The 72,089-nt window shown below is 30.0% G+C and overlaps 1 pseudogene across 1 annotated transcript; it reads right to left on the reverse strand.

Moving 5' to 3' along the window:
- Positions 1-13,528: 13,528 nt before the first annotated feature.
- LOC147810078 (suppressor of hairless homolog) lies at positions 13,529-40,268 on the reverse strand (annotated as a pseudogene). The gene is made up of 7 exons (XR_015434274.1): positions 40,076-40,268; positions 36,570-36,707; positions 33,437-33,549; positions 31,714-31,854; positions 28,557-28,712; positions 16,258-16,338; positions 13,529-14,654 (listed from the first exon to the last, which is right to left on the reverse strand). The product of XR_015434274.1 is annotated as a suppressor of hairless homolog (transcript).
- Between the last annotated feature and the right edge of the window lie 31,821 nt (positions 40,269-72,089).

Raw genomic sequence — 72,089 nt, forward strand, 5'->3', positions numbered from 1 at the left:
GAAGTAATATTACAAAATAATGCGAATTAATTACAAAATAACGCGAAAACATGAAACAAAACATAATTTTTGTTTTTCGGTATATTCAGTCCACCATTGCAATACGGGCAAAATGGGGCAGGTTTTTTCGAAATAAGAAACATCAAAGAAGAAAACAAAAAAAAGTTTAGCTTATTACCTCGTGGAACTTTTTGGAACTAAGTTTCGAAAGTCATTCAAACATCGTTAAATGATAAGATATAAACTATAAGTTTGTCAAGAGTATTAACTAATCCAACAAATTGAAAAATTTTATTATAATTTCAGACTAATTACTCTGATAAAAATGTAACAGTAAGGTGAAATTCCTATGTATATTTCTGAAATAAAACTTTAAAAGTTAAACTCAAAAATTTTTTTAACATATTTTTCATTACATTGTACTCTCGCCGGTCCAAAAAGTAGATTATAATGTTTGGAATGTTTATGAATACTTAATTTGGACTATATTAAAACTGCCTACACATATTTTAGTTGAAAATTTAATTTTTGACTTTTGCCCAAAGATCATGGTCTTCTGGCCCACAGTGGAATAGTTCAAAAGTTGTTTTAATGACTTGAGTTTAGTATCATTCGATTCAGCAGTGCCTAAACATAAAAACAGTGCATAATTTCCTTTATGGAGCTATATTAAATTCACAAATACGTACCACTACAAATTTGTACTTTTTATAAATAAAATATTTATGACTTCTAAACTATTAGTACAATTCCCTTTGTAAGTGACCTCATTTAGCTCAACGTGGAAAAATACATCGGAAACAATACCTAACTTGCCTGTCGAGAAGAAATTCAATATTCTCCTTTAAATCGACTCCATCCAGAAAGGGGAGATGTACAGATGAGTAAGTCTAAATTTACTCATGTACCGTGCAGATGTACAGTAAGTCTAAATTTACTATACTAAATAGCGTTTTTTATTGATTGATTGTTAAAATACCTTTATTTTCGCTAGTTTAGATTTTAGTGATAATTTCTTATTTTTGATGACTTTGTCGTTTGACGGTAGATTGTCAATTGACAACATGAAAGCTTCAAAAAATGTTGGGTCCCGCAGTGGACTGATCGTTAAGACACGGCTGGCTGCGGTCAGTGTGCGGGTGGGTGACCACTTGGATCAGTCTGCGTAGGGACCGAGGGTGTGCGGTGTTGGTCCTCATTAAACTGTGCTACCGTAAAGTGCTCGACTTCGCGCGCAGGTCGTCGGGCTACCGAAGCGGGGATGCCATCCCCTCCACAGAGGATCAAAATTGTGATGGCATGTCTTCGGATCATCCTCCGGGATGTTTCCCAGACCGTCGCCAATAGCCCATTGTGCAGATATAGTGCGACGTAAATTAACAACAACAACAACAAATGTTGGAAGTATAAAGAGTCACTAATAGAGAGAAAAATTAATTAATAATTTTTAAAATTTTTAGGACTTTTTTAAAAACATTTCTAGCAAGAAAATTTAATAAGTTTCATAAATTTTTCAACAAGTTATTTAAGCAATATTGAATTGTTATCTTCGCAGTGTAGCAATAAAAATAATCTATTGGAGATGATCAAGGCATTATATTTTATGTCTTCTTTTTTCTTCTTTTTTTCCCTCTTTCTTTCTTCTTCTTTACTTTTTTTTCTTTTTTCTTTCTCTTCTTTTTTTCTTTTTTCTTCTTTCCTCCCCCCCTTACTTCTTTTTTTTCTTTGTTTCCCTTTCTTTTCTTCTTCCTTTTTTATGAACTGAAGGCAATACAGACGCATTCGTACTCTACACTGTATTAGTACTAAGTTCACTGTAGCTCAAGTCGTGCAGGCGTCTAAGAGGACGCCATATCGCTGGGAGAAAACTTTCGTTGCAAATTCTCCTACATTACTAATTTAAAAGTAAGTTCACGCAAATCTAGAGTAAGTCATAAAGTTTTAATTGCTGAAAAAAAAGACTTCAAAATATTAAAATGCAAACAGAAGAGAACTTCTCCGTTGCGTAATCCTAAGTAGTTTTCTCATAATTTATTTTCATTTGCATATTTTAAAATTTCCTTCTCAGTATTTGAAACTTTATGACTTATTCTAGGTTTGTCTGAAATCACTCTTTCTATACTTTAAATTAGTAATGAAGTTGAAAGAGAATTGGCTAGAAAAAAATTCTTCCCCAGTATGGCGTGCTCTTAATTCCTGCTGCACCAAGGTGAAGAAGGTCGCAGAATCGAGGCCCGAAGTTTCAATAGAACTTGCAAATATGCAAGGAACCGAGTGATCTGCATAAAAACTTTATTTTGAAACATAAAAAATTATACAGAAGTGTTATAGTGTGTTTCTATGTCTTATAATTAAACAATGTTGTACTACTTATAAATATTCGTTGTAATTATACGGTGAATTTCGGCGAATATCATAATTCTTATATTATCGAATATCATAATTCTTTTGATTTTATTTTTAAGAAATTAAACCTTACTTTGTTTTTTCGTTCAGAATTCGGTAATTATTCAATTTAACTTTATTATTTATGTGAAATAATAATGATAAAAAATAGTGTTGTTTTAAAAGTGTTTTTTTTTTGTTTAATTTATTTAGCACTTTGTTTTAAGCATACAAATAATTTTTAACGAACTTATTTTTTGAATTTCCTTTCTATATTGTTAGGTAAATATATTGATAAATTTCAATTTTATTTATTTTTTTATTAATTATTTTTAAACTAAGAAATCTTTCGTTTTTTGCGCGATCATTTTTAGAAAATATAACATTAATATCTTTCTTAAGCAAAACATATACATCAAATTCATAAATTGATTTAAATCAATCTGAGTATGAAGTTTTGATAGAAATCCGACTTTCTGCGCCTTACAAGTAAATGAATTTCAAAAATACTATATCGCTATATCGCGATGCAAAATTGACGATGCATCACGATATAAAATTTCTTGGTATCTCCCAGTCCTACCTCTGAGGGTACAGAACTGGAGATGGATCGTTCTCTGCTTTAGGTCTAAATTACGATCTGTGGATGTATGAACGGGTCCGCCCAATAAACAGGTGTGACAGAAGTCCATAGTCTTGGCCATAGATGGCGCTTCTGGAAAACAAGAACAATCGCACCCTTCTACCTTAACAAGCATACGAGAGAGAGAATTGAATGGTTCCACTTTTGTATAAACTCCTTATTGACGGGAAATTTGTAATCTAAAACATTAGGCCCATTTTTATAAAAACTTTTACATTTCGGTACTGTACATGTATAAATATATTATTATTTATACAATGATATAAAGAATAGCATATCCGACGGACATACCGAAGCTGTTGTTCAATAACAAATATTTAAAATTGTCGGTTTTAATCAGTTAAGAGCTACTATTTGTGACGTCGCTAAAAGACCTTGGAGATCTCAACGGCCTTATTTCTCGGAGGCTATGGTTCAGAGCCGGAGTTTTTTCTTTTAAGATTAAATTTTATTTTATAACCGTGGTTGAACAGCCAACCCAATTTTATGGGTTTACTGACTACTAATATTCAACTCCGCAGCCTTGTAATTTTTAGCCCAATCCAGAAGACCTGGATTGAGTATTGGGAGAAATTTGCCTTCGTGATGGACTTTTTGATGGAGCTATCCCGCATCTGCGTTACATGGAGAGGAAGACCACGAGAACCTCGCATTGATAACCTGACGGCAAAGGGACTCTAACCCATGAATCGTCTACTACTGAGGATATTTCTTGTTAGTATTGTGGTCAGTGCAAGCGGGACCCGGTTCGCCTCATTGGAAGTCTCTATCCCCTTAGCCATCGCGGCTCTTTAAGCTTAAATTCGTGAAATCTCCAAAACATAAACGCGTTTTTTGATAATGTACTATAAAGTAGATGAGTCGTGGTGGCTCAGGGGATAAAGCCTTCTAACGAGGTGAACCTGGTTCGAATCCCAGCTGTGACAAGTCGATACAAAATCCGCACCGACTACAGTGCTGACGTAAAATGCCCTCAGTGGTAGGCGGATCATTGGCCACCTTGTTGTCAGGCTAACCGTGGTAACTTTTCTTCTCCATATTGCGCCAATGAGGGTTAGTTGCATCAAAAAATCCCCCACGAAGGTCTCCAAATACGTGATACAGGAGTTCCCTGGGGCTCTGGATTGGGATCAAAATTACTTGTAATAGTGTGCCCTACCAGAGGATAATTATAGGCTACACAATGTTGCCCTATAGGTTACTATGTATATATGAGTGTGCTAAATAGCGTTAAAATGAGGAAATTCGAAACCAATATTTTGTATTACAAGATGGCCCTATTTCTCCCCTTAATATTGAAATTGAACCACGTAACGGGTACTAGTGTACCCTACGTGATTTTAAAGGAGATAATTACATGCTTAATAGGGGGCCCACAATGTGGCCCTATAAGTTACTAATTTATTTTTTTTATTGTTCTTTACTGAAAATAAATCGACACGTATTTTTGCGTTTTTGTTTAAATTGCATATTTTTGACTAAACGAATTTTTTAAAATTTCGCTTTCTTGAGCGCACGACTTTGCAAGTTATTTTTTAACGTATTGTCATCCAACAACAAAAATATTTAAATACACTTTCTTGAAGTGATTTTTCTCAAATTTTAAGAAAATCAACATTAAAATATAAAATTTTTTGTTTATGACATAAAAAAATTCATTTTTTTGAAAAAAACTATTTTTTTTTTAGCAATTTGGACATCTTTGATTTTTTTTTATATTTCGACAATGTGAAGTATAATCAATAATGATAATAATTCCAAATTTTTGGAATGGTAAGACACTTTGTTCGAAAGATATAAACGAAACAGCACGCACGCCTCGCTCTAGTTTAGTAGGTAGCGGATGAGTTCGAGAACAGTCGAGCCATATTCTACATGCATACGAATCATTTTACCTCATTTTGAGCCACCACGGCTCTAAAATAATGGCGATCCCATGGTGGCTCGAATCACCAAACTTTCGGTTAAAATTGCTCTATATTCAATCAACATAATATACTTCTCATGTATTTTTTGACTCTAAGTTTTATTGCACTTAAGTTGAATATTACAGAGCGCCCCACCTTCAGGTTACCCCCGGTAAGATTAACGTTCAAATGAATGGAAAAAAAAGTGCGTAGGAAGTTACGCCGTAGGATAGCCTGGTTGGTAGGGCACTGGGCCAATGTTCAAGAGGTTGTGGATTCGATCCCCGCCGGCCGAAGACTCACTGTGTAGTAAATGGTGTCTGGTGCACGTTAAATATGTCGAGTCACAAAGTCCTCCCTGTTCACAAAACAAAAGCATACCTTTGGGGGTACTGATCCAAGAATTTCCTTGTCTTTAATATAATATCAGGTCAAGTTTGGAAATTATAGTTAAATATTGAAGGGAGATATGGGGCCATTTATATGTACAGTATATGAGCAAGAATTTCTCCATTTTACTGCTATTGTATGTGATTAAAAATAATAATTTTTAAAAAAATGTTTTACTTAAGTTACAAGATTTAAAAATAAATAAAAAAAAGCACATTTATTTTTATTAAATAGAATTTTTAAATACTGAACATGACCGAAGCTCGAGTCCCGAACCCTCGGGACTAGAAATTACTTGTTTCCTAACACTCAACCCTTAGATGCAGACGGGGAAGATGAATCAGTTCACCTGAAGGGCGTCAGGGTAAACTTGAACATTGTAGTCTTTACTCTATATTCGCGCCATCTAATGATCATTTATATAACATTTTGTTCTCAAATATTTTTAAAGAATTATCGAAGAGCTTGGTTTTGAACATAACAATATAATGTAAATAATTTTTAAAAATTGAATCTTCAACGATATCATTGTTCAAAATGATATTTATTTATAAGGAACGACGGTGCGAAATAATATTTTTTTTTTATTGAACATTTCGTATTTTTACATTTTCCACAATTTCCAAATAAAATTATCAAATATCATGAAGTATTTTTCGTAATTTTTTTTTTATTTGTTTGCAGATTTCAAAGAAAATTCTTTTCGTTCAAAAATAAAAAGGTCAAAATTAAGTCAAGGCAAATCAGTTAATTCATAAATTAAGGAATACATAAAACGTTTTTAAATTAAATAATCATCTATATGAAAAATAAAATGAAACAAAAAAATAAATATGTTTACAATAGTTTTAAAAAAATTTCTTTAGAGCTGACATTTTTGTAATTATACCTTATGATTTTATTTAAAAGAAATTAAAGGCTAATAAGAATACTAAGTTTTCTTGCAAGAAATTTACACAACTGGCATATTTGGAATTGCTTTACAATATAAGTTTGGATTGCTTTATTATTTCAGTTTTTAAGGGAATTTTATTCAATTGTTAATTCCTTTACTCTAACAATGTATTTTTGATGTATTTTTATTAAAACTAAAGTGTATTTAAGTTTTTTTATTTAAAAAATTAAAGAGAAAACTTTATTTTGACTTAATATCAAGAAAAATAAATTAATGCCCAATTATTATTAATCATAATTAAGTTCCTTTAAAAAGTTGTTAAAAATCGTTTCTCACAATATATCATACCTTACAATAAAAAAAACTTATATTTATTGCCATAGAGTATTAGTGTAACTAACACAATTTCAAACTCTACACATACTATAAATAATAATAATAATGTATGGATACCATTACTCATTCTTAGGAAGGATAATATTTTTCCTCACATCATAAAAACTTTTCATATAATATAAATTTTCTAAACTTTTAGTCACTTGTTACATTCAAGGCCTTTTTTAAAACTTTCAGGACAAATTTTTAAGGTCATACAAATTATGCTGTTATCTCTATCTATTTGTTTAATTGACTTAATCATATGATTTTGAAAAATAACAAAAGGTTGCATGGTCCTGCATACAAGGTTAAAAATCAAAAATTAATAATATAAAATATCTACTAAAAACTAACAAAAACTTAATAATTTTGTTAAATATCTTATGATTATTGTATACATACCTAGATTTAAAATCAGGAAAGATAATAATTTCTAACCTTCTATACCAACCTTTTCCATAAAACTCTACTTATAAAACTCATTCAGCTAGGATATAGTATATACTCAGATTACAATTAAACCAGGCAATAGCTCTTGCTTCACTGTCCACCATTTGGCCAAGAAGTAATCCAACTAAATATTTAAACTATATTGGATCTTTGGAAATATCACTGAAACCCTAATATAGTTCACCATTTAGTTCACGTTTGGATATGTTGAAAATCTGAAAATATAGCTTAAATCTACTGGGATTTTATAAAATAATTTTCAAGCAGAAACTAAAAAATAAATAAAAGAGTGTAGTTTTAGATAAAAAAAATATACTATGCAAAAATATAATAACATATAGGACTATAAAAAAATATAATACTATGTGAAAATATAATAAAATGTAGGACAAAATCAATTTTAAAAAAACTAGTAGTTTTGAAAAAAAATTACATAAAACTTGCAATTTATTCAATCATCAAAGAATTCATTTTAAAAATAAACTATTGTAATGACGCAAGACGATGGCAGAAAAACACCATCATAAAGAGCTCAATATTTTTAATCATACTTTCACATCAAACATTTAACAATAAAGGGTAATAACATAACATTAACTAACATAAAAAAAAAGAACTTGAAAGTTTTACTCAAATGAGTGGGAAAAAGGGAACCATGATGGTTCGCAGAGCTCGTCTTGCGCCATCTCCAATTAAGTCAGAATGAAGATTATTGATACTGTTTTTGCGGATAGAGGGGTAGCGCCATCTGGTGCTACAAATTAACTATCCATTACATTATGAATATTGTTAAATACATACCAAAGTAAAACATCATACAGGAAAGTAATTTTCACCACATTCTAGAAATTATGGCAAACAATAATAATAGCAACAATTAATAATATCAAAGTTCCAGACGCTAATAAAAGCATGCATTGAGAAAGAAAATATTATAAAATTCTTAAAAATAAATAAATAACAAAACTGTATTTAAACCTATAACTTTCCCAGCTTCAGCCTGATGCAAAAATCACGTGCAACATAAAATTAATTATTATTATATTTATATATAATAAAATCAATGATGAAAAATTTCAAACATTAATAAAAGCATGCACTGAAAAAGAAAATATTATAAAAGTAATTCTTAAAAGAAAGAGAAAACAGTTGGTATAAATCTCTGTACAAAGCTTCCAGGCTCCAGCCAGATGTAAAAATGATATGCAACATATAATTAATTATTATTATATTTATATATAATAAAATCTTGATGAAAAAATTTCAAACATTAATAAAAGCATGCATTGAAAAAGAAAATATTATAAAAGTAATTCATAAAAGAAAAGAAAAAACAGTAGGTATAAATCTCTGTACAAAGTTTCCAGGCTCCAGCCAGATGTAAAAATGATATGCGACATATAATTAATTATTATTATATTCATATATAATAAAATCTTGATGAAAAATTTCAAACTTTAATCAAAGCATGCATTGAAAAAGAAAATATTATAAAAGTTATTCTTAAAAGAAAAGAAAAAGCAGTAGGTATAAATCTCTATAAAAAGTTTCCAGGAAAATGTTTTGTTTATAAATCACATACACAAGCAATTCCAGACATGAACACGTATATCTTATAAATTATAATTTAACATACAGAGTTTATCCCAATATATAAAGGTTAACATAAAAGTTAATATAACATTATAGAATAATAAAGTATTATAAATATAGAATATCATATTAAATATCTACATGCAAAAGGGAAATAAATTTTTTTTTATATGTTTTCAAACATTGTAAAAAAATAAACTTGAAGAGTAATTAATTTCCCAGTTTATTTTTATTGTATTATATCACAGTTTATTTAAAAAGTAAACAAATAAAAAGCATATACTATAAAAGTAAACTTTATTTTCAAATTTCAGCATTCCTTATGACATTTTTTTCAATTTTATGTAACAATTTCCTTACAGTTCTATCCCAATGAACTGGAAACGAAAAAAAAAATTTATATGAGCCTTAAAATATTTTTGAAAAATAATGATTTTTTTTTTCCTTTTCAAAAATTAATGCTTCAAATTAAGAGGCACATATATGTAAAATTAATGAAGAAATCAAAAATCAAAGTAATATTTCAAAATTCTACAATAGATGCCCTACACTTTAATGTTAAATCAAAGCATTTCTGCAGCAACCTATTATGGGTCAAGGGGTGGTGGAGGCCCCTTAATTTTGTGACCAAAAGCATAATGGTGTCAATGTGGTGACACACAATTTTGCCGTTCAATCCCACGCAAGATTTTAACCATCAATCAGCAACTGTGTGTGGGCCTGCCACCGTCCTCCATAATTATACCTCAGTTTGTTTGATAACTCAGCCATTGCTGTAAATTTCAGATAATAAAAATTAAGACCAATGGATGAACCTTAAAAAAAATTATTATCTTTCATCAAAAACATTATCTTAATGAATTTGTACAAATTGTAAAAATATTCTGTGAAAGATTAGATAAAATATATATTTATTTTAAATGTTAACTTTTAAAACTGTAAAGCTGATCACAAAAATGATGATAAATTGAAATGGAGAATTAAAAACAGTTAACTATGCTGTATTAAACAAGATAGTCCCCAAAACCACTTGACAACATTTATAACACACTTGGTTTGAGATGAAACTTAATGCATAATAATCTGAATTAGTCATACTGAGTCAAACTTAATCACTATTACATACTCAAAAATAGGGAAAAATCACAATGTTTTAAATAAAATCTGCCACAAAAAAGTAATAATAAATGAATAAATAACAGGAGAAAGAAAGAGAGATCAATGCAGTATTCTGGTGTTGTGATCCCTGAGTAAGAATAAAAATGGGAAAGCCTTTGAGGGGCAAAATGCAGTTGCAACAATCAGTTTACAAATGAGCTACAGTATGTGTAAAAAATCACATCATAAACCGAAAATGCTCACCAGGTTTTAAAACAGTATAGTGATAAGTCACAGTATAGAAATCAACTTAAATTTTGATTATAAATTTGATTGGTTTGAAATTAGCTCTTTAATTCAATAACAATAATAACAATTTTAAATGATCAAAAAATTGGCAATACCTGAATATTTTGAAAGCTTAAGGCCATATGAAAAAAAAAAACATTTTCAATTATAAAAAACAGTGGGTGAATGAACTTATAACTAGGGTGTAAAATTATTTATATGGGGGAACAAACATCCATGAAATGAAAATAATTCATAGACATTATTTTCTAGTAAAATAAGGATATGTACTATAAACTTAAATAACTTGACTAAAATTCAATTAAACTTATTTGTTGCCATAAAATAAGTTTTTTAATGAAATATTTAAATCAAAATAAAGTTTAAAGGTCTCACTTTTTAAACTTTAAAAGTCATACGAATTGCAGGTGTAATTCACACAAAGGCAGAATGCAGTTTTTGAATTGATTCAGTATCTAATTATTGCTATTGATTGAGCATCAAACTCAAGTTAAAATCTTACATTATTGCATACATTAAATAACAAAGTTAAACAGTTCTAGAAACTATGTCTGACAAAAACATAGGGGAAAGAAACTTGGATATTTAAGAAACTGCATTTATCTTAACATAATAAAACCCTTGATAGAGTTGATTTCAAAATAAAAATATCTAAATGCTTCTTAACTAACATTTAATAGATATTTAAATAATTCTAAAAATAATGCAGATTAATCCCAAATACTTCTGACAGAACTTTACCTTTAGGTCCTAAATTATTTTAAAATAATTTAGTTTCATTAATTAGCAAAGAAGGTTTGTCAGAAGATATAAGGCTAGTGTAAATATTTTTAACATAATATTTTGTTCTGCATCACACTGTGATTAAATGATGATGTTATACAATTAGTAACAAATTTGTAACTGTTCGTTAGAAAATGCAATATGATACAAATAATGCAAAAAAGTAAATAAAATTCATATTTACAGTTAATAAAATTTAAAACAATTTAATTTATTATCATAGAAATCAACTTAAGTTGTGATTAATATTTTCATTCAACTTAAACTAGATTTTAAAAAAATACAATACAATAATGAAACTTTTTAACATTGCTGATCATAAAGACATATATATATATATATATATATATATATATATATATATATATATATATATATATATATATATATATATATATATATATATATATATATATATATATATATATATATAACATTAAGTAAATATCACAAATAGTGACTGTAAGGAATGTTAGACATGATTAAGGTCATAACTCTATTTTAATATAGTCAGTAAATAAAATAATTTAAAAAAAAGAAGAGGTTATTCATTCACACAATATTTTATTGAAATTAAAACTTAGATATAATGACATAATTTTAAAAGTTTCGTGTATTTGCTGACAAATAAGCAAATACAATTTTGTGAGAGGAGTTACTTAAATGCCCCTTTTAGTTTAAAAATAAAAATAGATTTTAACGAAATAAAATATTAATACTTAGTAAATAAAACTAAAATTATAAGTATTACATTTTCTCTATATTTGTAACATTTTTTGAACTACAGAAATTATATTTTTAGGCTACATTATAGAGGCTTTTTAAGAGACTTTTTAAAGCTATTTTTCAATTTTTTTATAGCCAACTAAAATCAAGACATTATACAAAATTCAGTTAGAAGAGTTGCACATTGTTTAAACTTAGATTCAATAATTTTATATGTACTCAATATCTAATTAAGGATCCAGTTCTGATAAGTTAACACAAGGAATTTAAGTAATATGAAAGAAAAAGAGATTTTAAGCTTGAAATTTTATTAAATGAAAAATTTTGTTTTTATGATTATGTAATTTGTATGTAGAAAGGGTCATATAATTATGTTTTTTCACTTATAGACCATATAACAAAGAATTTATTGTAAGAATATAAAAGCACATGAATTTCTTAATTATATTTGAATGATATGAAAAAATGGATTTTCTCATTCACACCTTTTTAAAGCGTTTCAATTGGTGTCTTTTGCTTTTATTTAATCTCTTTTCTTCATAAAAAAGTTTTCATTTTTTTTCTTTCAGTTGCATATTTAAAAGGTATAACATTTCCTTCAGTAAAGTTTCACTTCCGTTTCCAACCTCCAAACTTAAAGTTAGATATTTAAAGTAAATTTCCAACTAAGCACTAAACATGTTAATTATTTTTTTTTGAAAACTTTAGTTGTTAAATGATAAGTTTGCTAGAAATGTTTATTGCAGTTTTTAATGAATTTTTCACATTTGTATAAGTCATTAGAAAAGTGCTGTCCTTGTTTATTTTTTGCTATCGTCTGTTACAATTAATATTATCAGATTGAACATTAAAAACCCACTTATTAAATCACATAAAAATGAATGATTGTATGATTTCTTATTCTTCCTGTACAAGTGAAACATTGCAAATTTTTGACTATAGATTCAAGAATTTTGAACCCAAATCAGCGTAAAAGTAAGAATACTTGTATTGCACATCACTACTGTTCCCATCTTGCTTTTATTTTATAATTTTGACATAAAATTTTTTTTATTTTATCATTGACAAACCTTTTAATGATATTTCTTAATGGAAAAAAAAACAACACATTATATGGTTCTAAAACATAACTATGTCAACTCAAAATATTATTTTTCCATGTCTAATAACTTAGATACTTGGCACTACTGTGCCACTAATTCTTTCTCTTAACGATAGGAATAAAACTGTGTTATTAGAGAATTACAAATTTATTATCATAAATTAATGATTTTTACTGAATTTTCCTTAAAAAGAAAATAATTTTAAAGGAAAATATAATATTTCAAATATAATTCAATAATTTATAGAAAAAAACTTCAAATAAACCTTTACTGGCCTTTATGGATTGTGTGCCCGGTTAGAACATTATGTCCAAGGCATACACACATTTCAGTTATATCATTTTATTTCAATTAGTCGGTAATTTATAAACAAAAATTTCAAATAGTCACGGGTGGTCTTTATGAAATGTGCATCAGATTTTTTACTGTACCCAAGTGCACACAACAAAGCTTGAATTCATAGTATATAACAAAGAGGATGTTTGCAGCTTTCAAAATTCAATTTTTAAAAAAATTGATTACTTGTTTTTTTAAACAATTACAGCAAAAAGTATATGAATCATAACATCTTTCTAGTAGGTAATAAATCAAAGTAAAGATATTTATAATCAAGTTTAAGTTGAACACAATAACAATAAGCAAATTAATAAAAATAGCTAAATATAATTCTTTGCATAGCACTAATAATGAAATTAGATTTTACGATTTAAAATCAAAATTATTTTTAAAAGAAATAAATATATGTATTTTTTATTGTTTAGTTATTGTAAAGTAAATTTTTTTAAGTGAATTTTTATGTTATTCTCAATTATTTTTTTTCTTTTGAGTAAAAGAACAATTGATTACATAATATAAAGACTAACAGAATAAATAATATTGATTTTGTTTCATTAGAAAACTATAAATGTAATTCAAAAGCCACTTTAAAGCACTACTTTTTATATATGGTTTAAAAAATTCTTTGATGTAACTTTATTCTTGGATGTGATGGTCATAAAATAAGTTTATTGTCTTGATATGAAAATACTTACATCCTCTATTAATTACAAAATGCCAACCGTTAGAAACTGACTATGTAGCTTTGTTATTGATTACAATAGTTGCTATCAACTTGGATAGAGAAAGAAGGAATTTAATGAAACAAAAGGGAAATATCTATGCAGATTATATATGAATTTGCCCAGGTATCTGAATTGTTTTCCATATGCAATAATAGAACAGTGCATTTTCATGAGCAAACAATTCAATTTACGCCAAAGGAAACCCATAAAATTCTACATATTTTATACCAATGTGATTAAGGTTACAACATGACATGCGATGGTATATGATAATCTCTGATAGACAGGATTTATTATCTAGGAAATAACAATGAGAAACAATAAACTAGTTTTAATACTAGATCTGGTAGGAATATTTTACCCTCATTAAAAGTTAGACAAACAAGAATTTCTTAAAAATAAAATTTTATGCAAAATTTGCTGTACGACCATGGTGAACATTTCAAATTATATCTAGGACATGATATATGACATATTTGAAATAATAAATGTGATGCAAGTGTTTTATAAAAAAAAGTTTAAATTGTCTTTAAAAATAAATTGTTTTATAGTAAAAGATAAATCTAATATTTAAGCTGTTTTTACTTGCATATGTCATTCTGGTATCATAACAGTTACTGCTCTTCCATTATCATTGGAGAGTAAAAAACTAAAAATTATGTTTGTTCATAGAACACAAATAATTAAAGTCTGTGTCAAAACATTGAAACAAATGCCCATTGAATGAGTGTATGGGGCCATGCGTCCAAGACATAAAAAAGAAATAAATTTAAGAGTGTAACAACTACAGAGTAATCACCTCTTTAAACAAAGCATTTTAAATCCTAACAAACATTTTAATGCAAAAGACTATACATTGCAAAAGTCATCGAAAATTATCAATGTAGATTAGAAAGAGAAAGATCAAGACCAGATCCACACAATCACACAAATCTGGGGAAAAAAACAAAAGAAATCAATATTTATACATACCATATATTTTTTGATTTTAAGACAGCATACGATGGCATAGATAGAACAAAATTATATTATGCAATACTTGATTTAGAAATATCCATGTAACTAGATAAATCTTAGAAAAATGACAATTAATAGAGTTAAATGTAAAGCAAAACTAGGCAAAGTAAAACCTATACGAATATCTATAAGACTGAGATTCCATGTCATTGGAAAAGTTATTAAAGACTCAGTATAACAGTTTAAATGTTAGATTAATTTATTATATATAGCAAACAAATGTTAATATGGATTAAGAAATCACTTGAAATTAAAACACTTAAGCATAAATTAAAGACTTATCAATATAAAACTTTAGTAAAACAAAAAAGTATGTGTGGAAGCGCATTCTGGACCATGAACAAAACAAAGGAAAACATGTTCTAAGAGAAAAGAAAATATTTGGCACTTTCAAAAAAATAATGTCTGGAGTATAATAACCAAATATTGTGAAAACTAAAAAGGTATATCAATTAAGATGACATATCTACAGACACAATGATTTAAACCCAAAGAAAAAAGATAGCAAATTTGAAGTGGCTTGATACACTTGAGAAAATGTCACATAAAATTGGGATCAACCATTGGAAAACTGTAACAGTGGATCTTTCCCAATGAAAGAAACTTAAGGAGAGAGTCTTAGCCTGCAACAAGCTGTAAAAATGCAGAAAAAGAAAGAACTATTAATTTTTTTTAAAATGTTAAAAAAGGTTAAAAATAATAAATCAATAAGATTATTAAATAAGATTAAGAATTGTCCTTAGAAAAAATAATAAAAGTGAAATATGCAAATTTTTTCAACAGGTAAAATATTATTTTGTTAATAAGTAATATGTTAATCAAAAAGAATATCATTTAAAATTATACAGATACCAATGTTTAAAAGGGTCAACTAATAAACATTTCAGTATGGTCGAAATTTATTTTGAAATAATTTATCTAACAAATAGTAAAAAATACTGAAGGGAACAGCGAAAATTTTTTTCTAGTCTGAATTGAGAGAAAAACTAGTCATTTCATCAAAGAGATTTAAAGAGTGTGTCGAAGTGTATTTCATGAAAATCAAAATTAATTTTAACACAATATTTTCAATTTGGAAAAAAATCATAAATGATATTTATTGCTAATAAATGTGACACTTTCTCATGAATCAGGCATACTTTCAGTTTGAGAAACAAAAGATTATACGTAGCAGTTTTTATAAAATTTTTTGTATAAAAATAATAATGTTGATTAAAGATTAAAAGAAATACAGGGTTATTCCTAATTCCCTCCGGAGTATTGAAGCGTTACAGTAAAAAAAAGAAGACGAATATGAAAAAAAGAAACATATGAAATTATTCCGAAACTATTCAAGTTTTACTTACATACATTACAGGTGTTCTATGCGTGAACCCTTGATCACACGGCATACATCAATGCGATAGTCCAGTTCCTGCCCGGAGGGAATTATGAATAACCCTGTACAAAGAAACTCCAAATGTAAGCTTCTTTTTCATTACGGACAGCATATTTCGCAGAAGAAAAAAAAAAGAATTACTTTTAACGTAGCTGAAACAGCAGGTATGCAAAAGTGATGATGGAGCAGCAGCTGTGGGTTTGACTCCTTATGTTTCCGTTGCTAAATGAAAAGAAAATAATTAAGGCGAATGACAAATACACAAAATTACTATGCTATTTCTGGTTACTGTGAAAACAACTACATAAAAATATGCATGGAGAAAATTTCTTAATTACAAAAAATGGTTACATGGAGAGAATGTTTTTTATTTTATCAAAAGCAGTTATGTTAAAAGATTTTTAAATAACCTGTTGACACATTGTTCAACTATCGGTAGAAAAATTAAGTAGTTCATTAATAGTAAAACCATGAAGTTTAAACCTCTTTTAAAAAAATTTCTGTTTTATATTTTAAATATTATATAGCATACCTGCCAACTTTTAATCCCTTCCATTATGATTTTTCCCAGTGGTATTAAAATGGAATAAAAATTTCAATTTTAAGCAAAAAATACGTTGTATGTATTTGAAAAAGCTTAAGCTGCCTATCATGATGGTAACGCATATTAATATATATGCTTAATTCTTTTAGGAATAGTGGTGATGAAAATCCTTTAAAAATTTAGTTTATAAAAGAAAAAATAGTATATATTTACTACCACTTTAAATATAAAAATAAAATTTTACGCCAAATGCGTAAAAGTTGGCAGGTATGTAATAAGTAGGAAAACTTTTAAAACATTCATGATTCAAGTAAAAGTGTAAAAACAATAAAAACCTATAATCAGGAACCTTAAAGTTGACTTGATTGCAGATTTTTTCACCTTAAACATTAATTACATAATAAAAATATGAGTTAAGAAAATAGTTTTAATTCAACAGAATAGATACAAAAAATTAAGTTTTTCTTAAAATACACAGTGAGATGGCAGATAAATGCTTTCAGAAATCTCGATTACTAAATTGTAGTTTATAAGAAAAATTTGAATTTTGTTTATTATGATTTGTTTTTATAAGCTAAAATTCAATACATAAGAACCTCAATCGATCCTTCTCGGGGAACTATTCTTCACAAACCACAGATGCAGGAAAACGACGACTGAGGGTTAACTTTTAAGAATTTGGAAATGTATGAAAATTAATACAATTGTAATAAGTATAAAACATTTAACTGAAAAATTATTCAAAATATTTACAGTGCAAAAAAGGGATAAATAAATGTATTAACTTCCTTAAAATATTTGAAAATTTCGGTTTTCTTTTTTCTTAGGACAAACAATAAATTTTTAATAGCTGTTACAGATTGTAGTTCATTTTCTGAATGTTCCTGTGAATACAGAAAGCTCCTTATTGTTTTTAAGGCTTTCAGACCTCCTGCAAATGTTTGCTTTAATTGGTTGTGTTAAGTTCAGTCTTCATTGGAATTATATTGCACTTCTTCTACTTTTACAACTACTTCTTTAACCGACTACATCACAATGTTTTTATCAATTGATGCATAAACATCAAACCTGTTGCTTCAGGTGTTTTACCCAAATTGTAATAAATCCACACTTTTTCTTTCACTATTAGCATTAGGATTCAGAAGATATTGTTCGTCTTCTCAAAACAAATTAATTTCAATATTTTTATCAAATGTTGGTAAAAATTCTTAACAAGGAAAAAAGTACATGTAAGGAGCATAAATATATCTTGATTAGAGTAAATTCTATTTAGTGAAATATCATCTTAAAGTAAAAATAAACAGAAATTTAAAAAAATTGCAAGCCATATTATTTCAAAAAATAAAAATATCTTATTTTAAGAAGCCTTGACACTGACTTAGCTTATTATTGAGTAAGTGTACATAACTCAACAAATCTACTCATTATTATTTTTTCAAGATAATGATTTGTGTTAGCCTTTATTTAAATGTTACAAATTAAATTTTAAGTTTTTTCTTAATTAAAATTTAAGTTTAATGTTACAAAAAATTAGGCAAGAGTCAAAACTTTCTTCTTTACACAGATTTAATATTGCCAATATGCTTTTAAACATTTAACAGTTAAAACATTCGCACAGATTCTGTATTGTAATGCATGAATGAAAGTCTACAAATTTGCTTGCAGTTTATGATCACAGAAAAATAGTAAAAATCTAAGTTGCCGCTTTAAAATATAATAATTTTAAATACACTCTCCATTCATTATGTAGAATAAATAAGTACACCTATGTGTCTCAAATTGTTACTATACATTTTGAAAGTTTTACTTGTCAGAAAGTATCATCAATAGTTATTTCATTGGACTGTAAAAAGAAAAATTTAAAGTATGGAAATAATTAGCAATTCAAAATTATCACAAAAATTAAAAACCATGTAAGCAATAAAAATTTAAAATGGCAGCTTTTTCCATGTTCAAAAAAATACTAGTACATAAAAATAAGGATTGCAAGCCAAAATAAAATAGTGCAAAATTTTTAGCAAATATATAACATCTATCATTTTTACTAAATTAAAGTCCTGTATAAAATAAAATTATCCAAAAATAACGAACGATGAATACCAAAATGAGAATCACATAGTTTCATACAAGTTATAATTAACAAATTCAAGCAATGTTATTTTTTATTTTATTTTTAATAACGTGCTGCATTTTTTATTGCTGCAAATATTTCAAATTTTTACAAAATTAGTTGGCAAGTAAAAATTTATTACATATGATTTACTTTTTACCTTTAACATTCTTAATCAATGTAACCTTTTATTTGACCAACTAATGAGAAAAATTTGTTCAAAACTTTTGCTTTAAGCAATTTCTAAATTGAATGAATGATACGAAAGACTGAACAGAGGTTTTATGTGCCTCTGGTCAAGATCTACTACAGACCCATTCCTCAAAATACAAAAATCCTATTTTCATATTTGTAGAATGTTTTGTAAAATTTATAGAATATTTGTAAAATACGTAGAATATTTGCAGAATATTTGACTCTTAATACAAAATTGCAGTTTTTACTTAGATGTAAAAAACTTTCTTTAAAAAAACTATAATTAATAAAAACTAAATTTTTTAAAAATTTTTTTTGATAGAGCCCTAAGCAGACCCAACCCCAGAACTATGTCCTTCTCCATCACCCCTTGAATACCGCCATAAACAAGAGGACTGAGTGAGGCAACAAGTGAAGTACTAAAGTAAAAATTAAGTAAATTTCATACAAAACAATTTATTATATGCTCGTTATTCATGTAAAAAAAATTCATAGCCAACTTTTAAAGTTTTACAAAAAAATTTTGGAAACATAGATATAAATTTAATACATAAATAATCAAGTTAGTTCATTAAAAAAATATCAGTCTCCAAGTTCAAAAAGAACTATTAAAAATCAGAGGACTTTAAGAAATATCAAGAAATTAAAGTTTAGAAATTATATTAAAAATATAATTTTCTAATAAATAAGTTTCAACTATTAAGCTTTTTTTTAAAAAAAAAATTTATCTACCACCTAATAGTTGAAACTAAAATCTGCCAAAATCATGATAAATGTAGCTGCATACTTTCATATTATAATAAATTTAAGTGTTAATAATTTTTATACCAGAATAATGGACTTTGATAATTGTTTCAAGCAGTTTAATCATTCATTTTTCAATTCATTGTAATAATCACTTCAATTTTCCTACATTTATCTACTGACATATCCTGCTTGCAGATACGACAAAAATACAGATAAATGTTGACCCATAGAGTCGTATTTCATGTAATGGTATATGCTAGGTTATAGGTTCAATACTATGTTTTAACATGACCAGTTTAATCTTGTTATTATAATACAGATGCAAACAAGGCTCTGATAATCAAGATTCACAGATACATACTTCAGAATAATATTAAGCAAAGGACGGAAACAACTAATCTAGGTTCATTTCGATTGCGCAAGTAATTTCAGCAACTAACTTATCTATTTTTTTTCTTCTTTAAAAACATTACTTATAAATAATAATAATTAAAAAAAAACTGTTTAATTTATTTGCACTAAGTAAGTCTGCATTGATGACTTTATCGCCTACCCTGGCAAAATAGATATATACCTAAATTTATTTAAAAACTGTTAACAACTAATTGAAATCTAAAAACCAATAACATGAAAAATATATTCCAATACTCCATGAAGTTAAGAAAGAAGTAAAAAATTAAAAACAGGAGAAGTAAATAGCTAGGAGAGAAAATTACACAATACATGCTCAGCTTAAACATCTATGAGAGTTTGTGAAGCACGAGCCCTTTTGTAGGACATCTGGGGCAAAAGGCTGAATACTACTAGTTTTTAAAGATAGAGCACTGCCAAAAATGACTCCTATTATTATGAGCTAATGCATGTGCTCCGAAGAAGCGTTTGAAATTGGAATAGATATTGAGGAAACAAATTCTCCTTATTTTCGTCTCCCATTGTTATGCAGATCTGAACAGTCCAATTGATTTTGACTCTCATTGTTACAGTGTTACTAACAATATTAAAACTTAAATAAATTGTTTAAAAACTACCATTAGCCACCATTCATTAAATTTTTGCCATCTTAAGGGTATTTTTATTATGTTTTAAAATTTTAATATTTTTTTTCTATTTTTTTGATGAATTTTTACTTGCAATGACACTTTTCATTAAGAATACTTGAATTGATTATAAAACAAATATCTATTAGCTATGGATTATTAAGTTGCTTTGATCAGCTTTCTGACATTTTTATTTCATTGTTCTTTGTGTACTCTTTCCTTGTTAGGGTTTCTATTGACTGCAAAATGTTAAAAAAAAAAAGGGAATGGATTGCATAATTGGATCGGGGAATGGAATGCATTGGATCTTATTGATAGATATTATTATTAATATTTGATTTTTCTCTTCAATAAATACTGTAATTACAAAACTTGTTGGTTGAAAATACCTCATATACTAAAACAATCATAGATTAAATTATTTACTTAATAAATGCCGACCAGGTGGCTGAGTGGTCAGCATGCCTGACTGCGAAACCAATGGTTGCGGGTTCGTACCCAACTTAGTGCATGGATGTTTCTCTGAGTGGGCTATTCTCTGTTGTGTGAATGTGGCCCAACCTATAAACAGGTATCTGTGACAGTGTAGCATGGGTAATGTTGCTCACCTCCGTGAATTAGTTTTACAGGTACCCATTGGGTAACTTTAAATGGGCAACACTTCCGGCATCTTTCAAGGTGAAGGATGAAAGCTCAGTGCCTGTCATTAAGATAAAAAAAAAGTACTTAATAAATTTTAAAACTTACAATTGTTTATTAATTCATGCATTTATTTCTCTTTTTGCTTGCAAAGAAATTTTCTAAATTATAAAAAGATATTCACTAAGCATTAGGATGATTATGTTGTTTTTCGTCATTCTAAGGATATTTTAATTAGATTTTTTTTCCAGTTACTTTTTTTTGGTTGGATTGCAATATACTACAAAAAATTCATAAAAATTATGGTAATAATGTCATTGATATTATGATAAGTTTTAAATTTTTCTTTTCAAAAATTATGTGATAAATACTGTACTCACAAAACTTGTCAACTGAATAAACATTATATTCCATAACATTCTAATGAGATTGAATTGTTTACTTAATAAAATGTTTAAAACCTAAAATTGCTCATAACTGCATGCATTTATTTTAATGAAAAATAAATAAAGGTCAATAAAGATTAAATAATTAAAAGAGTAAATAGCTTAAAATATTTTACTCTATGAATTAATTCAAATTGCTGCAGCAAATTTGTTTAACTGAATTCTTACAAATGAAATTTAACCACTAAATATGTTCTTTTTTTACTCCATTAAATATATTTTAAATTTTAACCTTTGAAAAAGGGTAATATTATTCAACAAAAATCAAATTTATTTTCCAAGATGTATGTGTTAATTTTTTTAACAAATTATTTAAAAATATGATTATCCATGTTTTTTTTTTATTATTAAAATATCTTTTGGTATAAAGTTTATTTTATTTTTTTATACAATTTATTTACAACTACTTATTTTTTTACACAATTTCATGGCAAAAAATACTATTTAATGAATTAAGAAACATATTTAGAATTAAAATTATTAGGATTACACGTAAAGAGAAGGGTAATAACTGAAAATTTAAAAAAATAGGTATGCTCTTTTTTTAATTTATGGTAAATAGTATTTGTTTGAGTATAAGTAAGAATATATAATATAAAATAAGAATTGCCAATAATATGTACATTTTGGCTACGAACAATTGAATCAAAGATATAAACAGCTTTATTTACTTATTTGTAAATATCAAAAATGAAATAAAAAACTATATTTTTATACATAAAATAGAGTTTTATACTGTAACTGTCAATATAATTTCTACAGGTAACATTCTATAGAAATATACTTTTAAAAAAATGTGCACATGCATATCAGAAAAGAAAGTGATGCATTTTTTTCAAATCTGTATTATTTAAATTAAAGTAATGTAAGAAGAATAAAAAAACATGGCGCTGAGACATAAGCACGGGAAAAATTGTTAAGAATTCAAACATTCCTTTCAGAAATCTAAGACTAATTACTTTTAAGCTTACAAAATTATTACAAATCAAATTTATAATAACACATGCCATCAAAACGTTTTGAGGGAGCATGCATGAGCTCATAGCAATAGGATCTGATTTTTTAGGAACTCAGTCTCGTGAAACTAGTTTAAATAAAGAAGATTGCAGATTTAATAAAAAAAAGTAAGCTGATAAAGAATTGTGGTGGCTAAAAAAAATTAAATACTTGAATGAGCAAATGTTAAATTGGTGGGTCTGTTTGTATTCCTGAGATCTTGAGGGCCTCAATTCAGAGTTTAAATCCGCTGCCAAATTCATAGTTCGTGATGTCACAAAAAGTTTAATCGGTTCAGTTGTTTTGGAATCAAAGCAAATTTGGGTGCTTCAGAGAAATGAGAGTCAACTATATTCACTAAAAAATTTAAACCGATTTTGTCTTTGAATAGTTTAGAAAGTCGCTTGATTTTAATATATTGATGAAACTTAACAGTTGAAAAAGTTCGAAGTCAAATATTTCAACTAACTGTCTATTTGATCATAACACAAAATAGAGCAAAATACAACATAGCTAATTTTAAATATGGACACAGGCGAAAATATTTATCAATGTGGTGATTGTAATAGTTTTACTACTAAAAGTTTTGCTGAAATAAGAATGCGCTCCCTTTACTGCATTGGTTAATTTCATGCTTTGCTTCAAGATATTTTATATTTATTTTTATCCTAGACAATTATCAATCATGTTGAATTTAGTATACTAATTTTGAAGCTCTAAAATATATAGAAATTATTAAATTTTGTTAAAAATACATTGTCAGCAAAGTTATTTAATGCTCAAATTATACTTATCATATTATTCAAAATATAAAAGTAGTTATTAAAAACCTAACTTGCGCTAAAAACTAAGTTAGATTTTAGAATGTAGAATAAGCAGTCGTTTTCTCTGGATTTTGTTAGAACATTAAAAGTTAAATATTTACAATTTGGTGCCCGTCTTACCTAAGTGTTTTTTTTCATATTCTGACAGAAAACTGGTAAATTATTTATGAGTGAGATTTTTCTAAAAATAAGAAATCAAATTATTATATGTGAATTGCAAATCGAAGAAATAATAGGAGAATGTAAGAATTTATGTATAGTAAAAGATCTTAGATAAAGTGCTCAATCAAAGGGATACCTTATTGTATATGAGAACTATTTTTGCAATGAAATTAATTTGATTACTAAAAACAAATTAAAATATTGCTATTTTTCAAATGTTCTTTTTATTTATTTTTAACCCACTGACGGTTCTGCACGTAAAAAGTTGCATTTTAACCTGCAGTCTTCTCTGCATAGCAAAACCGGTTTTCCCATGTTAACTGATAGGGTAACTGTGTGTAGGGGAGAAACATTCTCCCAATTTTGCCCATTTCCTTAACCGCCAGTGGGTTAAATTTGAGGTAATTTTGAAAAAAAAAAATAAATAAATAAACAACCAAACAAGCATTATATTTTAAAGGAAAAAATCTTCTAAAACATGAACAAAATTGTTTTTTTTTTTTTTTTTTAAATTCAGTAAAATGCATTTCTTAGTAAAAAAAAATTTCTGTCATTCAATACCATTTACTTAAAGAGACTGTAACATTTTCTAGTAACTAAATTCCCAATTTAATAATGAGTAAATTAAATGATGAAATATTATTTTTTGTATGGAGCCCTGCCATTTATTTTTGGGTAAATAAGTTTTATTATGTACAATAATGTTTTAATTCATAATTTTATTTTGATGATATATGTAAAAAAAAATTTCAAGAGTAATACTATTGGGTCTTAACTTTTGAAGGATCTGGCTTTATTATGATATGTCTCAGATTTTGAAAATTATAGACAGTTAGATTAGCTAGTTTAAAATGGTAAATCTGGAGGCTCATCAAATTAATGACATAAAACTAGACATTTTTTCAAATTGTTTGTATTGATTTTTTTTTTTAAATTTTCAAAAAAATTTTTTTTAAAAATAAAGAACCAATTTTATTAATTTTCTTGTTTCAATTAACTCAACAAATCATTTTAAACAATTAGTACCTATTATGTACATAAATTTCTCCATTACAACATCATCTGTGAAGCAAAATGCATAAACATATAGACAAACAAATAAATTTAATAATAAATACACAACTTAAAAATTAACGCGATAAAAGCTGGATGAAAAATAATCTAAAATTTCAAACAAAAACGTATTATTCTTTTAATATCGGAGCAGCAAAATTCAAAGTTGTTTTCAAAAATTTTATTGAAGTCACTTCACTTCACACGGTGTAAAGCAAAAACTAACGCAGTTTCTCAAAGAACAGCTGCATTCAGGCAGATTACTAGGGCGCCGCCGATGAGTAACCCTTCATAATCACGTGGTTTCTCCTGACCAAGGCTAACAACTCATGACGTCATTTTCGGCGATACGCAATCAGTGACGTCACCACACTTGAAAGACGACAACAGCGGAAAGATCGGACAGGCGCTTTCATTTAATCCGTAGTATTTTACTATTCACCCGTAGCTCCGTAGTTTACCTCCAATTTCCGTAGCAACTACGGAAATTTCGTAGCAGTTGGAGGATATGTATATATATACATACACACACACATATATAATATAAATATATATATATATACAATGTCAATACCTATTTTAAACTATATTAACAATTAAAATCTCCATCATAAAAGTAATTTTATTGAATCTTCTATCTTTCTCACATTTGATTTCTATTAAAGGTTATCTAAAAAGTTGTTTTTTCGTTCCATTAAATATTTTTCATCGTATATTTATTTTAAAATTATTGTAATTGTAGTATGTCATTGTTTTACATTAATACTTTCAAAGTATTATGAAACATTTAAACATTTTACGAAACATTTAAATGTAAAAATATTATTGCACATTTGAAGAATAGTTATAAAAACTTTGTTCTTTGGAATATTGTTTCAACAGGTAACTCGGTTTTTGAAAATTTCAGTTTGGTATCAGTGGCGTTATTTAAATCAGTTATTAAAGTGATATCTATTTCTTTATAAGCTCTTTGATACCATATTAAAACGATTGGTTTATTTACATGTTTCCGCAAAAAATAAACAAGCTAATGAGGTGCACGTTGATCATAAACACTCTTTTATTGAGTTAAAAAAAAGTCGGAAATTTCGAGGACTATAGGGAAAACTCGGTGTAGATCCATTTTTCATGTAAATAATGGATAGATCTTCCTCTCTTGCATTTTGGGAATTACTATGTTTTAAGTGTGAAATCAGTTCTTCCTGAGAGTTATCATGCAGTGAAATCGGGTCATAATGAGGAAAAACCCTTTTGTTCGCGAGTAAAATTGATTTTTCTTTGAATCAATTTTTATATGCATAAAGAGTTCTTTTACAGTGGTCTTAATTTATTTAATTATAAATATCTATATTATACATAATAAATATCAATATTTTAATTTATAAATATTTGTAGCATTGTTGAAAATTTAATATCTTATCGAAAGATAATAAATCTTAGGAAAGAACATAAATAGTTGTAATGTCATATTTTTATAGACAGGTCTCTTCAGTCTGAGTTATTAGTGAATGGATTTAAGTCATAGCCGATGGAAAAGAAAATATAGGAAATTTAATTTGATATTAACTCTTCGACTGAATTATTTTATTTTCATCTTTTTTATCTGTCTATCGACTTATGAAAAATAAATGATAAATATTTTTTCTCTTTATTCATCAGAGTCATTTATTCATTATTGTTATTATTATTGATAATAATAATGAAACAAGAAAGCAAGGTAAATGAGGATAATTTCACCCTAACTACCGGCTAATTTGAAAAATCCTCTCTTCTTGTTAAGAAATTAAGATAATTTCGATAGAAAATTTTGTTATCAAATAAATTCTTTTTATTTTATAAATTTTTAATATTTCTTAAAAAATTATAAACTTTAATAACTATGTTAATCATTCAAAAATAAACATACAAAATTTTTTGAATTAATTTTCTAAATAGTATATAATAGTTTAAATCATTTAAAACACAATTTTTACCACATTTATCCCATGAACTCTTAGTTAGAATCTAATATGCGTTCTAAATTTCTAACAAAATTTTTCTTCAACTTCCTTTATGACTTTATAAAATAGTTCCAAAAACATGAAAACTCATAAATATTTCAGTTAATGTGCTTCAGTTGCAAATGATTAGCATGTAACAATTAGGCTCATTTCTTTTATTTTGCTGCAAATTTCATGAAAAGTAAGCACTTTATCGAAACTGCGTAGCATATATAATTTTTTTCCCTTCCATTTTTACATTTTTTTAAAAAATATAGTCATTTACAATTGACTTCAACTTACTCATGTAATAGATTTGTAGAATTTTATTGTTCAAAAATTTAGCTTCAATCTTATAAAAAGATACAAAACTGAGATATTAAAAGAATTTCTAGGAACTATAACTAAAAGTTAAACTGTGTGTAGAAAGAGGGAAAGAAACATGAAAATTGCCACAAAAGGAAAATGGTTTTCTAAAAAAAGTTAAAAATAGCGTTTATGATTTCAATTTCTTAAACATAAAAAATACATTAGTAATTATAAATTATATATTTATAAATGTGACATTTAAAATATTTTTGCATCCTAAAGTATGAATAAATACTCTTGAGTAGTATTAAATACACATATTTTTCTTCGGAAATGCAGATATTTATTTAAAATCATGTAAGAACATTGTTTTAAACTGCAGGAATTATAATCAAAAGTTTAAAATTCCAATAACTATATTTATAACATGAATTTAAAACATTAGCTAAAAAAAAGTACTTAATTGAGTTTATGTAAAATATATTTTTTTGACATTTTATTTCAATTTGATTTAATTTACTTAAAAGCGTGATTCTGATTATTCTATATTTTTTATATACAATTGAAAATATTCGTCAAATTATATTTGTAATAAAGAAATTAATCTGTTCAAAATATAATTCACAACTAGAACGAAAAAATTTTTACAAAAAAATAGCAACAATTAAACTGACTAGAGAAGACGTAAGAAAACGGTGGACAAACATAAAAGTACCCGAACTTGAAATAGATGTTTGAAGGTAGGTGAGAAATGTAAAGAAACCCCTTAACTTAAAAAGGTGAGACCTCTCTTAGTGACTAAAACAATAAAACACATCCCGCTGTAACTTGATCCTCTCTCTTAACTGAGGAGGAGATTTTTTCCCCAATTCTTACGCTGAGAGTGTCCCACCACAGAACCCCAAGATCAAATGTGACAACTGCTGTCACAGCCCCCCAGAAAAGGTTAAACTACTCAGTAAACTACCTCAGTAAGTCACTGGTAACTGACAGTATAAAGAATTATATAATAATACTAAAAAATTTACTATGTTTTAAGCAATTACTGAAAAGTTATTTAAAAGTTACTTAATTTTTATTTATTACGAATCTAATTTTAATTTATTTTAATCTGTTAGTAGTACGTTTTACATTACTATTCCATAATATGAGCACTTGCACACCTAAGCAGCATTTGTGACCTAATGGGGATTTCCTTCAAAATATGTGTGGTGATCACTGTATTAACAATGAAGAAAGGACTCCCTGTTATTTTTTTTAAGATTTTTCTATGACAAAAACTGGAGGAAAAAAAAGCTATTAAATGAAATTATTTTTATGTAATCTTATCAAGTGTAAACATTACAATAGTCTGAATTAGAAAAATAAAAATTAACTATTAGTGATTAGAAATGCTTACTTGAAGACTATGTACTACAGGAACAGGAGTAACAGTAGAGCGAACAGGGCCCATTCCTTCACAAAAAGTATATTCTGCTTTATCAGTGCTAATGACTGTCCAAGAAGACCCATCATTTATCATCTCCTTGTTAGGCTCTTTAGGACATGGAGTAGCCTAATGAAAATGTAAAAATATATTGATTTCAATTTAAACTGAAATATCCTATTTCAATAGTACATTAATCATGAAAGAATAATGTTTTTTATCATCTCATTATTATTATCAGCATCACCTCCTTAACTATCATTAATTTAGGAGAGGAAAGGAGAAATTTTTAAAAAATAAAACAAAATCATCAATACCTAAAGAAAGAAATAGTGCAAAAGTGAATATTAAAGGTATGAACGCCTGCTAACAAATCTTTGCTAAATTACCTCCAAACAGCATAATGTATTACAGTAAAAATTTGTGAATAACAGTACTGAAAGTAATGAAAAAAAGTAATGATTCATTTGTGATCTTAATCTAATTCATTACTTTAAGCTAGAGCAAAGCATCGTTCATATGTTTCACACTTGTAATTTTTTTTCATTTATTTTATATCATTTTCTTTTATTCCTAACGTATATCATATTAAATTATTTTGTTTTTATAATGGAGATAACTTGAAATACTGGTTATATGTCATTTCTCTCAACGGATTTTCTATTTTTTCCTTTAGGTACATATATATTTGGCTTGAATTTGACAAACTCTAAGAGGCCACAAAAAAAAAAAAAAATATTTCCCTTCAATTTTAGTTGAGTTATGGTCACAAAAAAAAGAGTAGGAGTTAAGAATAGAGGGTGGTCAATTAAGGGTCACTAGATAATTTGCTGGAAAAAATAACAAATGGTTGACACTTCACTTTTTGTTGCGGAAAGAACTTCATTCTTAAGTCCTCACGTCTCACAACGTTTAGTAATATTCTTACAAATCCAAAAATGACACTTAAAGCTATTTTATGTAAAGGATACTTTGTTTTTAATTTTAATAACTACCTCTATTATTTTCTACATCAATAAAAGTACGAACAAAATTTAACTATTTTAATTATTACTAATTACTATTATAAGTAATATAATATATAACTTAATTCTCTTGCACTTTATTTAAATGTAATTAATTTTTTTTTATTTCATAAAATTAAATTTACTAATTTTTTTATTCAAATTTTATTTAAAGTAAAAAATAAAACAGAGATGAAGAAATAAAATAAAACAAGGACACATAGAGATTGTACATAAACTGCCAACTAGCAAGCATACAAAAAATAATTATCAATTCAAAGATAAGTGATAATAATTTAGAAATTATATATCAAGGTTTTATTACATATCATCTTACATTTTAATTGTATTTATTCTCAGAAGACAAATTGTGTGATTCAGTAATAATTTTATTCCCTTATTTATAACATTTTTACTGATTATAAAGGTAAATGGTACATTTTAAAGCTCCACAGTTACTGAAAATAACAAATTATATTAATTCTCTCAAATAATTTTTACTGTTTTACTTCTGATTAATATAATCAACTATGTGTAATATAACAGGGTTGCCACCTGCTATATTATACAAAAATTTCCTTAACTTTTCCAGGTATTTCAGGAAAATTTCAAAGTAAATCCAGACCATATTTTATGTAAGTCACACAATTTTTCATCAGAAAACTTCGAATTTCATTAGTAATGTCAAATATAAAATTATGTGTAGATATTACATCTTGTGAGCAAAAAAAGTATCATTGAACAAGCATGGAAACATGGAAAAGTTTTAATAAAATGTCGAATTTTTATAACAAATAATTGTAACAGATGTTAGAATTATTTAAATTGAATCTCAATAACTGATTACTGCTGCTGAAAATTTTGGGTTCTTCCAGGTATGAGAGTTTTCCAAGTTTCTGTAAAAATATGCAATTTTTCCCGACTATTCCCTGCTTTCGAGAGTCAGAATAAAATTCCTTGAGAATTCCAGGTTATCCCTGTTCTTCCAGCCCGTGAGAGTCCTGATATACCTAACTTTTATATAAATCACTTAATCCTAAAAAAAAGCTTGAAAACACGAATTAATTTGGCCTTGTTTTAAACATGTGACCAAACTAAAAAAATTAATGTGAGAAATTAAAGAAAAAGTACATAAAAATACTGAAAACACCCCTCAAAAATTACAGAATTCAATAAAAATATTGAAATACAGTATAAAGTCACGTATCCGGAATCAGCGGGACTTTCCGAAGTCCGTATATTTGATTTTTCCGTATAATTGACCTCCAAGGTAAACAAAGCTTAAAATGATCTGAATCTAAGAAGCAGAAAATAAATAAACATTATTTTTCGGGCAATAATGTTTTAGTATTAGAATGATATCTAATCAATCATAAACAAAATATTAGAAAAAAAATAATTATTGCTATTCTAAAAATAAATATAGAAAACGAAAAAAATTCCCAGTTATTAAAATATTAATTGCTCTCTCCACCATTTTGAACTAGAACGATTCAAGCAAGAAGGGGAAATTCCTGTCATTCAATAAGGTGGGTAGGTGGAGAAGAAAAATTCATTTCCTCCTTACTTGTCATTCAAGTTGAGGGCGGGGTAGTGACAAATTCTTATTTTCTCACCTATCATTGGCTATCAATCAAGCATAAAGGCGTGGCATGCTAATTGGGTTCTCTTTATTTTTTCTTGTGTGACTAAAGGGGATTCCCCCTCCACTTTAACATTCAAAAAGGTTCCAGGAAATGCCTCTTTTACTAGCCAGCAGCATAGGAAAGAAGGGGGAGGGAGGGGACTCAGTTGTGCTCTTTTGAAAACAACCCCCCCCCTCTTTCCTGCATTCCAGAGGAGGAGCGTCATGGTCTTAGTAGATCTTCTGTTCTCTTTTCTGTTGATTTATGGGTTCAATGCATAGATCTCTAGAAGCTGTTTTTTTTTTTTTAAGGAGAGGGGAAGATGATGAAATGTTTGTTTGCAACAAAGGGGTCAATTATTAATTACCCTTCATGAGAGTTTACAATTTATTTTGAATAAATTAAATTTATTAAAAAAATCTAATTAAAGATTTTGTAACTTAATTTTAAAAAAGTCATCATGGATTTTTTTTACAGTTCGTTAAAAAAAAAATGTGTTACCTCAAACTGCATGATTCTTTCCTTAGATAAACAAAGGTACATTCTTTCAGTATCCCTCATGTAAAAAGCACATTTATGAACTTGTGAAACTGGATCATCAGCATCTAGAAGAGCTGTCTGTTTGTCAATTTTCCCCATTAACTGTAATAAGAATGCATATGTATAAGACATATTACAAGAGGGAGATGCATGGACATGCATGCACATTTATATCATTATTTAAAAATACATTATTTATTACTTATTCTAAATATTTAATGCTTTTTTTAAGTCCAACAAAAATATTAAGGCAATAATGTATTATGTGATTGAATACAAATTTTTGGAGAATGTTCATTATAATTTAATGAAAAAAAAGCCTGCGTTGGAACAACTGCGGCGAAAATTTCTGGCTTTAAGTTTATTTTGGAACAGGTGTGAAATAATTTTGTGGAAAATATAAGTTATGGGGCAGATTGAAGCAGCAATCACATCGCAGTAACAAATTTTATTTTTGCAAGTTACAGGGTGGCCACTCAAATCAGGTTTCAAATTTCCCTGAATTTTCCAGGTTTTCCAGGTAAAAATCCTAAAACTTCCAGGTCAATTTGCTTTTTTTCCCTCATAAAGTTTTGGATGGGACCAAGAAAAGCGTCAATATTATAAAGTATTTTATTTAAAATATTATTTTTTTAATGTTATCAATGTAATGTTTATCATCTTTGACTCATGGGATAGAGTGCTAGCCAGGTCAACTTATGGGAATGAGGTGACCTGGAAAGGTTCTCTATTCTTTCAGAAACCATGGGAGTTTAACATGGTTATAATGAACCTAATTTTGATGCAAGCGAAATATTGCTAAGTTTATGGTATTTTAACTGTTTGGCAATAAATTTTCGTCCAAAAGTGGGTATAACAGTTGGTAAAATAATTTTAATTAACAAAATTAGTAAATAATTTAAATTAGAAAAAATAAGAAAAATCAAAGAAAAAATTCCAGCTTTTCTTTAAAAAATCCCTGATTTTTCCAGGTTTCTGTCCAAATTTCCCTGATTTTTCCAGGTTTTTTCCAGTATAAAATATTCCCTGATAATTCCAGGTTTTCAAGGTTCTCCAGGTGGGTGGCCACCTTGAAGTAAGATTGTTACATTCACGAAAATCCAAATTACTTTCAATAAAACTTAAGAAATAAAGAATTCATAAAAATTCAGTTTTGCAACAAACATAAAAAATATTAAAAAGTTCTTTAATTAGACCTAAAAGATAAACCTAATATTTTTTAATTAACAGCATGAAAATATTTTTCATTAAAAAGAACAAAATTAAAACAACAATTAATCATATAACGCATTAACATGACACATAATCACCATTTTTCGTAGCTTGAAAACAGAATTTATTGCTTTGTATTTTTTCTTTTCTTCTTTTCATAAAATATTAATATACAGTTTAAAAAGAAAACCATTTTTGTTTGTCATTTAAATGTGTTCAAACAACAAAAAGTCAAAGAAGCCTAATAAAAAAACAATAAAGACAACATTCTGAAAAATACACAAAAACAATATTGCCACTAAAACTGCCAAAAGTATTTTTTTCTGTTCTGCTTTTCAAAAAGAATAATAATATATAGTTTAAATTTAAAAATAAAACAAAGACAACATTCAGAAAGATATACCAAAACACTATTGCATATTAAACCTAAGTTGTTAAATTAAAAGAAAACACAATAAAGTTGAAAAATTACCAGTCTAGGTAATGCCATTCCTGTAACTGAACAGACTAACTTAACAGTATAACGATAATGAATGTAACCATCACGAACAGTAAATTCCTAAGACTCTGATTCAGCATCATCCACTACAAAACCAATTCAGCAGTGAGAAAAGAAATAATTATAGCATGTTTTAGAAGTAAACAGCTTTACATCTGCTGTAATATAAAATAAAATATTGTACAGCTAACATTCATAATTTTGTGTTGGGAGAATCTTCTCAAACTATCTTTCTTTTTCTTTAATTTTAGGGTTATAGCTTACCACATTTTCGACAAAAGATCACATAAGTTTTAGCTTTTAAAAAAGTAGTTATGTGCTTTGTAACTGACTGGCAAAACAGGACACGTGGCTGTGGCATTTAACTATTTATTTACCTTCTATTTGACCTTTAGTATCTTAGAACAATATATGGGGCTGCCAACTACTAAGCTTTTTGTGAAATATTTTTATAGAGTGGTAGACATTAACAAAAAATTAAAACATTATCATTTAACAATTGAACATACAATTAAAAATTAAAGATTTCAAAATGTTTGGTTACTTATGGTTAAGTTTTAAGAACAAAAGAACTGGAACTAAATGTTTCTTCATATGAACTATTGAATCATTCAGATTCAGTGGCGTGGAAAATAAGTCAAATTTACTATGCAAAAAGTCACTGATCAAAACAAGAAAAAACTATAAGAAATTTTCCCAAAAAGTGTAGAAAGTTGGCAGCCCTGCAATATAAGTCTATCTTTAAGTGAAAATTAAGTAATAATAATAATAACAACAACTGAATTGATAAGAGCAGTTCAGTGCTTTTCTTTCCAAATAACTTAACTAGAGAGGGAAAACCTACAAAAAACATATTAGTAAAGAACAGATAATAAAAATATAATAGATAAAAAAAAATTTATCACAAAGTTGATGTTTAGAATTGAAATACCACAATAGGGTTTTAACACAAATGCACTTGAACTATACTAAATCAGATATTAATGTTAATTACACATGACGTAAGTGCTTAATGTTTGGATACCAAAGGATGATAACTATAACAAATGATTGTTTGTTCTGTTTTAATGTGCCTAGATTGCTACAAAAAAATGATATAGGATGTTATTTAAAAACCTAAAATACTTTTGTTAAGTTTTTGTTTTTATCAAAAATAATGATGTAAATAAGCATAGAGATAATTTAGAACCACCATATATCCAAATTCTAGGCTGATATAATAACATGATGATTGAATATTTTCTATTACAAATTTTAATTTTTGGATGAATAGTTGGATTTGCATTAATCCTGGAGCAGAAACTTTACTAATGTCTAGCATTTTGGTAAGATTGAGTTAATTGGCAGGTTTATGTAGTTTTTGCATAAAGCAAATAAAAATGATTATACTTAATTTCTACATACAGGGTGCGTAGCCAAATTATTCAACAAAAATAAGCACCTCTTAAGCACTTGAAAAATATTTTTAAACACTTCAAAAAAATATCATAATTAGGCAGGGTTGGAAAGTTTTTGACAATCGACGGTTTTATCTTGTTTTAACCGCCATGTCAAAAAAAAAATTTGAAATTGTTTTAGACAATTATCAAAAATCATGAAATTTTGAATCATGTAAAACGAATGGCGTTTTCATACACTACGGACTGACTTATACGCCGAAATAGATTGGGTTGAATTAATTATGAAAACCTTCAATAGAACAATGTGAACTGTGTCTTTTTGCATTATTCGTAGCAAAAATCAACAAGTAAAGGAAAAATCTCATTTTGAAAATGGGAAAAATTAAGCACTTTTTAAAAACACCCAAAGAAAAAAGCACCTTTAAGCACTTTTTAAAAATGCTACACACCCTGTATGTATACAAACTCAGAGTTGACCTAATAACAAAAAGTTTTTTAAAAAATTAGTAAAATTTGATAAAATATTACATTTTAAATATGATGAAATGTAATATTTTATTATAAAAAATTTTAAATTAGAGAATGAATATTTATACTTGTCTATGAAGCTTAACTTTTAGAGACATGAATCAGCTTGTATAAGAACTCATTGCAGCCCTCAACAGTAAATGAGAAAAATGAGTAAAAAATATTACGTTTCAATTATTAAATTAGTAAAAAAATATTAATATTTTAAAGAAAAAGATATTTGAGTTTTGATTAAGATTTGTTATTGGTTTGATGATGCAAAACTGTGGGACAAATTCTTCATAGAAAATTCTCTTTCTCTTACATAAGTAGTTTGAAGCATAAAAAAATTTGTTGTTAAGGTAAACCAGGGGTGATTGCGAGCCCAACTAAAAAATCCGGAAAATTTCTTGAGTAAAATCATTAATGACGCATTTCAAAATATATATACAAAGTATCTTTATAAATTTAAATCATTGTTGAAATATTCAAACATAAAATTCTAAATAAATTATATGTAGTGTAATTTCAATGAATAATTACTTATAAGTTCACTTTTATCTCAAATCACATTTATTACACTACCAGAAAAGAAAAATTTACGAATGAAAGAAATGTTAAGAACAAATTCTAGTTTTATTATTTTTAAACAAAATATATTGGAATTTTTATACATAAATGTGATTGATGATTTCTTGAAACTTCTAGACCTTGGATTTCCGGAAACTTCTGGATTGTAGCTAGCAAAAAATCTGGAAATCCGGATTTTTTTCGGAGCACAATCACCTCTGGGTAAACCTAACGTAAACCATAAAGTTTCAAAATATCAAAATGAAAACAAATTATGGCAGGATTACTTAAGAGTAGACAATGAAAAAGTGATCCTACCATAATTTGCATGCATTTTGATATTTGAAGAACACTTTTTTCAGCTTTTGAAACTACACTAGATTTACCTAGACACTAAATGCACCGAATTCACTTTTCCATAAACTTTAAATTACTTATGTAGGTGAAAGTGAGAGCGCCATGAAGAATTTCTAGCACTGTACAGCATCCTCTTTATAATTGGATTCAAAAATGGTGTAAATAAGAATAACTACTTCTAAATATTTTACTATTTAGTAAAACCATTTTTAAAGGTTAAATGTCTTGTTCCCCCTATATGAAATTAAGAGTAAAATGAAAATAAGACTTACAGACATGAATGGTGAAAGCACCCCATTGAGTAGAGCTGGCATGGAAGTTACCGTTCTCAACATGAAGATATCGAGTACTGACAGTCTGGGAGAGAAGCCTGTTAAACAAAGCTACTCTAGATCCTGAAGCAATGCACACTGCAATGAACAAAAAATACATTACTCTTTAAATAACATACATAATCAATACATATTCATAATAAAAATAAGAATAAATAACAGGATGCATAACCAAATTTTCGACTAAAAATAAGCACCTCTAAAGTACTTTTTAAACACTATATACATTAACAAAATGCAAAATAATTTTCAAAGACATTATAAGATCATGATAAAAACAACTAGTTTCTGGCAAAGAACTCTTTTCTGATTATATTAGCTACCATAAAAAGATCAAAATTTTTTTGGTTCTATTTTAGAGGGTGGAAAATGAAGCCTGAAATTGAGAATATCTTGAAAAATGCAGCAGAGTTGCACATGAGAGTGCAAGAATATCACCGAACCCAACTCAGTAGTCACTCCCATGTCATCATTCACTCCATTCATCAAACATGTAACATGATTGGCGCTTTCATACTCTACCGACCAACGCTTTGCTAAAATTAATTTTCTTGAATGAATTGTGAAAATAATTAATAGAACAATGTGAAAACCATGCTTTTGCATAATACACAGCGTAAATCAACACAGTCAAGAAAAAAAATCTCATTTTCGAAAATTAAAAATTAAGCACTTATAAAACACGACGCATATAAAAAGCACCTTTAAGGGCTTTTAAAAAACAATTGAAAATAAGCACCTTTAAGCACTCTTAAAAACGTTACGCACCTTGAATAAGAAAGTTACATAAGCAAAATAAGATACAGGCATAAGATAGCAAAAAAAGAAAGGCAGACACTCCAACTGCTAAGAAATTTCCAAGTGGTCGCAAGGGAGGGTAATGTATTAATATTTTATAAAAAAGAATTACAAAACAAAATATAATAATTTAAACAAATACTATATGGTCAGATAGATGATTGCTAATGCTTTAACAAAAAAAAATTAAAACTTTTAGTCCTAAAATTCTAATTTAGTTCACAACCACTAAAAATAATAATTCCTAACAGCCTCTAATGTACAAGTTTCTGAAAATGAAAAGAACATAAAATAAAAAGAATGTGCTTCAATGCAATTAAGAAGACTAATTTGTGTTTAGCAAAATTAATTTATGATATTTTTGTTAAAATGCTGCTGAGAAGAAAATCAGTGAAGTTGGAAGATGCATGGTATACTTGACTAATTGAAGATTGTGATGAAAACAGGATGATGAAAATAACAGTAGAAGATGAAAACTGGAACATAAATTATAATAAAACTTTTATTTGGTAGCTCGAGATAAAAAAATTTATGTCCATAGGAGTTCTAGTTAAATAAATTTTGCATAATAATATTAATAAGGACAGGCCATGGAAAACAAGTTCCCCATGACCTGCCTAATCAAAAGCCAAATTAAAAAGTAATTGAATTGTTCTCAACAGACCTTTAGAATCATGAGAAGAGATCCATTGTTGGTGATTTATCGAGAAATAACATAGCCAAAAATAAAGCCAACCACCGGTAATCAATATTAAATTATTTAAACTCAAAGTAAAGCTTCAGTTTCATAAGATACATAATCTTTCGGGTAAGAATTAACTAGATTGTATTTTAACATATGTAACATATTTTAAAAATATACTAATGGGTGATATTTTTCTCCACTATGGCAACATTGTCACAGAACATTACCGAGTTCTTGCAAAAAGATTTTTCCGTTAGGAAGTAAATAATTTTGGTTTTCCTCTCAGCAGAAATTTTTGTTCTATTAATTTTCTTTATTTAGTTATTACTTTTGATTTCACATAGTATTTAAAATCCTATATTATTAATTTGATATTATTTATAACAGCAACTGAATCTTGAAATGAAAACACACATTTAGTAACCCTTTTTTGAAGAAACCGATTCATGTGATTTCGCCTTCAATCTTTTTTTTTTACCGGTAGTTACTGCTACGGATTTCACAACTTTTTTTATTATTTTCTTTCAATGTGATGAAGATTAACAAAATTGCTTAAAAGGAAATTATTAATGTATTTTCAACCTACAAAATGCAAGAATATCTGCCTTAATATTAGATTTTAAAAAAAACAAAATTTTAAGTTGACGTTTCAGTTAGCAAGTATATATTTTTTATATTTAAAAGAATCTTGAAGAAAGATATAAGTACTAGAGAGGCATGTCGCAGAAAGCCTGGAAAAATTCTGATACAGGTTTTTCTTCCCACCTAAATTAAAACCATTATAAAAGAATAATTTAAATTTTAAATTCATTCCACCTATCATTATTATTAAATTTTAAATCATTCCACCGATCATTATTTTGTCAAATCTTCCAACCTGGTTTATGTAATTAAATAAAAAAACAGAATTCACAATATTGTTGCTTCATAATTATTAAAAAATGTGAAAAACACAGGAGGGTGCTATTTTATAAATTACTAAAAAAAAAGAGGTAGATTCTACAAAACACAGTTATTCGATGTGGTAAATCTGATGATCAAAAAATTATTTTATAAAACATATTTTAAAGGAATTTCTTTCAAAATAAAAAAACTATGTTTAATTTCAGTAGCATCATCAAAAAAGTAAGTATTATTGGCGTATATCAATAAATCAATCATATTTCACAAAAATAATAAACTTCTATTATTAAACTTAGCAAATAAAACTTGGTTTTAAAAAATCAAAAATATGTCTCTTTCAACAAAAATAAAGTTTGCTGAATAAACTTTTGCTGCAGAAATATTTGACTGGAAACAAGTTGATCAATTACATAGCTGCTAGTAGTATACAAGGTGAGACAAAACTAATGGTTTCAGCTATAAAGGGTGAAAGAAATTTACCAAAACAAAAAACTTTCACCATACAATATGGGCTCAAGAATCAAACGGCAAGCTGTAAGAGGGTCCTTCTTGAGAAAAAGGAAAAATATAGTACACAATTTTTTATTCCATATTGTCAAGAAATTTTGGATTGGTAATAGTAAGGAATATTTACTGGAAAAAATTTATTTTTTCCATGACATTGGAAAAAAAAAAGAATAAAACTGAAACAAATTGAATGAAATGGCAAAATAGAATTGTTTTGCAATCCATTCCTACATAAACATATTTGAATTTAAATAAATTACAATTTAATATAATAAAAGAATGTTTAATTTTTTTACATTTCTTTTTTTAAATAACTATACTTGTATTATTAAAGTTTTATACAAAATTATAAAACCTTTATAACATCGAATTTAAGAGTTGGTTTGAGTACTATTCATATACTTCACAGTATTTAATTATAAAAATTACTATGCTATTTACGATATCAAAATACGATTTGTTGTAGAAAATACAATAAGCATGATATACCACTAAAAGATTAAATTAGTTCCATGACTAATTCAAACATTTAGTGGGTGGAAATAAAACTAACCAAGCATATAGTTCATCAAAAGCATCCTGCTTAATGCTCTTTAAAGGAATTCTCAAGAGACGATAGATTTCTTAAATTAGGTCTATTCTTCATAGTCTTATAAGAATAGAAAAATTTAATCTCGTTTCTCGAAGCTTATTGAAAAAACAAATAATTAAATTTTCTGCCAAACTTGTAATCCAACTGTTTTGATTACGACGTTTCTGACCTTCTATTTCTGTTACATGAGTTCTTTAATCTTAATTTTTAAAGAAATGCCTAAAGCATCTAGCTCACCCGTTGTTTATCCTCAAGGAACATTCTCACTGTTTAAGAAAAATTCGCGAATGGGAGTCAGAGATTTGAAGCATAACCTGGTAAATGAAATCCTTTAGCTGGAAAGGTTAAAACAAAACACTCGGGTATACAGAAGTACTAAAAAAGGCAGAGAAAATATGTATTGAAAGTTTTTCAGACTTGCCATCACAGTTTGGACTTTTTGGAGAGGGGGTTAGATAGTTTCTATGATACTGGATGGGATCAAAGGTTCGCGTGCTTTTTGACAGCCTTGTCAAAATACGGTGGCTTGGAGTATAGTAGCGAGACATCACTGACCTAAAGATTAATGAAGCTAGAAGATTAAAGAAAATGACATAAATTATTACGTTTTAGTTTTTAATTATAAAAATTAATTTTTTAATAATGTAATTAAATTGTAATTTATTCAAACCCCAGCTGTGGTCAATTTTTAATTTTTTTAATTTTTTTCTTACTTCGTTTATTTTACATTATATTACTTATTTAATGCGCTTTCCGATACATTAAAGGATCCTATAAGGAAAAAAAAAATTATTCGGGAAATTTCAAATAATGCTTAAAAACTGGTAATATCCCGGAAAATTATTTTATTTTTATTATATTTTTTTTTAAACTCCTCTTACAATACTTTCATGATAGTTTAACAGGTGAAATATGTTGTTCTAAAAATAAAATCAAGGGTGTCTCTTTGTGAAAGAAAGCATAATGGAATAAAAAATAAAATAAAATAAAATGGCGGGAAAAAGAATCAAATTGCAAGCCTACCTACTTCCCTTTAATATTAAGTTATAATATTCAAACTCGGACCGAATATAGCCCTCTATGTGCCGGACCCCTCTACCAAAGCAAAATTTTATAACCCAGTTAGGGGGCCCGCAATAGCCCCTTAAATCTTCTGTTCAGCAAACCGGGAGAGGGTACTTGAAGCTATGTTGTAGCGCGATCCTCATATAAGCGTGGTCCAACGGCTAAGACCATGAGCTAGTGATTTACGCATGGAGCGAGGGGGCGTTGGTTCAAACCCCATCTATGGTCAATTTTTAATTGTTTTTATTTTTTTCTTATTTTGTTTATTTTACATTATATCATTTATTTAATGTGTTTTTCGATACATTAAAGGATCCTATGAGGAAAAAAAAGTTTTTCTTCGGGAAATTTAAATAATGCTTAAAAACTGGTAATATCCCGGAAAATTATTTTAATTTTCAAACTCGGACCAAATATAGGCCTCTATGTGCGGGATCCCTCTACCAAAGCAAAATTTTATAACCCAATCAGGAGGGCCGCAATGGCCCCTTAAGTCTTCTGATTAGCAAACCGGGGAGGGTACTTGAAGCTATGTTGTAGCGCTATCCTCGAATAAGCGAGGACCAACGGCTAAGACCATGTGCAAGTGATTTACGCAAGGAGCGAGGGGGCATTGGTTCAAAGCCCAGCTGTGGTCAATTTTCAATTCTTTTTAATTCTTTTCTTATTTTGTTTATTTTACATTATATTATTTATTTAAGTATTTTTCGATACATTAAAGGATTCTATAAGGAAAAAAAATTTTATTCGGGAAATTTCAAATAATGCTTAAAAACTGGTAAAATTCCGGAAAATTATTTTATTTTTAATATATTATTTTTTAAACTCCTTTTACAATACTTTCATCATAGTTTAACAGGTGAAATATGTTGTTCTACGTATAAAATCAAGGGTGTCTTTTTGTGAAAGAAAGCGTAATGGAATAAAAAATAAAATAAAAAATAAAATAAAATAAAATGGCGGGAAAAAGGATCAAATTTCAAGCCAGCCTACTTCCCATTAATATTAAGTTATAATTTTCAAACTCGGTCCGAATATAGGCCTCTATGTGCCGGACCCGTCTACCAAAGCAAAATTTTATAACCCAACTAGGGGGGCCGCAATGGCCCCTTAAGTCTTCTGTTTAGCAAACCGGGAGAGGGTACTTGAAGCTATGTTGTATCGGGAGCCTCGTATAAGCGTGGGCCAACGGCTAAGACCATGAGCTAGTGATTTACGCATGGAGCGAGGGGGCGTTAGTTCAAACCCCAGCTTTGGTCAATTTTTATTTTTTTATTTATTTTTTTCTTATTTTGTTTATTTTATATTATATTTTTTATTTAATGTGTTTTTCGATACATTAAAGGATCCTATAAGGAAAAAAAATTTTATTCGGGAAATTTCAAATAATGCTTAAAAACTGGTAAAATCCCGGAAAATTAGTTTATTTTTATTATATTATATTTTTAAACTCCTCTTACAATACTTTCATGATAGTTTAACGGGTAAAATATATAGTTCTAAGTATAAAATCAAGGGTTTCTCTTTGTGAAAGAAAGTGTAATGGAATAAAAAATAAAATAAAATAAAATGGCGGGAAAAAGGATTAAATTTCAAACCAACCTACTTCCCATTAATATTAAGTTATAATTTTCAAACTCGGACCGAATATAGGCCTCTATGCGCCGGACCCGTCTACCAAAGCAAAATTTTATAACCCAACTAGGGGGGCCGCAATGCCACCTTAAGTCTTCTGTTTAGCAAACCGGGAGAGGGTACTTGAAGCTATGTTGTAGCGCGAATCTCGTGTAAGCGTGGTCCAACGGCTCAGACATGTGCTAGTAATTTACGCATGGAGCGAGGGGGCGTTGGTTCAAACCCCAGCTGTGATCAATTTTGAATTTTTTTTTTTTTCTTATTTTGTTTATTTTATATTATATTTTTTATTTAATGTGTTTTTCGATACATTAAAGGATCCTATAAGAAAAAAAAAATTTTATTCGGGAAATTTCAAATAATGCTTAAAAACTGGTAAAATCCCGGAAAATTAGTTTATTATTATTATATTTTTTTTTAAACTCCTTTCACAATACTTTCATGATAGTTTAACAGGGGAAATATGTTGTTCTAAGTATAAAATCAAGGGTGTCTCTTTGTGAAAGAAAGCATAATGGAATAAAAAATAAAATAAAATAAAATGGCGGGAAAAAGGATCAAATTTCAAGCCAACCTACTTCCCTTTAATATTAAGTTATAATTTTCAAACTCGGACCGAATATAGGCCTCTATATGCCGGACCCCTCTACCAAAGCAAAATTTTATAACCCAATTAGGGGGGCCGCAATGGCCCCTTAAGTCTTCTGTTTAGCAAACCGGGAGAGGGTACTTGAAGCAATGTTGTAGCGCGATTCTCGTGTAAGCGTGGTCCAACGGCTCAGACCATGTGCCAGTGATTTACGCATGGAGCGAGGGGGCGTTGGTTCAAACCCCAGCTGTGATTAATTTTTAATTTTTTTTATTTTTTTCTTATTTTGTTTATTTTATATTATATTTTTTATTTAATGTGTTTTTCGATACATTAAAGGATCCTATTAGGAAAAAAAAATTTATTCGGGAAATTTCAAATAATGCTTAAAAACTGGTAAAATCCCGGAAAATTAGTTTATTTTTATTATATTATATTTTTAAACTCCTCTTACAATACTTTCATGATAGTTTAACGGGTGAAATATATTGTTCTAAGTATAAAATCAAGGGTTTCTCTTTGTGAAAGAAAGTGTAATGGAATAAAAAATAAAATAAAATAAAATGGCGGGAAAAAGGATCAAATTTCGAGCCAACCTACTTCCCATTAATATTAAGTTATAATTTTCAAACTCGGACCGAATATAGGCCTCTATGTGCCGGACCCGTCTACCAAAGCAAAATTTTATAACCCAACTAGGGGGGCCGCAATGGTCCCTTAAGTCTTCTGTTTAGCAAATCGGGAGAGGGTACTTGAAGCTATGTTGTAGCGCGATTCTCGTGTAAGCGTGGTCCAACAGCTCAGACCATGTGCTAGTGATTTACGCATGGAGCGAGGGGGCGTTGGTTCAAACCCCAGCTGTGGTCAATTTTTATTATTTTTTATTTTTTTCTTGTTTTGTTTATTTTATATTATATTTTTTATTTAATGTGTTTTTCGATACATTAAAGGATCCTATCAGGAAAAAAAAATTTATTCGGGAAATTTCAAATAATGCTTGAAAACTGGTAAAATCCCGGAAAATTAGTTTATTTCTATTATATTATTTTTTTAAACTCCTTTTACCATACTTTCATGATAGTTTAACAAGTGAAATATGTTGTTCTTAGTATAAAATCAAGGGTGTCTCTTTGTGAAAGAAAGCATAATGGAATAAAAAATAAAATAAAAGAAAATGGCGGGAAAAAGGATCAAATTTCAAGCGAACCTATTTCCCTTTAATATTAAGTTATAATTTTCAAACTCGGACCGAATATAGGCCTCTATGTGCGGACCCGTCTACCAAAGCAAAATTTTATAACCCAACTAGGGGGGCCGCAATGGCCCCTTAAGTCTTCTGTTTAGCAAACCGGGAGAGGGTACTTGAAGCTATGTTGTAGCGGGAGCCTCGTATAAGCGTGGTCCAGCGGCTAAGACCATGAGCTAGTGATTTACGCATGGAGCGAGGGCGCGTTGGTTCAAACCCCAGCTGTGGTCAATTTTTAATTTTTTTATTCTTTTCTTATTTTGTTTATTTTACATTATATTATTTATTTAAGTATTTTTCGATACATTAAAGGATTCTATAAGGAAAAAAAATTTTATTCGGGAAATTTCAAATAATGCTTAAAAACTGGTAAAATTCCGGAAAATTATTTTATTTTTAATATATTATTTTTTAAACTCCTCTTACAATACTTTCATGATAGTTTAACGGGTAAAATATATAGTTCTAAGTATAAAATCAAGGGTTTCTCTTTGTGAAAGAAAGTGTAATGAAATAAAAAATAAAATAAAATAAAATGGCGGGAAAAAGGATTAAATTTCAAGCCAACCTACTTCCCATTAATATTAAGTTATAATTTTCAAACTCGGACCGAATATAGGCCTCTATGCGCCGGACCCGTCTACCAAAGCAAAATTTTATAACCCAACTAGGGGGGCCGCAATGCCACCTTAAGTCTTCTGTTTAGCAAACCGGGAGAGGGTACTTGAAGCTATGTTGTAGCGCGAATCTCGTGTAAGCGTGGTCCAACGGCTCAGACATGTGCTAGTAATTTACGCATGGAGCGAGGGGGCGTTGGTTCAAACCCCAGCTGTGATCAATTTTGAATTTTTTTTTTTTTTCTTATTTTGTTTATTTTATATTATATTTTTTATTTAATGTGTTTTTCGATACATTAAAGGATCCTATAAGAAAAAAAAAATTTTATTCGGGAAATTTCAAATAATGCTTAAAAACTGGTAAAATCCCGGAAAATTAGTTTATTATTATTATATTTTTTTTTAAACTCCTTTCACAATACTTTCATGATAGTTTAACAGGGGAAATATGTTGTTCTAAGTATAAAATCAAGGGTGTCTCTTTGTGAAAGAAAGCATAATGGAATAAAAAATAAAATAAAATAAAATGGCGGGAAAAAGGATCAAATTTCAAGCCAACCTACTTCCCTTTAATATTAAGTTATAATTTTCAAACTCGGACCGAATATAGGCCTCTATATGCCGGACCCCTCTACCAAAGCAAAATTTTATAACCCAATTAGGGGGGCCGCAATGGCCCCTTAAGTCTTCTGTTTAGCAAACCGGGAGAGGGTACTTGAAGCAATGTTGTAGCGCGATTCTCGTGTAAGCGTGGTCCAACGGCTCAGACCATGTGCTAGTGATTTACGCATGGAGCGAGGGGGTGTTGGTTCAAACCCCAGCTGTGATCAATTATGAATTCTTTTTATTTTTTTCTTATTTTGTTTATTTTACATTGTATTATTTATTTAATGTGTTTTTCGATACATTAATGGATCCTATAAGGAAAAAGAAATTTTAATTCGTGAAATTTCAAATAATGCTTCAAAACTGGTAAAATCGCGGAAAATTAGTTTATTATTATTATTTTTTTTTAAACTCCTTTCACAATACTTTCATGATAGTTTAACAAGTGAAATATGTTGTTCTTAGTATAAAATCAAGGGTGTCTCTTTGTGAAAGAAAGCATAATGGAATAAAAAATAAAATAAAAGAAAATGGCGGGAAAAAGGATCAAATTTCAAGCGAACCTATTTCCCTTTAATATTAAGTTATAATTTTCAAACTCGGACCGAATATAGGCCTCTATGTGCGGACCCGTCTACCAAAGCAAAATTTTATAACCCAACTAGGGGGGCCGCAATGGCCCCTTAAGTCTTCTGTTTAGCAAACCGGGAGAGGGTACTTGAAGCTATGTTGTAGCGGGAGCCTCGTATAAGCGTGGTCCAGCGGCTAAGACCATCAGCTAGTGATTTACGCATGGAGCGAGGGCGCGTTGGTTCAAACCCCAGCTGTGGTCAATTTTTAATTTTTTTATTCTTTTCTTATTTTGTTTATTTTATATTATATTTTTTATTTAATGTGTTTTTCGATACATTAAAGGATCCTATAAGGAAAAAAAAATTTTATTCGGGAAATTTCAAATAATGCTTAAAAACTGGTAAAATCCCGGAAAATTAGTTTATTTTTATTATATTTTTTTTTTAAACTCCTTTCACAATACTTTCATGATAGTTTAACAGGGGAAATATGTTGTTCTAAGTATAAAATCAAGGGTGTCTCTTTGTGAAAGAAAGCATAATGGAATAAAAAATAAAATAAAATAAAATGGCGGGAAAAAGGATCAAATTTCAAGCCAACCTACTTCCCTTTAATATTAAGTTATAATTTTCAAACTCGGACCGAATATAGGCCTCTATATGCCGGACCCCTCTACCAAAGCAAAATTTTATAACCCAATTAGGGGGGCCGCAATGGCCCCTTAAGTCTTCTGCTTAGCAAACCGGGAGAGGGTACTTGAAGCAATGTTGTAGCGCGATTCTCGTGTAAGCGTGGTCCAACGGCTCAGACCATGTGCTAGTGATTTACGCATGGAGCGAGGGGGCGTTGGTTCAAACCCCAGCTGTGGTCAATTTTTATTATTTTTTATTTTTTTCTTGTTTTGTTTATTTTATATTATATTTTTTATTTAATGTGTTTTTCGATACATTAAAGGATCCTATTAGGAAAAAAAAATTTATTCGGGAAATTTCAAATAATGCTTGAAAACTGGTAAAATCCCGGAAAATTAGTTTATTTCTATTATATTATTTTTTTAAACTCCTCTTACCATACTTTCATGATAGTTTAACAAGTGAAATATGTTGTTCTTAGTATAAAATCAAGGGTGTCTCTTAGTGAAAGAAAGTGTAATGGAATAAAAAATAAAACAAAAGAAAATGGCAGGAAAAAGGATCAAATTTCAAGCGAACCTACTTCCCCTTAATATTAAGTTATAATTTTCAAACTCGGACCGAATATAGGCCTCTATGTGCCGGACCCGTCTACCAAAGCAAAATTTTATAACCCAACTAGGGGGGCCGCAATGGCCCCTTAAGTCTTCTGTTTAGCAAACCGGGAGAGGGTACTTGAAGCTATGTTGTAGCGGGAGCCTCGTATAAGCGTGGTCCAGCGGCTAAGACCATGAGCTAGTGATTTACGCATGGAGCGAGGGCGCGTTGGTTCAAACCCCAGCTGTGGTCAATTTTTAATTTTTTTATTCTTTTCTTATTTTGTTTATTTTACATTATATTTTTTATTTAATGTGTTTTTCGATACATTAAAGGATCCTATAAGGAAAAAAAAATTTTATTCGGGAAATTTCAAATAATGCTTAAAAACTGGTAAAATCCCGGAAAATTAGTTTATTTTTATTATATTATATTTTTAAACTCCTCTTACAATACTTTCATGATAGTTTAACAGGTGAAATATATTGTTCTAAGTATAAAATCAAGGGTTTCTCTTTGGGAAAGAAAGTGTAATGGGATAAAAAATAAAACAAAATAAAATGGCGGGAAAAAGGATCAAATTTCAAGCCAACCTACTTCCCATTAATATTAAGTCATAATTTTCAAACTCGGACCGAATATAGCCCTCTATGTGCCGGACCCGTCTACCATAGCAAAATTTTATAACCCAACTAGGGGGGCCGCAATGGCCCCTTAAGTCTTCTGTTTAGCAAACCGGGAGAGGGTACTTGAAGCTATGTTGTAGCGCGAATCTCGTGTAAGCGTGGTCCAACGGCTCAGACCATGTGCTAGTAATTCACGCATGGAGCGAGGGGGCATTGGTTCAAACCCCAGCTGCGATCAATTTTGAATTTTTTTTATTTTTTTCTTATTTTGTTTATTTTATATTATATTTTTTATTTAATGTGTTTTTCGATACATTAAAGGATCCTATAAGGAAAAAAAATTTTTATTCGGGAAATTTCAAATAATGCTTAAAAACTGGTAAAATCCCGGAAAATTAGTTTATTTTTATTATATTATATTTTTAAACTCCTCTTACAATACTTTCATGATAGTTTAACAGGTGAAATATATTGTTCTAAGTATAAAATCAAGGGTTTCTCTTTGTGAAAGAAAGTGTAATGGAATAAAAAATAAAAGAAAAGAAAATGGCGGGAAAAAGGATCAAATTTCAAGATAACCTACTTCCCTTTAATATTAAGTTATAATTTTCAAACTCGGACCGAATATAGGCCTCTATGTGCCGGACCCGCAAACCGAAGCAAAATTTTATAACCCAACTAGGGGGGCCGCAATGGCCCCTTAAGTCTTCTGTTTAGCAAACCGGGAGAGGGTACTTGAAGCTATGTTGTAGCGCGAATCTCGTGTAAGCGTGGTCCAATGGCTCAGACCATGTGCTAGTAATTTATGCATGGAGCGATGGGGCGTTGGTTCAAACCCCAGCTGTGATCAATTTTGAATTTTTATTATTTTTTTCTTATTTTGATTATTTTACATTATATTATTTATTTAATGTGTTTTTCGATACATTAAAGGATCCTATAAGGAAAAAAAAATTTTTATTCGGGAAATTTCAAATAATGCTTAAAAACTGGTAAAATCCCGGAAAATTAGTTTATTTTTATTATATTATTTTTTTAACCACCTATTACAATACTTTCATGATAGTTTAACAGGTGAAATATATTGTTCTAAGTATAAAATCAAGGGTTTCTCTTTGTGAAAGAAAGTGTAATGGAATAAAAAATAAAATAAAATAAAATGGCGGGAAAAAGGATCAAATTTCAAGCCAACCAAGTTCCCATTAATATTAAGTTATAATTTTCAAACTCGGACCGAATATAGGTCACTATGTGCCGGACCCGTCAACCGAAGCAAAATTTTATAACCCAACTAGGGGGGCCGCAATGGCCCCTTAAGTCTTCTTTTTAGCAAACTGGGAGAGGGTACTTGAAGCTATGTTGTAGCGCGAGTCTCGTGTGAGCGTGGTCCAACGGCTCAGACCATGTTCTAGTGATTTACGCATGGAGCGAGGGGGTGTTGGTTCAAACCCCAGCTGTGATCAATTATGAATTCTTTTTATTTTTTTCTTATTTTGTTTATTTTACATTGTATTATTTATTTAATGTGTTTTTCGATACATTAATGGATCCTATAAGGAAAAAGAAATTTTAATTCGTGAAATTTCAAATAATGCTTCAAAACTGGTAAAATCGCGGAAAATTAGTTTATTATTATTATTTTTTTTTAAACTCCTTTCACAATACTTTCATGATAGTTTAACAAAGGAAATATGTTGTTCTAAGTATAAAATCAAGGGTGTCTCTTTGTGAAAGAAAGCATAATGGAATAAAAAATAAAATAAAATAAATTGGCGGGAAAAAGGATCAAATTTCAAGCCAACCTACGTCCCTTTAATATTAAGTTATAATTTTCAAACTCGGACCGAATATAGACCTCTATGTGCCGGACCCCTCTACCAAAGCAAAATTTTATAACCCAACTAGGGGGGCCGCAATGGCCCCTTAAGTCTTCTTTTTAGCAAACTGGGAGAGGGTACTTGAAGCTATGTTGTAGCGCGAGTCTCGTGTGAGCGTGGTCCAACGGCTCAGACCATGTGCTAGTGATTTACGCATGAAGCGAGGGGGCGTTGGTTCAAACCCCAGCTGAGGTCAATTTTTATTTATTTTTATTTTTTTCTTATTTGGTTTATTTTATATTATATTTTTTATTTAATGTGTTTTTCGATACATTAAAGGATCCTATAAGGAAAAAAAATTTTTATTCGGGAAATTTCAAATAATGCTTAAAAACTGGTAATATCCCGGAAAATTAGTTTATTTTTATTATATTATATTTTTAAACTCCTCTTACAATACTTTCATGATAGTTTAACAGGTGAAATATATTGTTCTAAGTATAAAATCAAGGGTTTCTCTTTGTGAAAGAAAGTGTAATGGAATAAAAAATAAAACAAAATAAAATGGCGGGAAAAGGGATCAAATTTCAAGCCAACCTACTTCCCATTAATATTAAGTTATAATTTTCAAACTCGGACCGAATATAGGCCACTATGTGCCGGACCCGTCTACCAAAGCAAAATTTTATAACACAACTAGGGGGGCCGCAATGGCCCCTTAAGTCTTCTTTTTAGCAAACCGGGAGAGGGTACTTGAAGCTATGTTGTAGCGCGAGTCTCGTGTAAGCGTGGTCCAGCGGCTCAGACCATGTGCTAGTGATTTACGCATGGAGCGAGGGGGCGCTGGTTCAAACCCCAGCTGTGATCAATTATTAATTCTTTTTATTTTTTTCTTATTTTGTTTATTTTACATTATATTATTTATTTAATGTGTTTTTCGATACATTAAAGGATCCTATAAAGAAAAAGAAATTTTTATTCGGGAAATTTCAAATAATGCTTCAAAACTGGTAAAATCCCGGAAAATTAGTTTAATTTTATTATATTATATTTTTAAACTCCTCTTACAATACTTTCATGATAGTTTAACAGGGGAAATATGTTGTTCTAAGTATAAAATCAAGGGTGACTCTTTGTGAAAGAAAGCGTAATGGAATAAAAAATAAAATAAAATAAATTGGCGGAAAAAAGGATCAAATTTCAAGCCAACCTACTTCCCTTTAATATTAAGTTATAATTTTCAAACTCGGACCGAATATAGGCCTCTATGAGCCGGTCCCGTCTACCAAAGCATAATTTTATAACCCAACTAGGGGGGCCGCAAAGGCCCCTTTAGTCTTCTGTTTAGCAAACCATGAGAGGGTACTTGAAGCTATGTTGTAGCGGGAGCCTCGTATAAGCGTGGTCCAGCGGCTAAAACCATGAGCTAGTGATTTACGCATGGAGCGAGGGGGCGTTGGTTCAAACCCCAGCTGTGGTCAATTTTTAATTATTTTTTTCTTATTTTGTTTATTTTATATTATATTTTTTTTAATGTGTTTTTCGATACATTAAAGGATCCTATAAGGAAAAAAAATTTTTATTCGGAAAATTTCAAATAATGCTTAAAAACTGGTAATATCCCGGAAAATTAGTTTATTTTTATTATATTATATTTTTAAACTCCTCTTACAATACTTTCATGATAGTTTAACAGGTGAAATATATTGTTCTAAGTATAAAATCAAGGGTTTCTCTTTGTGAAAGAAAGTGTAATGGAATAAAAAATAAAACAAAATAAAATGGCGGGAAAAGGGATCAAATTTCAAGCCAACCTACTTCCCATTAATATTAAGTTATAATTTTCAAACTCGGACCGAATATAGGCCACTATGTGCCGGACCCGTCTACCAAAGCAAAATTTTATAACCCAACTAGGGGGGCCGCAATGGCCCCTTAAGTCTTCTTTTTAGCAAACCGGGAGAGGGTACTTGAAGCTATGTTGTAGCGCAAGTCTCGTGTAAGCGTGGTCCAACGGCTCAGACCATGTGCTAGTGATTTACGCATGGAGCGAGGGGGCGTTGGTTCAAACCCCAGCTGTGATCAATTATTAATTCTTTTTATTTTTTTCTTATTTTGTTTATTTTATATTATATTTTTTTTAATGTGTTTTTCGATACATTAAAGGATCCTATAAGGAAAAAAAATTTTTATTCGGGAAATTTCAAATAATGCTTAAAAACTGGTAAAATCCCGGAAAATTAGTTTATTTTTATTATATTATATTTTTAAACTCCTCTTACAATACTTTCATGATAGTTTAACAGGTGAAATATATTGTTCTAAGTATAAAATCAAGGGTTTCTCTTTGTGAAAGAAAGTGTAATGGAATAAAAAATAAAACAAAATAAAATGGCGGGAAAAGGGATCAAATTTCAAGCCAACCTACTTCCCATTAATATTAAGTTGTAATTTTCAAACTCGGACCGAATATAGGCCACTATGTGCCGGACCCGTCTACCAAAGCAAAATTTTATAACCCAACTAGGGGGGCCGCAATGGCCCCTTAAGTCTTCTTTTTAGCAAACCGGGAGAGGGTACTTGAAGCTATGTTGTAGCGCGAGTCTCGTGTAAGCGTGGTCCAACGGCTCAGACCATGTGCTAGTGATTTACGCATGGAGCGAGGGGGCGTTGGTTCAAACACCAGTTGTGGTCAATTTTTACTTCTTTTTGTTTTTTTCTTATTTGGTTTATTTTATATTATATTTTTTATTTAATGTGTTTTTCGATACATTAAAGGATCCTATAAGGAAAAAAAATTTATTTGGGAAATTTCAAATAATGCTTAAAAACTGGGAAAAATCCCGGAAAATTAGTTTATTTTTATTATATTATTTTCTTAAACTCCTTTTTCATGCTTTCATGATAGTTTAACAAGTGAAATATGTTGTTCTTAGTCTAAAATCAAGGGTGTCTCTTTGTGAAAGAAAGCATAATGGAATAAAAAATAAAATAAAAGAAAATGGCGGGAAAAATGATCAAATTTCAAGCCAACCTACATCCCTTTAATATTAAGATATAATTTTCAAACTCGGACCGAATATTGGCCTCTATGTGCCGGACCCCTCTACCAAAGCAAAATTTTATAACCCTACTAGGGGGGCAGCAATGGCCCTTTAAGTCTTCTGTTTAGCAAACCGGGAGAGGGTACTTGAAGCTATGTTGCAGCGCAATTTTCGTGTAAGCGTGGTCCAACGGCTCAGACCATGAGCTAGTGATTTACGCATGGAGCGAGGGGGCGTTGGTTCAAACCCCAGCTGTGGTCAATTTTTTATTTTTTTTATTTTTTTCTTATTTTGTTTATTTTATATTATATTTTTTATTTAATGTGTCTTTCGATACATTAAAGGATCCTATAAGGAAAAAAAATTTTTATTCGGGAAATTTCAAATAATGCTTAAAAACTGGTAAAATCCCGGAAAATTAGTTTATTTTTAATATATTATTTTTTTAAACTCCTTTTACCATACTTTCATGATAGTTTAACAAGTGAAATATGTTGTTCTTAGGATAAAATCAAGGGTGTCTCTTTGTGAAAGCAAGCACAATGGAATAAAAAATAAAATAAAAGAAAATGGCGGGAAAAAGGATCAAATTTCAAGCCAACCTACTTCCCTTTAATGTTAAGATATAATTTTCAAACTCGGACCGAATATAGGACTCTATGTGCCGGACCCGTCTACCAAAGCAAAATTTTATAACCCAACTAGGGGGGCCGCAATGGCCCCTTAAGTCTTCTGTTTAGCAAAGCGGGAGAGGGTACTTGAAGCTATGTTTTAGCGGGAACCTCGTATAAGCGTGGTCCAGCGGCTAAGACCATGAGCTAGTGATTTACGCATAGAGCGAGGGGGCGTTGGTTCAAACCCCAGCTGTGGTCAATTTTTAATTTTTTTTATTTTTTTCTTATTTTGTTTATTTTATATTATATTTTTTATTTAATGTGTTTTTCGATACATTAAAGGATCCTATAAGGAAAAAAAAATTTTATTCGGAAAATTTCAAATAATGCTCAAAAACTGGTAAAAATCCCGGAAAATTAGTTTATTTTTATTATATTATATTTTTAAACTCCTTTTACAATACTTTCATGATTGTTTAACAGGTGAAATATGTTGTTCTAAGTATGAAATCAAGGGTGTCTCTTTGTGAAAGAAAGCATAACGGAATAAAAAATAAAATAAAATAAAATGGCGAGAAAAAGGATCAAAATTCAAGCCAACCTACTTCCCTTTAAAATTAAGTTATAATTTTCAAACTCGGGCCGAATATAGGCCTCTATGTGCCGGACCCCTCTACCAAAGCAAAATTTTATATCCCAATTAGGGGGGGCCGCAATGGCCCCTTAAGTCTTCTGTTTAGCAAAGCGGGAGAGGGTACTTGAAGATATGTTGTAGCGCGATTCTCGTATAAGCGTGGTCCAACGGCCAAGACCATGAGCAAGTGATTTACGCATGGAGCTAGGGAGCGTTGGTTCAAACCCCAGCTGTGGTCCGTTTTTAATTTTTTTAATTTTTTTCTTATTTTGTTTATTTTACATTATATTATTTATTTAATGTGTTTTTCGATACATTAAAGGATCCTATAAGGATAAAAAAATTTTTATTCGGGAAATTTCAAATAATGCTTAACTGGAAAAATCCCGGAAAATTAGTTTATTATTATTATATTACTTTTTTAAACTCCTTTCACCATACTTTCATGATAGTTTAACAGGTGAAATATGTTGTTCTAAGTATAAAATCAAGGGTGTCTCTTTGTGAAAGAAAGCATAATGGAATAAAAAATAAAGTAAAATAAAATGGCGGGAAAAAGAATCAAATTTCTTGCCAGCCTACTTCACTTTAATATTAAGTTATAATTTTCAAACTCGGACCGAATATAGGCCTCTATGTGCCGGACCCCTCTACCAAAGCAAAATTTTATAACACAATTAGGGGAGCCGCAATGGCCCCTTAAGTCTTCTGTTTAGCAAATCGAGAGAGGGTACTTGAAGCTATGTTTTAGCGCGATTCTCGTGTAAGCAAGGTCCAGCGGCTAAGACCATGAGCTAGTGATTTACGCATGGAGCGAGGGGGCGTTGGTTCAAACCCCAGCTGTGTTCAATTTTTAATTTTTTTTATTTTTTTCTTATTTTGTTTATTTTATATTATATTTTTTATTTAATGTGTTTTTCGATACATTAAAGGATCCTATAAGGAAAAAAAAATTTATTCGGGAAATTTCAAATAATGCTTAAAAACTGGTAAAATCCCGGAAAATTAGTTTATTTTTATTATATTATTTTTTTAAACTCCTTTTACAATACTTTCATGATAGTTTAACAAGTGAAATATGTTGTTCTAAGTATAAAATCAAGGGTGTCTCTTTGTGAAAGAAAGCATAATGGAATAAAAAATAAAATAAAATAAAATGGCGGGAAAAAGGATCAAATTTCAAGCCAGCCTACTTCCCTTTAATATTAAGTTATAATTTTCAAACTCGGACCGAATATAGGCCTCTATGTGCCGGACGCCTCTACCAAAGCAAAATTTTATAACCCAAATAGGGGGGCCGCAATGGCCCCTTAAGTCTTCTGTTTAGCAAACCGGGAGAGGGTACTTGAAACTATGTTGTAGCGCGATTCTCGTGTAAGCGTGGTCCAGCGGCTAAGACCATGAGCTAGTGATTTACGCATGGAACGAGGGGGCGTTGGTTCAAACCCCAGCTGTGTTCAATTTTTAATTTTTTTCTTATTTTGTTTATTTTACATTATATTATTTATTTAATGTGTTTTTCGATACATTAAAGGATCCTATAAGGAAAAAAAAATTTTATTCGGGAAATTTCAAATAATGCTTAACTGGAAAAATCCCGGAAAATTAGTTTATTATTATTATATTACTTTTTTAAACTCCTTTCACCATACTTTCATGATAGTTTAACAGGTGAAATATGTTGTTCTAAGTATAAAATCAAGGGTGTCTCTTTGTGAAAGAAAGCATAATGGAATAAAAATTAAAATAAAATAAAATGGCGGGAAAAAGGATCAAATTTCATGCCAGCCTACTTCACTTTAATATTAAGTTATAAATTTCAAACTCGGACCGAATATAGGCCTCTATGTGCCGGACCCCTCTACCAAAGCAAAATTTTATAACACAATTAGGGGGGCCGCAATGGCCCCTTAAGTCTTCTGTTTAGCAAATCGAGAGAGGGTACTTGAAGCTATGTTTTAGCGCGATTCTCGTGTAAGCGTGGTCCTGCGGCTAAGACCATGAGCTAGTGATTTACGCATGGAGCGAGGGGGCGTTGGTTCAAACCCCAGCTGTGTTCAATTTTTAATTTTTTTTATTTTTTTCTTATTTTGTTTATTTTATATTATATTTTTTATTTAATGTGTTTTTCGATACATTAAAGGATCCTATAAGGAAAAAAAAATTTATTCGGGAAATTTCAAATACTGCTTAAAAACTGGTAAAATCCCGGAAAATTAGTTTATTTTTATTATATTATTTTTTTAAACTCCTTTTACAATACTTTCATGATAGTTTAACAAGTGAAATATGTTGTTCTAAGTATAAAATCAAGGGTGTCTCTTTGTGAAAGAAAGCATAATGGAATAAAAAATAAAATAAAATAAAATGGCGGGAAAAAGGATCAAATTTCAAGCCAGCCTACTTCCCTTTAATATTAAGTTATAATTTTCAAACTCGGTCCGAATATAGGCCTCTATGTGCCGGATGCCTCTACCAAAGCAAAATTTTATAACCCAAATAGGGGGGCCGCAATGGCCCCTTAAGTCTTCTGTTTAGCAAACCGGGAGAGGGTACTTGAAACTATGTTGTAGCGCGATTCTCGTGTAAGCGTGGTCCAGCGGCTAAGACCATGAGCTAGTGATTTACGCATGGAGCGAGGGGGCGTTGGTTCAAACCCCAGCTGTGTTCAATTTTTAATTTTTTTCTTATTTTGTTTATTTTACATTATATTATTTATTTAATGTGTTTTTCGATACATTAAAGGATCCTATAAGGAAAAAAAAATTTTTATTCGGGAAATTTCAAATAATGCTTAACTGGAAAAATCCCGGAAAATTAGTTTATTATTATTATATTACTTTTTTAAACTCCTTTCACCATACTTTCATGATAGTTTAACAGGTGAAATATGTTGTTCTAAGTATAAAATCAAGGGTGTCTCTTTGTGAAAGAAAGCATAATGGAATAAAAAATAAAATAAAATAAAATGGCGGGAAAAAGGATCAAATTTCATGCCAGCCTACTTCACTTTAATATTAAGTTATAATTTTCAAACTCGGACCGAATATAGGCCTCTATGTGCCGGACCCCTCTATCAAAGCAAAATTTTATAACACAATTAGGGGGGCCGCAATGGCCCCTTAAGTCTTCTGTTTAGCAAATCGAGAGAGGGTACTTGAAGCTATGTTTTAGCGCGATTCTCGTGTAAGCGTGGTCCAGCGGCTAAGACCATGAGCTAGTGATTTACGCATGGAGCGAGGGGGCGTTGGTTCAAACCCCAGCTGTGTTCAATTTTTAATTTTTTTCTTATTTTGTTTATTTTACATTATATTATTTATTTAATGTGTTTTTCGATACATTAAAGGATCCTATAAGGAAAAAAAAATTTTTATTCGGGAAATTTCAAATAATGCTTAACTGGAAAAATCCCGGAAAATTAGTTTATTATTATTATATTACTTTTTTAAACTCCTTTCACCATACTTTCATGATAGTTTAACAGGTGAAATATGTTGTTCTAAGTATAAAATCAAGGGTGTCTCTTTGTGAAAGAAAGCATAATGGAATAAAAAATAAAATAAAATAAAATGGCGGGAAAAAGGATCAAATTTCATGCCAGCCTACTTCACTTTAATATTAAGTTATAATTTTCAAACTCGGACCGAATATAGGCCTCTATGTGCCGGACCCCTCTATCAAAGCAAAATTTTATAACACAATTAGGGGGGCCGCAATGGCCCCTTAAGTCTTCTGTTTAGCAAATCGAGAGAGGGTACTTGAAGCTATGTTTTAGCGCGATTCTCGTGTAAGCGTGGTCCAGCGGCTAAGACCATGAGCTAGTGATTTACGCATGGAGCGAGGGGGCGTTGGTTCAAACCCCAGCTGTGTTCAATTTTTAATTTTTTTTATTTTTTCTTATTTTGTTTATTTTATATTATATTTTTTATTTAATGTGTTTTTCGATACATTAAAGGATCCTATAAGGAAAAAAAAATTTATTCGGGAAATTTCAAATAATGCTTAAAAACTGGTAAAATCCCGGAAAATTAGTTTATTTTTATTATATTATTTTTTTAAACTCCTTTTACAATACTTTCATGATAGTTTAACAAGTGAAATATGTTGTTCTAAGTATAAAATCAAGGGTGTCTCTTTGTGAAAGAAAGCATAATGGAATAAAAAATAAAATAAAATAAAATGGCGGGAAAAAGGATCAAATTTCAAGCCAGCCTACTTCCCTTTAATATTAAGTTATAATTTTCAAACTCGGACCGAATATAGGCCTCTATGTGCCGGACGCCTCTACCAAAGCAAAATTTTATAACCCAAATAGGGGGGCCGCAATGGCCCCTTAAGTCTTCTGTTTAGCAAACCGGGAGAGGGTACTTGAAACTATGTTGTAGCGCGATTCTCGTGTAAGCGTGGTCCAGCGGCTAAGACCATGAGCTAGTGATTTACGCATGGAGCGAGGGGGCGTTGGTTCAAACCCCAGCTGTGTTCAATTTTTAATTTTTTTCTTATTTTGTTTATTTTACATTATATTATTTATTTAATGTGTTTTTCGATACATTAAAGGATCCTATAAGGAAAAAAAAATTTTTATTCGGGAAATTTCAAATAATGCTTAACTGGAAAAATCCCGGAAAATTAGTTTATTATTATTATATTACTTTTTTAAACTCCTTTCACCATACTTTCATGATAGTTTAACAGGTGAAATATGTTGTTCTAAGTATAAAATCAAGGGTGTCTCTTTGTGAAAGAAAGCATAATGGAATAAAAAATAAAATAAAATAAAATGGCGGGAAAAAGGATCAAATTTAATGCCAGCCTACTTCACTTTAATATTAAGTTATAATTTTCAAACTCGGACCGAATATAGGCCTCTATGTGCCGGACCCCTCTACCAAAGCAAAATTTTATAACACAATTAGGGGGGCCGCAATGGCCCCTTAAGTCTTCTGTTTAGCAAATCGAGAGAGGGTACTTGAAGCTATGTTTTAGCGCGATTCTCGTGTAAGCGTGGTCCAGCGGCTAAGACCATGAGCTAGTGATTTACGCATGGAGCGAGGGGGCGTTGGTTCAAACCCCAGCTGTGTTCAATTTTTAATTTTTTTTATTTTTTTCTTATTTTGTTTATTTTATATTATATTTTTTATTTAATGTGTTTTTCGATACATTAAAGGATCCTATAAGGAAAAAAAAATTTTTTCGGGAAATTTCAAATAATGCTTAAAAACTGGTAAAATCCCGGAAAATTAGTTTATTTTTATTATATTATTTTTTTAAACTCCTTTTACAATACTTTCATGATAGTTTAACAAGTGAAATATGTTGTTCTAAGTATAAAATCAAGGGTGTCTCTTTGTGAAAGAAAGCATAATGGAATAAAAAATAAAATAAAATAAAATGGCGGGAAAAAGGATCAAATTTCAAGCCAGCCTACTTCCCTTTAATATTAAGTTATAATTTTCAAACTCGGACCGAATATAGGCCTCTATGTGCCGGATGCCTCTACCAAAGCAAAATTTTATAACCCAAATAGGGGGGCCGCAATGGCCCCTTAAGTCTTCTGTTTAGCAAACCGGGAGAGGGTAATTGAAACTATGTTGTAGCGCGATTCTCGTGTAAGCGTGGTCCAGCGGCTAAGACCATGAGCTAGTGATTTACGCATGGAGCGAGGGGGCGTTGGTTCAAACCCCAGCTGTGTTCAATTTTTAATTTTTTTCTTATTTTGTTTATTTTACATTATATTATTTATTTAATGTGTTTTTCGATACATTAAAGGATCCTATAAGGAAAAAAAAATTTTATTCGGGAAATTTCAAATAATGCTTAACTGGAAAAATCCCGGAAAATTAGTTTATTTTTATTATATTATTTTTTTAAACTCCTTTTACAATACTTTCATGATAGTTTAACAAGTGAAATATGTTGTTCTAAGTATAAAATCAAGGGTGTCTCTTTGTGAAAGAAAGCATAATGGAATAAAAAATAAAATAAAATAAAATGGCGGGAAAAAGGATCAAATTTCAAGCCAGCCTACTTCCCTTTAATATTAAGTTATAATTTTCAAACTCGGACCGAATATAGGCCTCTATGTGCCGGACGCCTCTACCAAAGCAAAATTTTATAACCCAAATAGGGGGCCGCAATGGCCCCTTAAGTCTTCTGTTTAGCAAACTGGGAGAGGGTACTTGAAACTATGTTGTAGCGCGATTCTCGTGTAAGCGTGGTCCAGCGGCTAAGACCATGAGCTAGTGATTTACGCATGGAGCGAGGGGGCGTTGGTTCAAACCCCAGCTGTGTTCAATTTTTAATTTTTTTCTTATTTTGTTTATTTTACATTATATTATTTATTTAATGTGTTTTTCGATACATTAAAGGAACCTATAAGGAAAAAAAAATTTTTATTCGGGAAATTTCAAATAATGCTTAACTGGAAAAATCCCGGAAAATTAGTTTATTATTATTATATTACTTTTTTAAACTCCTTTCACCATACTTTCATGATAGTTTAAAAGGTGAAATATGTTGTTCTAAGTATAAAATCAAGGGTGTCTCTTTGTGAAAGAAAGCATAATGGAATAAAAAATAAAATAAAATAAAATGGCGGGAAAAAGGATCAAATTTCATGCCAGCCTACTTCACTTTAATATTAAGTTATAATTTTCAAACTCGGACCGAATATAGGCCTCTATGTGCCGGACCCCTCTATCAAAGCAAAATTTTATAACACAATTAGGGGGGCCGCAATGGCCCCTTAAGTCTTCTGTTTAGCAAATCGAGAGAGGGTACTTGAAGCTATGTTTTAGCGCGATTCTCGTGTAAGCGTGGTCCAGCGGCAAAGACCATGAGCTAGTGATTTACGCATGGAGCGAGGGGGCGTTGGTTCAAACCCCAGCTGTGTTCAATTTTTAATTTTTTTTATTTTCTTCTTATTTTGTTTATTTTATATTATATTTTTTATTTAATGTGTTTTTCGATACATTAAAGGATCCTATAAGGAAAAAAAAATTTATTCGGGAAATTTCAAATAATGCTTAAAAACTGGTAAAATCCCGGAAAATTAGTTTATTTTTATTATATTATTTTTTTAAACTCCTTTTACAATACTTTCATGATAGTTTAACAAGTGAAATATGTTGTTCTAAGTATAAAATCAAGGGTGTCTCTTTGTGAAAGAAAGCATAATGGAATAAAAAATAAAATAAAATAAAATGGCGGGAAAAAGGATCAAATTTCAAGCCAGCCTACTTCCCTTTAATATTAAGTTATAATTTTCAAACTCGGACCGAATATAGGCCTCTATGTGCCGGACGCCTCTACCAAAGCAAAATTTTATAACCCAAATAGGGGGGCCGCAATGGCCCCTTAAGTCTTCTGTTTAGCAAACCGGGAGAGGGTACTTGAAACTATGTTGTAGCGCGATTCTCGTGTAAGCGTGGTCCAGCGGCTAAGACCATGAGCTAGTGATTTACGCATGGAGCGAGGGGGCGTTGGTTCAAACCCCAGCTGTGTTCAATTTTTAATTTTTTTCTTATTTTGTTTATTTTACATTATATTATTTATTTAATGTGTTTTTCGATACATTAAAGGATCCTATAAGGAAAAAAAATTTTTATTCGGGAAATTTCAAATAGTGCTTAAAAACTGGAAAAATCCCGGAAAATTAGTTTATTATTATTATATTACTTTTTAAACTCCTTTCACCATACTTTCATGATAGTTTAACAGGTGAAATATGTTGTTCTAAGTATAAAATCAAGGGTGTCTCTTTGTGAAAGAAAGCATAATTAAATAAAAAATAAAATAAAATAAAATAGCGGGAAAAAGGATCAAATTTCATGCCAGCCTACTTCACTTTAATATTAAGTTATAATTTTTAAACTCGGACCGAATATAGGCCACTATGTGCCGGACCCCTCTACCAAAGCAAAATTTTATAACCCAATTAGGGGGGCCGCAATGGCCCCTTAAGTCTTTTGTTTAGCAAACCGGGAGAGGGTACTTGAAGCTACGTTGTTGCGCGATTCTCGTGTAAGCGTGGTCCAACGGCTAAGACCATGAGCTAGTGATTAACGCATGGAGCGAGGGGGCGTTGGTTCAAACCCCAGCTGTAGGCAATTTTAAATTTTTCTTGCTTGTTTCTTATTTTGTTTATTTTACATTATATTATTTATTTAATGTGTTTTTCGATACATTAAAGGATCCTATAAGGAAAAAAAAATTTTTTTCGGGAAATTTCAAATAATGCTTAAAACCTGGAAAAATCCCTGAAAATTAGTTTATTATTATTATATTACTTTTTTAAACTCCTTTCACAATACTTTCATGATAGTTTAACAGGTGAAATATGTTGTTCTAAGTATAAAATCAAGGGTGTCTCTTTGTGAAAGAAAGCATAATGGAATAAAAAATAAAATAAAATAAAATGGCGGGAAAAAGGATCAAATTTCAAGCCAACCTACTTCCCTTTAATATTAAGTTATAATTTTCAAACTCGGACCGAATATAGGCCTCTATGTGCCGGACCCCTCTACCAAAGCAAAATTTTATAACCCAATTAGGGGGGCCGCAATGGCCCCTTAAGTCTTCTGTTTAGCAAACCGGGAGAGGGTACTTGAAGCTATGTTTTAGCGCGATTCTCGTGTAAGCGTGGTCCAGCGGCTAAGACCATGAGCTAGTAATTCACGCATGGAGCGAGGGGGCGTTGGTTCAAACCCCAGCTGTGTTCAATTTTTAATTTTTTTTTATTTTTTTCTTATTTTGTTTATTTTATATTATATTTTTTATTTAATGTGTTTTTCGATACATTAAAGGATCCTATAAGGAAAAAAAAATTTTATTCGTGAAATTTCAAATAATGCTTAAAAACTGGTAAAATCCCGGAAAATTAGTTTATTTTTATTATATTATTTTTTTAAACTCATTTTACAATACTTTCATGATAGTTTAACAAGTGAAATATGTTGTTCTAAGTATAAAATCAAGGGTGTCTCTTTGTGAAAGAAAGCATAATGGAATAAAAAATAAAATAAAATAAAATGGCGGGAAAAAGGATCAAATTTCAAGCCAGCCTACTTCCCTTTAATATTAAGTTATAATTTTCAAACTCGGACCGAATACAGGCCTCTATGTGCCGGACCCCTCTACCAAAGCAAAATTTTATAACCCAATTAGGGGGGCCGCAATGGCCCCTTAAGTCTCCTGTTTAGCAAACCGGGAGAGGGTACTTGAAGCTATGTTTTAGCGCGATTCTCGTGTAAGCGTGGTCCAGCGGCAAAGACCATGAGCTAGTGATTTACGCATGGAGCGAGGGGGCGTTGGTTCAAACCCCAGCTGTGTTCAATTTTTAATTTTTTTTATTTTCTTCTTATTTTGTTTATTTTATATTATATTTTTTATTTAATGTGTTTTTCGATACATTAAAGGATCCTATAAGGAAAAAAAAATTTATTCGGGAAATTTCAAATAATGCTTAAAAACTGGTAAAATCCCGGAAAATTAGTTTATTTTTATTATATTATTTTTTTAAACTCCTTTTACAATACTTTCATGATAGTTTAACAAGTGAAATATGTTGTTCTAAGTATAAAATCAAGGGTGTCTCTTTGTGAAAGAAAGCATAATGGAATAAAAAATAAAATAAAATAAAATGGCGGGAAAAAGGATCAAATTTCAAGCCAGCCTACTTCCCTTTAATATTAAGTTATAATTTTCAAACTCGGACCGAATATAGGCCTCTATGTGCCGGACGCCTCTACCAAAGCAAAATTTTATAACCCAAATAGGGGGGCCGCAATGGCCCCTTAAGTCTTCTGTTTAGCAAACCGGGAGAGGGTACTTGAAACTATGTTGTAGCGCGATTCTCGTGTAAGCGTGGTCCAGCGGCTAAGACCATGAGCTAGTGATTTACGCATGGAGCGAGGGGGCGTTGGTTCAAACCCCAGCTGTGTTCAATTTTTAATTTTTTTCTTATTTTGTTTATTTTACATTATATTATTTATTTAATGTGTTTTTCGATACATTAAAGGATCCTATAAGGAAAAAAAATTTTTATTCGGGAAATTTCAAATAGTGCTTAAAAACTGGAAAAATCCCGGAAAATTAGTTTATTATTATTATATTACTTTTTAAACTCCTTTCACCATACTTTCATGATAGTTTAACAGGTGAAATATGTTGTTCTAAGTATAAAATCAAGGGTGTCTCTTTGTGAAAGAAAGCATAATTAAATAAAAAATAAAATAAAATAAAATAGCGGGAAAAAGGATCAAATTTCATGCCAGCCTACTTCACTTTAATATTAAGTTATAATTTTTAAACTCGGACCGAATATAGGCCTCTATGTGCCGGACCCCTCTACCAAAGCAAAAATTTTATAACTTAATTAGGGGGGCCGCAATGGCCCCTTAAGTCTTTTGTTTAGCAAACCGGGAGAGGGTACTTGAAGCTATGTTTTAGCGCGATTCTCGTGTAAGCGTGGTCCAGCGGCTAAGTCCATGAGCTAGTGATTTACGCATGGAGCGAGGGGGCGTTGGTTCAAACCCCAGCTGTAGGCAATTTTAAACTTTTCTTACTTGTTTCTTATTTTGTTTATTTTACATTATTTTATTTATTTAATGTGTTTTTCGATACATTAAAGGATCCTATAAGGAAAAAAAAAATTTTATTCGGGAAATTTCAAATAATGCTTAAAAACTGGAAAAATCCCGGAAAATTAGTTTATTATTATTATATTGCTTTTTTAAACTCCTTTCACAATACTTTCATGATAGTTTAACAGGTGAAATATGTTGTTCTAAGTATAAAATCAAGGGTGTCTCTTTGTGAAAGAAAGCATAATGGAATAAAAAATAAAATAAAATAAAATGGCGGGAAAAAGGATCAAATTTCAAGCCAACCTACTTCTCTTTAATATTAAGTTATAATTTTCAAACTCGGACCGAATATAGGCCTCTATGTGCCGGACCCCTCTGCCAAAGCAAAATTTTATAACCCAATTAGGGGGGCCGCAATGGCCCCTTAAGTCTTCTGTTTAGCAAACCGGGAGAGGGTACTTGAAGCTACGTTTTAGCGCGATTCTCGTGTAAGCGTGGTCCAGCGGCTAAGACCATGAGCTAGTAATTTACGCATGGAGCGAGGGGGCGTTGGTTCAAACCCCAGCTGTGTTCAATTTTTAATTTTTTTTTATTTTTTTCTTATTTTGTTTATTTTATATTATATTTTTTATTTAATGTGTTTTTCGAAACATTAAAGGATCCTATAAGGAAAAAAAATTTTATTCGGGAAATTTCAAATACTGCTTAAAAACTGGTAAAATCCCGGAAAATTAGTTTATTTTTATTATATTATTTTTTTAAACTCATTTTACAATACTTTCATGATAGTTTAAGAAGTGAAATATGTTGTTCTATGTATAAAATCAAGGGTGTCTCTTTGTGAAAGAAAGCATAATGGAATAAAAAATAAAATAAAATAAAATGGCGGGAAAAAGGATCAAATTTCAAGCCAGCCTACTTCCCTTTAATATTAAGTTATAATTTTCAAACTCGGACCGAATATAGGCCTCTATGTGCCGGACCCCTCTACCAAAGCAAAATTTTATAACCCAATTAGGGGGGCCGCAATGGCCCCTTAAGTCTTCTGTTTAGCAAACCGGGAGAGGGTACTTGAAACTATGTTGTAGCGCGAGTCTCGTGTAAGCGTGGTCCAGCGGCTAAGACCATGAGCTAGTGATTTACGCATGGAGCGAGGGGGCGTTGGTTCAAACCCCAGCTGTGTTCAATTTTTAATTTTTTTCTTATTTTGTTTATTTTATATTATATTTTTTATTTAATGTGTTTTTCGATACATTAAAGGATCCTATAAGGAAAAAAAAATTTTATTCGGGAAATTTCAAATAATGCTTAAAAACTGGTAAAATCCCGGAAAATTAGTTTATTTTTAATATATTATTTTTTAAACTCCTTTTACAATACCTTCATCATAGTTTAACAGGTGAAATATGTTGTTCTAAGTATAAAATCAAGGGTGTCTTTTTGTGAAAGAAAGCGTAATGGAATAAAAAATAAAATAAAATAAAATGGCGGGAAAAAGGATCAAATTTCAAGCCAGCCTACTTCCCTTTAATATTAAGTTATAATTTTCAAACTCGGACCGAATACAGGCCTCTATGTGCCGGACCCCTCTACCAAAGCAAAATTTTATAACCCAATTAGGGGGGCCGCAATGGCCCCTTAAGTCTCCTGTTTAGCAAACCGGGAGAGGGTACTTGAAGCTATGTTTTAGCGCGATTCTCGTGTAAGCGTGGTCCAGCGGCAAAGACCATGAGCTAGTGATTTACGCATGGAGCGAGGGGGCGTTGGTTCAAACCCCAGCTGTGTTCAATTTTTAATTTTTTTTATTTTCTTCTTATTTTGTTTATTTTATATTATATTTTTTATTTAATGTGTTTTTCGATACATTAAAGGATCCTATAAGGAAAAAAAAATTTATTCGGGAAATTTCAAATAATGCTTAAAAACTGGTAAAATCCCGGAAAATTAGTTTATTTTTATTATATTATTTTTTTAAACTCCTTTTACAATACTTTCATGATAGTTTAACAAGTGAAATATGTTGTTCTAAGTATAAAATCAAGGGTGTCTCTTTGTGAAAGAAAGCATAATGGAATAAAAAATAAAATAAAATAAAATGGCGGGAAAAAGGATCAAATTTCAAGCCAGCCTACTTCCCTTTAATATTAAGTTATAATTTTCAAACTCGGACCGAATATAGGCCTCTATGTGCCGGACGCCTCTACCAAAGCAAAATTTTATAACCCAAATAGGGGGGCCGCAATGGCCCCTTAAGTCTTCTGTTTAGCAAACCGGGAGAGGGTACTTGAAACTATGTTGTAGCGCGATTCTCGTGTAAGCGTGGTCCAGCGGCTAAGACCATGAGCTAGTGATTTACGCATGGAGCGAGGGGGCGTTGGTTCAAACCCCAGCTGTGTTCAATTTTTAATTTTTTTCTTATTTTGTTTATTTTACATTATATTATTTATTTAATGTGTTTTTCGATACATTAAAGGATCCTATAAGGAAAAAAAAATTTTATTCGGGAAATTTCAAATAGTGCTTAAAAACTGGAAAAATCCCGGAAAATTAGTTTATTATTATTATATTACTTTTTAAACTCCTTTCACCATACTTTCATGATAGTTTAACAGGTGAAATATGTTGTTCTAAGTATAAAATCAAGGGTGTCTCTTTGTGAAAGAAAGCATAATTAAATAAAAAATAAAATAAAATAAAATAGCGGGAAAAAGGATCAAATTTCATGCCAGCCTACTTCACTTTAATATTAAGTTATAATTTTTAAACTCGGACCGAATATAGGCCTCTATGTGCCGGACCCCTCTACCAAAGCAAAAATTTTATAACTTAATTAGGGGGGCCGCAATGGCCCCTTAAGTCTTTTGTTTAGCAAACCGGGAGAGGGTACTTGAAGCTATGTTTTAGCGCGATTCTCGTGTAAGCGTGGTCCAGCGGCTAAGTCCATGAGCTAGTGATTTACGCATGGAGCGAGGGGGCGTTGGTTCAAACCCCAGCTGTAGGCAATTTTAAACTTTTCTTACTTGTTTCTTATTTTGTTTATTTTACATTATTTTATTTATTTAATGTGTTTTTCGATACATTAAAGGATCCTATAAGGAAAAAAAAAATTTTATTCGGGAAATTTCAAATAATGCTTAAAAACTGGAAAAATCCCGGAAAATTAGTTTATTATTATTATATTGCTTTTTTAAACTCCTTTCACAATACTTTCATGATAGTTTAACAGGTGAAATATGTTGTTCTAAGTATAAAATCAAGGGTGTCTCTTTGTGAAAGAAAGCATAATGGAATAAAAAATAAAATAAAATAAAATGGCGGGAAAAAGGATCAAATTTCAAGCCAACCTACTTCTCTTTAATATTAAGTTATAATTTTCAAACTCGGACCGAATATAGGCCTCTATGTGCCGGACCCCTCTGCCAAAGCAAAATTTTATAACCCAATTAGGGGGGCCGCAATGGCCCCTTAAGTCTTCTGTTTAGCAAACCGGGAGAGGGTACTTGAAGCTACGTTTTAGCGCGATTCTCGTGTAAGCGTGGTCCAGCGGCTAAGACCATGAGCTAGTAATTTACGCATGGAGCGAGGGGGCGTTGGTTCAAACCCCAGCTGTGTTCAATTTTTAATTTTTTTTTATTTTTTTCTTATTTTGTTTATTTTATATTATATTTTTTATTTAATGTGTTTTTCGAAACATTAAAGGATCCTATAAGGAAAAAAAATTTTATTCGGGAAATTTCAAATACTGCTTAAAAACTGGTAAAATCCCGGAAAATTAGTTTATTTTTATTATATTATTTTTTTAAACTCATTTTACAATACTTTCATGATAGTTTAAGAAGTGAAATATGTTGTTCTATGTATAAAATCAAGGGTGTCTCTTTGTGAAAGAAAGCATAATGGAATAAAAAATAAAATAAAATAAAATGGCGGGAAAAAGGATCAAATTTCAAGCCAGCCTACTTCCCTTTAATATTAAGTTATAATTTTCAAACTCGGACCGAATATAGGCCTCTATGTGCCGGACCCCTCTACCAAAGCAAAATTTTATAACCCAATTAGGGGGGCCGCAATGGCCCCTTAAGTCTTCTGTTTAGCAAACCGGGAGAGGGTACTTGAAACTATGTTGTAGCGCGAGTCTCGTGTAAGCGTGGTCCAGCGGCTAAGACCATGAGCTAGTGATTTACGCATGGAGCGAGGGGGCGTTGGTTCAAACCCCAGCTGTGTTCAATTTTTAATTTTTTTCTTATTTTGTTTATTTTATATTATATTTTTTATTTAATGTGTTTTTCGATACATTAAAGGATCCTATAAGGAAAAAAAAATTTTATTCGGGAAATTTCAAATAATGCTTAAAAACTGGTAAAATCCCGGAAAATTAGTTTATTTTTAATATATTATTTTTTAAACTCCTTTTACAATACCTTCATCATAGTTTAACAGGTGAAATATGTTGTTCTAAGTATAAAATCAAGGGTGTCTTTTTGTGAAAGAAAGCGTAATGGAATAAAAAATAAAATAAAATAAAATGGCGGGAAAAAGGATCAAATTTCAAGCCAGCCTACTTCCCATTAATATTAAGTTATAATTTTCAAACTCGGACCGAATATAGGCCACTATGTGCCGGACCCCTCTACCAAAGCAAAATTTTATAACCCAATTAGGGGGGCCGCAATGGCCCCTTAAGTCTTTTGTTTAGCAAACCGGGAGAGGGTACTTGAAGCTACGTTGTTGCGCGATTCTCGTGTAAGCGTGGTCCAACGGCTAAGACCATGAGCTAGTGATTAACGCATGGAGCGAGGGGGCGTTGGTTCAAACCCCAGCTGTAGGCAATTTTAAATTTTTCTTGCTTGTTTCTTATTTTGTTTATTTTACATTATATTATTTATTTAATGTGTTTTTCGATACATTAAAGGATCCTATAAGGAAAAAAAAATTTTTTTCGGGAAATTTCAAATAATGCTTAAAACCTGGAAAAATCCCTGAAAATTAGTTTATTATTATTATATTACTTTTTTAAACTCCTTTCACAATACTTTCATGATAGTTTAACAGGTGAAATATGTTGTTCTAAGTATAAAATCAAGGGTGTCTCTTTGTGAAAGAAAGCATAATGGAATAAAAAATAAAATAAAATAAAATGGCGGGAAAAAGGATCAAATTTCAAGCCAACCTACTTCCCTTTAATATTAAGTTATAATTTTCAAACTCGGACCGAATATAGGCCTCTATGTGCCGGACCCCTCTACCAAAGCAAAATTTTATAACCCAATTAGGGGGGCCGCAATGGCCCCTTAAGTCTTCTGTTTAGCAAACCGGGAGAGGGTACTTGAAGCTATGTTTTAGCGCGATTCTCGTGTAAGCGTGGTCCAGCGGCTAAGACCATGAGCTAGTAATTTACGCATGGAGCGAGGGGGCGTTGGTTCAAACCCCAGCTGTGTTCAATTTTTAATTTTTTTTTATTTTTTTCTTATTTTGTTTATTTTATATTATATTTTTTATTTAATGTGTTTTTCGATACATTAAAGGATCCTATAAGGAAAAAAAAATTTTATTCGTGAAATTTCAAATAATGCTTAAAAACTGGTAAAATCCCGGAAAATTAGTTTATTTTTATTATATTATTTTTTTAAACTCATTTTACAATACTTTCATGATAGTTTAACAAGTGAAATATGTTGTTCTAAGTATAAAATCAAGGGTGTCTCTTTGTGAAAGAAAGCATAATGGAATAAAAAATAAAATAAAATAAAATGGCGGGAAAAAGGATCAAATTTCAAGCCAGCCTACTTCCCTTTAATATTAAGTTATAATTTTCAAACTCGGACCGAATACAGGCCTCTATGTGCCGGACCCCTCTACCAAAGCAAAATTTTATAACCCAATTAGGGGGGCCGCAATGGCCCCTTAAGTCTCCTGTTTAGCAAACCGGGAGAGGGTACTTGAAACTATGTTGTAGCGCGATTCTCGTGTAAGCGTGGTCCAGCGGCTAAGACCATGAGCTAGTGATTTACGCATGGAGCGAGGGGGCGTGGGTTGAATCCCCAGCTGTGTTCAATTTTTAATTTTTTTCTTATTTTGTTTATTTTACATTATATTATTTATTTAATGTGTTTTTCGATACATTAAAGGATCCTATAAGGAAAAAAAAATTTTTATTCGGGAAATTTCAAATAATGCTTAAAAACTGGTAAAATCTCGGAAAACTAGTTTATTTTTATTATATTATTTTTCTAAACTCCTTTTATAATACTTTCATGATAGTTTAACAGGTGAAATATGTTGTTTTAAGTATATAATCAAGGGTGTCTCTTTGTGAAAGAAAGCATAATGGAATAAAAAATAAAATAAAATAAAATGGCGGGAAAAAGGATCAAATTTCAAGCCAACCTACTTCCCTTTAATATTAAGTTATAATTTTCAAACTCGGATCGAATATAAGCCTCTATGTGCCGGACCGCTCTACCAAAGCAAAATTTTATAACCCAATTGGGGGGGCCGCAATGGCCCCTTAAGTCTTCCGTTTAGCAAACCGGGAGAGGGTATTTGAAGCTATCTTGTAGCGCGATCCTCGTATAAGCGTGGTCCAACGGATAAGACCATGTGCTAGTGAATATAGTTCTTTATGAGCCGGAATGTAAAATAAACAAAATAAGAAAAAAATAAAATTAGAAGAAAAGCAGTATAGGCTAACAGAGTTGGCCAAAAATGTAATCGATTACATTTTTTGATTACAGTAATCAATTTCTTGTAATCATGATTTCAATTTTCAAAAATTTAGATTACAGTTGTAATCATGATTACAATATTGATTACAGTAATCAATTACTTGTAATCGTGATTACAAAGTTTGATTACAGCTGTAATCATGATTACATAGTCGATTACAGTAATCAATTACTTGTAATCATGATTACAATTTTCAAAAAATTTTGATTACAGCTGTAATCATGATTACAATTTTGATTACAGTAATCAATTACTTGTTATCATGATTCCAAGTAATTGCGATTACAAGTAATCACAACAAAAACGATTACAAGTAATTATGATTACAAGTAATCAAAATATATGATTACAAGTAATTTGATTACATG

The sequence above is a fragment of the Parasteatoda tepidariorum genome, chromosome 5 (assembly GCF_982258835.1).
Source record: "Parasteatoda tepidariorum strain Cologne lab strain chromosome 5, Ptep-v5.0, whole genome shotgun sequence".
Classification (NCBI taxonomy): Eukaryota; Metazoa; Arthropoda; class Arachnida; order Araneae; family Theridiidae; genus Parasteatoda; species Parasteatoda tepidariorum.